At 37.7% G+C, this 72,089-nt stretch overlaps 1 protein-coding gene across 3 annotated transcripts; it reads left to right on the plus strand.

The window, feature by feature from the left end:
* Positions 1 to 4,868: 4,868 nt before the first annotated feature.
* Positions 4,869 to 57,995, plus strand: LOC149023012 (GPI transamidase component PIG-S-like protein). 3 transcript variants are annotated; one of them, XM_089150889.1, is made up of 14 exons: positions 4,870 to 5,261; positions 5,365 to 6,067; positions 7,476 to 7,560; positions 7,670 to 7,759; positions 13,832 to 13,905; positions 20,985 to 21,069; positions 21,173 to 21,262; positions 34,645 to 34,775; positions 42,090 to 42,171; positions 42,273 to 42,320; positions 55,481 to 55,553; positions 55,678 to 55,781; positions 57,019 to 57,143; positions 57,627 to 57,995. In XM_089150889.1, the coding sequence occupies exons 1-13, from the start codon at positions 4,997 to 4,999 to the stop codon at positions 57,133 to 57,135; spliced, it is 1,947 nt and encodes a 648-aa protein (XP_089007015.1). In that variant the 5' UTR covers positions 4,870 to 4,996; the 3' UTR covers positions 57,136 to 57,143; positions 57,627 to 57,995. The 3 variants fall into 3 exon arrangements, with proteins under 3 accessions (XP_089007016.1, XP_089007015.1, XP_089007014.1); XM_089150890.1 differs by lacking the exons at positions 57,019 to 57,143; positions 57,627 to 57,995 and adding an exon at positions 56,748 to 56,972 and having other exon boundaries at positions 4,869 to 5,261; XM_089150888.1 differs by lacking the exon at positions 57,627 to 57,995 and having other exon boundaries at positions 57,019 to 57,620.
* The last annotated feature ends 14,094 nt before the right edge of the window (positions 57,996 to 72,089 follow it).

Raw genomic sequence — 72,089 nt, forward strand, 5'->3', positions numbered from 1 at the left:
GATACCTTATTCCCAACTATCTTCTATCTTTGATCAATGGCTTTATGTCATTTATTTGATAAAGCAGCGAAATGAAGGCTTGGTTCGCAAGGATCACGATTAAAAACATAAGCACTTAGACTTTCTTATTTACTAGTTTGTAGATGACATAGTTCTATTCTCTAAAATCTCTATTCAATTGATTCATGGACTAAAGGAATGCTTGGATAGGTTTTGCAAAGGCTCTAGTCAAGAAATCAACAGCTCCAAATCATCTCTTTATTTCAGTCCTAGCACACCAAGTCGTTGGAGGCGTTGGTTTACAAAAATATTAAAAATGTAGCTGGGTTCAATCCCAAAGAAGTATCTTGGCCTTCCAATGGACTACACATCTCAAAAAAATGAGTTTTTATCTGAATTGCAGACATAGTGCACTCCCGGATTGCAGGTTGGAAAGGAAATCTTCTTACCTTTGCTGGAAAATCAGTTTCATCCACTATTTCTAATTATGTTGGTCTACACCTCTTGCTGCCCCAAAAGCATCATGATGCTATTAGAAATGCCTCTGCTCGTTTCTTCTAGGGTACCAACCATCTCGGTGATCATATCCAATGGATCTCCTAGGTACGATTATGTCAATCAAAATTTCATGGTGGTCTAGGATTTAAAGATTCTTCTTTCCACAACAAAGCCCTCTTGTCAAAACTAGCATGGAAAATGTGGGCTGAACCTGATCTGTGGTGGGTTCAGATTCTTAAAGCCATTTATTTCCCTAGGTCCTCCTTTTTGAATGCTCTAATGGGGGCATAACTCTTTTCATTTATGGAAAAGTATTTTAGCTAGCCGAGATGTGATGATCAAGGACTATTATGGAATGTGGGTGATGGAGCTTCTATCCACATCTGAGAGGATGCATGGGTACTTGATAACCCAAGCTACTGTATTATATCTGTTAAACCACCTGATTGCCAAATTTGCATGGTCCAAGAGCTGCTTTTTAATGATGGAAGTTGGAATTTACCACTTCATCAAGGCCTCTTCAATGCTCAAGATATAAGCTCTATTATTAAAATCTTGCCTGCACAAAGAAGACGATATGACATTCGAATTTGGGGGCTTCTTCATTTGGAGCTCACTCGGTTAAAAGCACTTACCACATGATATACAATGAACAACAGATTCAGTTGAACAATCGGCCATCTTCCTCTAATCACTACTCTCATCTGAGGATCTCTCCCTCTATGTGGAAACTAATTAGGAATTCTTCTACACTACCTAAGATCAAATTTCTTATGTGGAGAATGTGCTCAAATGGTCTTCCTACAACCACTGCTTTGTATCGTAGGCAAATACCTATTAATACAATCTGTTCATGATGTGGTAGTGCTCTTGAATCAACGGACCATTTATTCTTTGAATGCCCTTATGCCAATGCTATCTGGTTCGACTCTCACCTTTCTCCAATGATTAATACTTCATCAAAATCATATTTAGTAGAATGGCTTTCAGCTTGGTGTGATCTCAAAAAAAAAGAAAAAAGATAAAAGGCTTAGCTCTAAACTCTTTGGTCTCTCTAGCTAGCCCGAAACAATTTCATCTTTAATGGCCTTGATATTGCTCCTCATGAGGTGATCTCTAAAGCATTTGCTGCTTGTTCAAAATATGCCTCAATTTGGAGCCCTTCTTCTTTACTAGATATCCCTCCCCCTTCTCGTGATTGGCTTCCTCCTAATGAGGGATGGCTTAAAATCAATTCTGATCCTGCTTTTCCATATTCTGCAACTTGTGGTGGCATTGGAATCATTGGTAGAATAAGCAACAGAGACATCGTGTTTGTGTTCTCGGATGAAATACTTATGAGCTCAAGCTTAATTTGGGAACTAGAAGCAATTAAAGCTGGTCTTCAATGTGCTATGGATGCTGGCTTCCATAGAATCATTGTCGAATCGAATTGTCTTGTTGCTGTTAAAGCTCTCAACGAGGAAGCTGTTGCTCCATTGGCGGCTGCTCCAGTGGTGGATGACATCTTGGAGCTTGCCTCTTAAGCATGTGTCCGATTCTCTTTTATTCCGCGCTCTTCCAATATTGTTGCAGACTCTTTGGCCCTACATGGCATTTCTCTTGGTTCCATGTGTTTCTGGCTTGTGACTCCCCCCTCTCTACAAGATGTGCTTACTATTGAGCCAGGCTTTTGTCCTCCCTCTTTTCGTCCTTTGAATAAAATTACCCTCCACCAAAAAAAAAAAAAAAACATAATTTGTAGGAATATGTAAGGCGCACAAAATTAGAAAGTAGCATATCATAATTCTACACATGCTACATGTGTCATGCCATTCAATGTATTGGAGTTCCATCAAATAAGAATTTTCTTTTTGGGATTTGAGGTTCATCCGGACGCACATCGACTACATCCTCAGATAAACTCTATATAATTGAGTCAATACAAATCTCTTGTACGTGCAAATTTTATAATAAATTTGTCAAACAGCCCCTTCAATAAGGTGCAATTCATCCACCTTGACTGATTTTGGTTGCCAAGCCTTGTTGAACATAATTTGAAGCTTGAAGAATTTTATTGCAATTCCATCATGGATTCTCCCAATACAATATATTTGAGTCATTTTCTTATATCCTTAAGCCTTTGGGAGGAAATGCTAACAATTTAACAGTTTCAATTGAACGAGCTAATAACAACAAAGTTTGGTCAAAACTTCTCAGCACAGACAAAAGCAATTTCTGGAGAAGACAAGGAAAGAAGAGAAGGGTTTGAGGAAGAAGAATAAAGTAATGACACATGAAGTGCTTTAAGTGGATGTTTGATAATGATTTTTTTCTAAGAACGACATTCTTCGCGATAATTATTTTCTAGTGTTTTTATAAAAAAAATGGTGTTTTAAGTACAATTTTGACTATTTGGTAAAATTTATGTTGAGAACGCTTGAGAGATGGAGGCTTAAAATAAAAATTAAAAGATATATCTTATGAAGACGGCAAAGAGTTAGAAGTTGCTATTGGAAAATGAACACAAGTAAATGAAAATCGCTCATTAAGAGGAGTTTCGTGTTAATAAGTACATGAAATAATTATGGTTGTTTGGGTATTTCAAATCCCAATGATGGTTTATGAATGAAAGTTAATAAACATTTGGGCTTTTGATTTCCCAAGCACTGTTCATGAATGGAGGGTTATGGGACTTTCATTTTTCAAAAAACTTCTCATTTCCCTAGTTTTATTATAAATGTTTAAAGCTTTTCATTTTCCAAACTTGATTTATTAAAAACCGAAGCTCTTTGTTGCCAAATTTGGTTGTAAATGACAAAGACTTTTTGTTTTCCCAAGCTTGTTAATAAGACATTGATGTCAATACGGTATGTTCATTGTACTAACCAAAGACCTCCACTATAAATTGCGATCCCCCCTTGATGAATCAAAGGTTTTTTTGGTTTTTTTCTCTTTTGATTTAAGAATTGTGTTAAAAGTGCTTTAAGAGCGATTTAATATTTTGTGAGTCTTGTTAATGTTTTGAGAAGCTTATCGATTTGAAGTTTACGATGATAAGATAAAGGCACATATCAAGTTCGCCGTAGTAGTCTACTTTGTGTTAAGTATACCGTTGTTCGTCGTCGTATCCTATGAGACAAATATCCGTTGAATCTTCAACCACACTTTGGAGGGGACGAATCTGTTTTAAGGAAAGTGTCTAATGTGACTTGATGGTTTTCCTTTATTCTTCTCCTTTTTATTCAAGTTCTATTTACATGTTTCAATTCTTCTTAATTCTTTGTCCCCCTGGTTATATCTACAATATGTCTAACAATTGTGTGTGAACGAAATTTGGGTCGAATGTCCCTCTTTGACCTAATTTTAAGATGTACTTTTTGTTTTTGAGAAAGACAATAAATTAAAGTTATTTTGCAAAAAACCTTATTAGACACTTAAATTGGACTGGTTTATTTTTAGAAAACGAAACAACAACCCATTTTACCAAACATTTTTGGCACTTTTTGGCGTGTTGGAAACGAAAGAACAAAAAAAGCTATTCTTTAACCTGTTATCAAATGCGCCACTAAGTAATGATTGACTTTTTCTATAACCTATGGTATAAATACGCAATAAAAAGAGAACTAGGCAAAATCAACCTCACTACTATAGAGAACGACCATTAATTACACATGGGACCAACTATAAGAAACCAAATTGAAGAAGGCCATGACAAACCGTGCAAACCCTTAGGCTGTGTTTGTTTGCAAAGGTGGGGTGGGAAAAAAAAGAGTGAAAAAAAAAACATATGGGTCCCATGTGTAATGGGGTGAGGGAGAATGAAAAGAAATAAAAGGGTCTTGTGGAAAAGTGATAATGGTGGGTTTCACTTTTTACTTTTCTCAATTTTCCCACAATGTCCCATCAAATATGTGGGGTTTTAAAATGGTTTGGGATGAAAAAATTGGGTTGCCACATCAACAGACAAGTTTCATTGTCTCACTTTCTCACCCCAAGCAACCAAACAATCTATCATTTTGGGATTTAAAAGAAAAGTAAAAAATCTACACTTTTTTCAAGAATTTTCCCACCCCACCTTTATTCCATCAAACAAATGCAGCCTTAGACGAACCTAAATAATACTACGATATAGGATTACAGACACTAAACCTTCTATTACTTGTGTTATTTGTCTCGAGCTCCCAATAAAAATATAACTCCATTTGTGCTTGTCTAATAGAAAAATTCGAATGGAAGATAAACTCTATGTGATGATTATTACACATGTAATGATATGTTTTGCCGAAATGAAATGATTATAATGAAGGTTTAAAAAAACAAAAAAAATGGCATTCATGTTTTGCACAAAAAAGGAAAAAAAAAAAGAAAATCTCTATTTTATTTTATTTTTCGTTCTTTCTGACGAATAAGAATATTGATGCAGAATACAAGAGGAAGAACTGAAGAAGATCTTCGTCGAAACAAGCCTTTCACAAGCGTTTTTTTTGTTTAGCAATTTAAAACTAACTAGTTCGTTATGTTATGTTATGAGCTCTCTTTCCCAGTTGCCACTTCGCAGGCCCCAGCAGAAACGTGTTCCGAAGAAGCGACGGCAATGGCGGAAACCTCAGAGATGCCACTTGCTGAAACGAGTAACCGTGGTGTTCTACGTGAACCCCAATCAAATGAATCTTCAGGAAGAGATCCAATTGCGGAATTGGATCCAGACAAGATGCGAAGAACAAAACCCGGAATCAAGCGTCTGCTTTTGATCCTATCAGTCCTCTTCTCATTCTTCTTAGGTATTTCTATCAACCTTCTCTATCGATGATTTATCACGGTTCTCGATTTCTCTTTTCTAGTGTTCGAGGTTGCGTTTTGAAGGTTTCTTATATTCCTTTGCAGGGCTGCCATTTTTGCTGAAATCTGTAGAGATATATAGAGCGCCTCTCCCCTTCCGTGCCATTGATTCCTTATTAAACAGTATCGAATCGAATCCTGTTGTTCTTCCTTGCCGCTTCCAGGTAGTGTTCGTTGGTTTTGATGGAGAGAAAATTAGCAACTCTGGAGTAGAAAAATTGGAACTTCTGATTTTAGAGCAAATGAAGAAGTTGTCTGGTAGCGATACCGTTTGTGGAAGTTGTGGAAATAATTATTCTGTTTCAGTAACTATGGACTCGGGTAAAGGTTGCATTCGTAATCGAAATGCTGTAAATGGTTGTTTATGGTCCTGTGGGGTGATTGATTTTTCTGCTTTTGGTGATAATTTGAAGGAAGACGAGGTTGTTGATGAGAATCTCGATTCTATTTTGCGGGGTAACATGGACTGTGGGGATTCAGGTGGAAAGGTTTATACTGTTGTGGTGATAAATAAAGATGAAGCGACTAGAGTTGTGGTTGGGAAACATCGACATGCTTGGATACTTGGTAAAGTCGAGGAGATTGAAGCAGTGTCAATGATCACGGATATTTTTGTCAAGTTCTTTATAAATGGTGGAAAGGAGGATGGATCCGTTCAACCAGAATTTATGCCGGTTGGTGCAGATGGAACGGTTGTTCTGTCATTTAGCCTTTTGAATGCTGATCCAAATGATTGGGTTTATGACTGGTGAGAAAATTTTGTTTATCTCGATCCTTACTATAAAAATGAACTTTATCTGCTTGAAACCTTTTGACATTACAACTTTGATGGGTTCTTTGCAGAAAAAATCTACTATATGAAACCCAAAACGTCACTTTGTGATGAGCACACAGATTATTTCCTTTTGTTTTTTCGTGGTAATTTTATTCTGTAGTTAGGTAGCTGTGGACTATCAAAAGCTTTTCCGTAAAACAACAATCCTGAAATATCATGTTCTCCAGTTCAGCTTTCAGTATTATCCTGCTCAGGTTAAACTAAGAAGTTAGACCAAACTAGTATAGAGTGATCACAATAGTGCTTCCAACCTAGGGAGGAAAGGGGAAAGAGAAAGTAAGGATTGAGGATAATTTCTATTGTATAGAAAGGAAGTAGGATAATTGATTATTTTTGGGGATTCAGGATAGATAGAAAAGATGGTAAGCTGTTATTTAGATTTGAAGGGATTGTTTTGCTCTTCTTCTTCCTCTTTTTTTTTCTTTTTTTTTTTTTTTGGGGGGGGGGTCTATAATTAGGATTCAATGTTGAGGGGAAGAAGGCATGTGCAAAGGTGAAGAGATTTTAGGGTTCTATATTTTTCTTGTTGTTGGGGGGGGGGGTGGTGGTGGTTTGGAGGAAGTCATATGTGATGTGGATTTTCTAATTAAAACAAGAAATTTCATACCAAGCAACAACATAGTACCCTTTTTTACCTTCATGTCTTTATTTAATTTTAAAAGCGCAGTCCTGGAAATGTCTTAGAAGGACGGGTTACAGGTACTCATAGGATGAGGCCAACTTCTTTGGCTAAGTATATATATGTTACCCGACAGTCATTGTCAACCAGACAAAAAGTACCTTTCAGAGAAGGCTTATATTTTGCATGAATGTCTTTGCAATCATTGTGGAAGAATTTAGATATACATGAAAGATAAGTCATGGAAAGTCTAGTCTGATGGGAAGTTGAGATGATATCTCAAAACTCAGATGGTTCTGTCTTGACATATTATATCTTTACATGCATATAGATATGTCTAAATATGTTACCACTGTGGGAGGAAAGGTTAAAAAATTTTCAGGCAATCTATCTTGCTTAATATTTAGGTGTAAGAAAGGATGCTTGTGAGGATACTCGGTAGACTCTGATCTACCGGAAGCTTCGAGCATCTCATCTCAATCAAATCCATCTTGCCTAATAGGGCAGTTACAGGAATTATGTCTCACCCATTCAAGTCCAGCGCTATGCAGAGCTTGTTATTTGTGGTAACTTCTACTTATTATCTTGCAGGTCATCGATCTGATCCATGCTTGCACTTATCAAAGTCCTGATAGAACTTCTAAATACTCAGGAAGCAGTACTGTTTTGTCTTTGCTAATTTTTGTTCTAATATACCTGCAGGGATTTCCAAAGCATAGATGAGAATTTGTTGGCGCCTGTTGTGGAGGCATTGGCTCCTATTGCAAAAATAAGTGTAGAAAGTCAGGTAGTTAGATAAGTTTACTTTATTTCAGTTGTATTTGTATGACCTTTTTGGATTTATTTAAGTATTCTGCAATTTGAGCTTTTATTGAATTGTTCTTTCTTGTGGACAGGTTTTATATCACACACCAAAGTCCTCGTTTGCTCAGTGGGATAAGAAGTTGGGCAGCTATGTCCTTACGACCAAGGACCTCCCCTTCTTTGTATGTTTCATATACCTAATTTTGTAATCCACCTAGACATTTCATTTTGGTCTCTTTTTCTTTCTTTTCTTGTTGTTGTTTTTTTTCTTTTTTTTTTTTTGGGGGGGGGGGTGGGTTAGGACGACAGTAGGGGTAGTTGGTTTTCACTTATAATCCTAGATTTTATTCCCATCTCTCTCTCTCTCTCTCTCTCTTCATATAATTGAGTTATGTAAATAGATGATCAATTACACTGGAATTATCTCTTTATTCTTTTGGAGCACTTCTTACCTCTTTTAGGAGCTGTTCTTTAAAGTGGCATGTCCTAGATGAAGTTTTTGATGTCCATAGTAGAGTTTTAGACACAATCCGTGTTTAGTTACTAGTAGAAGAACGTTTCTGGTATTTTTTTTGGGGGGGGGGGTTGTGTTTTAGTAACCAATAATGTATCGCCTGAGAGATATTCAAATATTGGTAACTTGTTATTATGTGAGTTCCTTCACTTTTTGGAGGTTTGCGTCACTATCTGTGTGTTTGCACAATGCAGCTCCTCTCTCTCCAGTGCTCATCTATGTATCGACTTGTTTGTGTCCATACCAAATTTTTAGTACATTTTCAAATTCTGTATTTTCCAATATTTGGAAAATTGTGTATATTTTACTCCTTAGGTCCTGTATATATTTTTCTTAAGGTTCATAAACTCATCTTTTTTATTTCAAACCCATTGCTGTATTTTTCATTTAACTCTACTGTTAAGCTCCAGATGGTGGGCCTCACAAACTTTATTTATTTTTAAGGTTCACACTATTTTATTTCTCTCAAATTCTTTGGATATTTTCATTTTACTCTGCAAATTCTAAACATTAAACAAAGAAGAGGAGAGAAAAGAGAAAAGAAGCTCGATTTGTCTTGGAGATTCGCACAGATTTCATCTGGTATAAATTTCAGATTGGAGTCCATAAGGATATCCAAGGGTTTAGACCTCAGTATACCTGTTTCAGACAGTAAATCAATTACATACTTCTGTTGAGACAAAAAAAAGGAAAAAAAAAAAAAAAAGCCTCTCTTTAAGTGTGCAACTTCTACACCTAAGAAATGATTGGGCTGATTTATTTTTCTGACAAACGACTAACATCTGGATATTGTACATTTATGGGAGGTAATTTGGTCACTTGGAGAAGACCCAAAAATAAAAAAACTGATGTGGTTTGATCAAGTATAAAGGCAGTGTATAGGGGTATGGCTCATAGAATATGTGAAATCCGATGGTCGAGAAGATTAGTCCAAGAATTTGGAGTTGATACTAACACAGATGCTGCTATTAGAATATTTGATAGTAAGGTTGCCATCAGTGTAGCACACAATCCTGTGCTACTGAAACTCAAAGTGGACCCACATTTTATCAATGAATTATTTTTTTTTTTGGGGGGGGGGGGGGGGGGGCGTGAAGGAGTTAGAATTATGTACTAAGGGGGTACTTCGGAGCAAGTTTATTACCTTAGTATCTTACATTGTGTATTTCCTTTTTTACTTTTCATCTTCCCTGGAATTATATGTAAGTCCATGATTTGTGTTGGTAAGTAATATAAGGGTAGGAGAGGATATCCTTTAAAACACATCATTCTACCAATATTTCTCCTCTTCTCCAACCTTCTATCCACATCTCTCTCTTGCTCTCTTCATTCTACGCTTTGTGAAGTCTTCCTGTTAAAATCCTTCCTTTTCTAACGTGTAAAGCTCATAGTTGACTTGGTATCTTGGAAAGCCAAGACATGGGTCCAAAATCAAGGTGACACCAACAAACCATCCAGGGTGCCGGCTGAGTGTTGGCAGTTATTTTAATTCAAGAAAAAATTCAATCAGTTCTTAAGGATGAGCTATCTAGTTATAAACATAATAGGAGGAAAGAATTACTTTTTACCCAAATGACTCAGAAGGTAGTTCTTAATAAATTGTCGGATGCCATATGTTTTAATTTTGTTCCCATAACCTTATTTGGGACATTTTTCGTGAGGTACCTCAGAAGCTCACTCTTCCTCAACTTTATTTATTAGACTTCTCTTTGTGGTGCTAAGGACATTATATAAGCTAATGGTTTCCTTGTGCGTGACTTGCTTTAAGGTCATCATGAAAGGGGTACTATTTGATCTAGGACAAAACATGAGCGAAAATAGGCCAAAGAACTGTTCACATGAAAAGTGTCACACCCCCAAATTTGAGTTGGTGGGAATATTCCTAGAAAATCTGTGGTCCAATACTCCAATATCAGATTGCTTGGAGACTTTATGCATGGGGGATTGAGAAGTTTAGTTTGTAATGTTCAGCCTTATGTAGTTTTGATATTTATTAGTTCTATTCTTTGCATTTTGGCTGATCGATAAAGCCTAGTTTATAATTTTACTTCTCTTCTATTTGTTCTCATTAGTTTCTACTTTAGTAGTTCTATTTGCATTGTAAGCTTGCCTAAGTTATTGATAAACCCCCAAAATTGTAATTGGAAGTTTGAAACAGATTGTTAAGGAACAGAATTTTGGCACGCTTTGCCACTAGTTACAGGAGAACTCCTTGTTTCAACGACTGAGATAGCTGTGGATAATGGATCCAGGCTGAGATAGCCATCTGGCCCATTATCTTATCCCCCCCCCCTTTTAAGTTTTCTCCCCTGTTTGCATTCAAACTGTACTCATGCTGTGTTGCTGAAGCTGTTGCAATCAATGTAAAGGGACCACCGCAGGCTGTTGTTGCTTGCATCCTTCATCAAAACTGCTGTTGCTGCTGCTACTTCTCCAATTTGAACCAGCCTGCTGCTGCTGTGTCACTTTATGATTTGGTTTGATCACTGCAACAAAAGGTTCACCCATCTCCATTTTCCATCCCCAAACCTTGTTGGCTTAAAACATATTGTCGGTCTTCTATACCTTCCACTAGATCCCACTTCCCATCCGCTCATTAGTTGATTTGCTCCATATATCTTCTATTTCATTCCATCCTTGTATTTTCCATTCCACCCAACAAAAATTTCGGCAAACTTTCAGCAATAGCTTCACTGCCATCAATCCTCCACTTGATCCAAATTGGGTTGTATTCTATTGGATAGTTTGGCCTGCTGCACCCTAGCTTCTGAGTTGCAAGTTGCTGCCGTATCTTTTAATTAAATCACCCTAAGTCAATGAAATTTTCAGCACATATTCTCCATCATTCAGCTTCATTCAATCAGAACTTGGGAGTCATTCAGCAAGCTGGTTTGTCTAAAACATAACTTTCTGATCTCTGTTGTGGGTTTGTTGGGGACTATTGCCCTTTGGTATTCTGTTTTACTTTATTATGTGCCTCTGTGATGGCATGCTTCTTGACCCATAAAAGTATAGAGTTTTTTCAGGGTGCCACTGAAGTTGGACTGAAACTCTTGACTGTCCACTTAAGTGAGAAATATTTCAGATTGCCCACTCTAGGCTTTTTGGAAAATTACAAGTTACTCATAGTTAAAATTTGACCCTTTGACCGTTAAGTTTGATGTTCATGGACCATAATACTCCTCATCCACTAAAATGACTTTAATGCCCCTTCAGTCTCACTCACATTACCCAACCTTAAGTGGGTGAAGGGAGCATCTTCTTCCTACACCTCGTCGGAAACCCCACCCTCCCTTCCCCTGCTGGCGACCACCACCCCACCTCGCCAAAAGCATCCTTCAACCACTTATCAGAATTTCTTGCTTTACGTTTCTTGGCTCTGCTTGTTCTCTCGGCTTTGGGTTCTTGTGAAAAATAGAGTATCAAAAATACAGTAAGAAATTGTAGCAGTAGGAGCGAGCAAGCCTAGAATTAACCAAGAGGTTTCACATTCGTGCAACTTCAATGGCCAATTCAATTTCCGTGGGCTCTCTTAAGCTCGGTTCTGCGAGATTTCAGATCTTCCTTCAAGAGATATATCGTTTCATCCTCACGGTAAGAGTTCGTTCTCTATACCTTTGCAGATTTGTTCTCACTCTTAAAACCCAGAAGAACAAAATGAAGAATGAATGAATAAAAACAGATTCAATTTGCTTCAATACTCTGTTACTCTCACAATCATATTTGCTTCGCTCCCTCAAGCTTATGCCGCAGCAAAGGTTTCGGAGAAAAACGATCTCCTAAAAAGATGGAAGCTTTATCGTTGGAAGAATTGAAATGGTGGTCTCAAGGACTCTCCCATTGTTAGTGACCGGATTCCATACACAAAAATATTAAATTTGAAGGAAAAAGGGAAGCTTAAACATATAATCAAGCTATCTACTTCCAATTTGAAGCGGCAGCCGGATACTGTTCTTATGGTGTTGGATGCTTCAAGGGTTGTGGGAACTGTGCTACCCTCGATCCAATTTGACGAGAGGTTTCGGAATCATGGGATAAGTTACAGATAGATTCCATTTGTGTGAATGCTTATAGTCCACCCATCAAAGAACCAAAATTCCATCGCCGTACTTAGGTTTTCTGTTAGAAATTCCACTCAAAATGTTCTCACCTTTGAAGCCAAAGTCACAATCGAAATGGGCATTGGAGCTTCAAATGCTTCATAAACAAATGCAGCTGAGAAAGAATGAAGAGAGTGAGGGAAGAACGTGAAATGGTGGAGAAGGCTATGGATCTTGGAATCCTTCCCCCCTCCCCCTTCTCACACAGGTTTGGGATTTCTGTCCCCTCTCTCACTAGTTCCCCTCATGACCTCACTGTTTGGCTCCCATCCTCCACCAATACCTTCTCCACCCTCTCAGCTTGGAATCTCCTCCGACCCCATAACCCTAAACCCCCTGGGTCTCTTGGTCTAGTTCAAAGGTTTCATCCCTTGCCCGTACCCTTTGGAGAGCCCTCAACCATGCCCTTCCCACCCAATCCTTCCTTATTAGCCACCATATACCAGTTAACCCCAATTGCATCATTCGTTGGAACAGTCAAGAAAACCTTGAGCACCTTTTCTTCTCTTGCCCCTTCTCCAGATCTATCTGGAGAAAAGCCCTTGCCTCCATTTGGCCTGTTCGAGGTGTTCCTTTGGGTTTGTTAGTGATTGGTTTTGGGTTATGAGAAACTTCTCGGGCTCTTCTATTTGTGATTGGATTAGTAAGCTAGTTTTCAGTGCCTCCATTCGTCATCTTTGGTGGGAGTCCACTCTTCGGAGATGGACATCCAAATCTCGCTCTTCAGACATGATTCGGAATGCCATCTATTTTGATATTTACTTCTTGGTTAGCTCTTCCCCATCCCCCTGTCGATGATACCCCAAGGAATAGATTCATTGTTGTCTCCTAGGGTTTTAGCTCTTCTTTTTGGTCTTCCTCTTAAAGACCTTGTTTTCTTGTTTTTTGTTCTTTAATATATTATTCATTCATCCAAAAAAAAAAAAGCTCAGAAGAAGCTAGAAGAGAAGAATAGAAGGAAAGAATGGAAAAAGAGGAAGTACGAGGATCCTAAAGACGAAGTATGAAGAATCTTTGCATAAGGCAAGGCAGGATTGTCAAGAAATGGCAATGTTGTGGACCAGGTTAGCTCAGGATCAGAACGTATCAACTACCCTTGGAGGGTTGTTCTTCTATTTATTTTATCGGACAGTTGTTCTTAACTATAGGAAGCAAAAGAAAGATTATGAAGATAGGGTGAAGATTGAGAAAGAGAAGCTGAAGAGAGAAAGAAAATGAAAGCTGGGGTTGGTCGCCAGCAAGGGGAGGGGGGAAGGTGGGGAAGGTGGTCGCCAGTAGGGGGAGGGGTGGTGGGGTTTCCGGCGAGGTGTAGGAAGAAGATGGGTGAAGGGTTGGGTAGTATGAGTGAGAGTGAAGGAGCATTAAAGTCATTATACTGGGTGAGGGGTATTATGGTCCATCAACATTAAACTTTAGCGGTGAAAGGGTCAAATTTTAACTGTGGGGAACTTGTAATTTTTTCAAAAAGCCTAAAGTAGGCAGTCAAGAATTTCTGCCCAATTTAAGTGGGCACCCTGAAAAAAACTCTAGATTATATCATGACCTTATTCTTGTTTCTTTTTCTTGAATTCTAGTTCTTTTGTTATTTGTTGAAAGGTTTTGGATGTGCTCTTACTAATACCATTGGAGGAATCTAATAGGTAAATTCAAACGAATGGCACTTGGATACTTCAATTGCAGCTGGTGGGCGGTCAAAAGTTCTGCAGTTTGTGGTGTATATTTTTGACTCATTATCTTGTATATGAAATTGTTCTTTTTTTATTTCTTTTATTTAAGCATTTTTGCATGGTTAGTATTCCAACTATTGCAAGTTCAAATCTGTTTTTGAATTTATCAAATTGCGAGTGTCCAAGATTCGAACATATGCCTCTGTTCTTTATTGTTAACGTATTTTGCAATGTCAAACAAAAGGAGCAATAGTACTCCAGTTTGGGTGCTGTGATACTAAAGAATGTGTGAACTGTACAGTTTTGGGCAACCTGATTTTCTCTCTTGCATTTTATTTTGGGCGTTTTCCCCCCGCTGGAATGGCTATATTTGTTACTGAATCTCAAATTCCTCCAGCAAGATTTGCGTTCTTGGTAGGATCATCATGGAAGAGCAACAATGGACTTTTCTTTTGCTTGAGAAAACTCTTGTAGTTATGGGTTACGTTCCTAGGCAACAAGAGCCTCCTAGTGTGCCACTTTCTTACTTCCAGCATAATGGTGTAGAAAGGAGAACTTCTTTGAAGGATGTAAATCGTGCATGAACATATACAAGCGTATCAGCAATACCAGTAACTTCTATTCAGTTTCCAATTTTCCATGGTTAAGTGGGTCACTTGTCTGCTTTTCTGACAATTAAGACTGGAAAACTTATTCCAACCTCTGTATTTCTTTTTTTGCCTAATGTATGGGATCTTGTCATTTTTTTTTTGTGGGAAACTTTTTTCTAGCTTATTTTTCTGTTTCCTTTCCAATAGTCATCCTTTCAATCATAATGCTTCTAATTATAGATTCGAACACATTCCCAACCCCGTAGAGTTTCCCTTGTAGATAGTGAAGATTTAGAAGTCACTCGTAGGTGTCTAGTTCCCATTAGGCTCCATTCTTACTCAGAGAAGATATGGTGTGATGTAGTACCCATGGGATTGACTGACATTACCTTAGGGAGAACCTAGTTGTATGATAACGATGTAACCATAATGGGGAGGGAAAACAAGTGTAAATCAGGCACAAAGGTCAGAAGATTGTACTGTTACCCTTGAACCTACCAGCTGAGATCAAGAAGCAGCAGACCCTCAAAGCAGTTCAGAAGGACTCCAATATCAAAGCACAACACTTGGTGGATCCTAAACCTGAAGGACCAAGTCAAGAGATCAACCAAGACACCACCACCCACTCCCAAGCTCCACAACCAGATGGTGAACCCTCTTCACCAATCCAACAGTTTCTTAGAGAGAAGGTGATAGAAGAGCCTGACAGGGTCATAACAACTAAGGAAAGAGCTAAGGCACCATTCCTCCATGGGTTCTTTATAGTACAGAAGAGCATTGCTGCCCACAAATATCAGATCTATTCCAGCACCCATTCCGAGTGAGACTTGACCTCCCGTGAGTCTCCCACTTGAAGAAAATACTATAAACCTCCTATGGGCCATGGCAACAGTGATGATCAAAGTGCAAACAGAAACGGGCTCAAAAGGCATGACCATTGACTCCACCCTTCCTCCTAGGGCTCCTAACACTAAGTCCCCTAGGGTTGAAGGCTACATTACCACTAGCCCAAGTCCACCAAGGTACTGTCAAGGAAAGGTGCAAGCACCTACTACTTCCTTCCCACTGTAAGATGCGAGGAAGAGTTCACACCAAGGACTTCTAGGGCATTGATCTAAGAGAGCTATAGAAGCATATTCATCAGGAGATGAATGTATTCAAGAAGGGGAGAATTGATGTGTCCAGCCCCTAGCCAGCCCAAAAGAGCCAAGAAAGGGGCCCAAGCCCATATGGAAGTTGGGCCAAACCAAAGGGGGCCGAATTCTATCCAAGGTAGAATGGTCATTTTCTTACGCTTGGTTTCGAGCTTAATTAGTTGACCGAGTCCACTTATATTTCTGAATTTTGATTATGTTTTTATTTCCTAATTTGGAGTCTTAGTAGTGGAGTAATTTTGGTATTTGTTAGTTGGTGTGATAGGGTTTTATTTAGAAAGTTCAGTTTGGGTAAGTAATTGGATTCCTATTTAGTAGGGAATTCATGAGTTGAGTCCTAACTATGTTAGTCTTGGTTACTTGGGAATGAAGTTTCACGAGTCTATTTTGGTTAAGTGGCTATAAATAGCCTAGTCTCATTGTAATTTTTCAGATCGATTGATTGAATGAATTATGAATTGAATAAAGACTCAAGATAAGTCATGGGATCTCTGGGAGGGTGACTTGTGGCTGGGTTTTGCGCTATTGTTTCTGCAATTTTCAAGTTGTTTCTTCTTCTTCCAGCACTCAAGCAACAATTAGAGCCATCCTTCTCAACATACAATTAAGTACAGCCCTTTCCCATAGCCTAGAAGCTATCCCCCATCTCCTTCTTCTTCCCACGTTTTCAGATCCCACCCCAACTAGGACTCCCTCATTCCAGCCCCAAAACACCTCATTATACCCTTCATAGAGTCAGCCAAGCCTATAAAACCGAGTCGTAACTTCTGGTTCACCAAACCAGTCCTATTTTCTGAGTTCTGAAATTTCTGCACTTCATCTTCTTTAATTGGAGTCGCAGGATTTTTAAGAAATTCCAGAAAATTTCTAAACACTAAACTCCTTCCTACACACCTAAACCTGTTTCTGAACTGCAACATAGTCCTTCACTAATGCTAAACTGCAGAACAACAACCCAATTCCCCAAACCCTAACCTAGCCGAATCCTAGTTCAACTAGGATTTGAACTTTCGAATTTGAGTTGGAAATCCTATTCATGAATTGCATTCCCAGCAGCCTTATTGGCCCCAATGCCCCTTGGCTGAAATATCTAGAGGCCCTAATTGTGTTCTGGTTCTACTTGAGAAGATCCTGAAATCCAACCCTAAACCCTCGGTTGCATCAGTATGACTTCAATTAGGGCTGATTATCTAGCAAGGATCCATGTAGCTGACTATAGTTAGAATAATAATGCTTCATTGTTAAAGTTGCTAGGTAACACTACATAGGAAAATTACCTCTGGACTTTGCTTGTGGGGAAGCCTTCGGTTGTTTGCCCTTCTTTAATAATGCTTTTGTTGTTAGTGGGATGTAGGTCTCAGTGTGCTCTTTATAATTTTTATTGTGTTGCCAAGTATGCAACTTGTGTTTTGCCTTATTGTTGCATGCTTTGAAGTTTGAAGTTAACTTCTTGTAGTGATGGGATTTCTTCCGTGGATTATTGATTCTTTTTGAGAAGGGAATTTCTGGGTGGCCACTTTAATGTCTTGACTGCATTGACCCAAATAGCTCATATATATATATATATATACTTTTTTTTTGGGCTTTTAAAGAAGGGTAAGTTTGTCACATCTGCCCAGCCAATATCTGATCCACATGACTCCCTGAGGGAGTGATTCACAGTCACAAGATCAGGTTCACGTGCAATCACATACCATTTCACATGATAACCATAATCATTAGTTGGAGATGATCAAATTTAATAATTAATTAATATTAAGAATCAAGAATATTCAAAAGAATCTAAATTAATGTGGAAGCGTAGTCAAAACTGACAAATTGTCTATCTAAGAATGGAAAGCTAAACTAGGAAAGAAAAAGGAGTTTAATCATCTAAAGGTTATCAGTCTCTTTTTTAAGCGTTTATAAACTTGCATAATTGGGTCTAACTCTAGTTCATAAGCCCAACGACGAACTAAGTGGGTCTTGTCACTGTTGATCGAAGCCGTAAAAGTACTTGAAACTGGCACACGGATCGTACAACGAGTCATAAACAACTCCCAACGATTCCTCAGTTGAATACTCAGATTGTAGTACCTTCGAACTCGGGGACTCTTCTTCATTTGTGAAACCATTTAAAACAATATTTCCACGAGAGAATGAGTTCCAAAGAACTTAGCGAGTAATTCAACAACATATGAGTAACCACAAAATCAAAGCAGGAGAAATTGCAAGTATGATGATATAATCAATGAATGTAAGGCTCTTATACTTTAACCAATGCAAGTCTCTATCTAGGTGGACGCGCATTAAGATATGACACCAGCCTCCTCTGGGTAGTTTTACAAAAACTCTCATGGAGTCTCACCGATCCTGAGCGTCCCGATCGAGGTATAGGTCTAATAGTCTCTCATCAACAATGGTTGGGGTTAGAGCCACACTCTCTCACCATAACCATTGGTATGAGTACTGGCGCGTGTTAGGGTATTACCTAGTCCAATGCATAGTCTTCTACTTTAACATATTACTCAAGGTCCAAATACTTCTTCTCATGCATCTCGCCTTCTTGGTTTAGTATCCTTCCAAGTCTAGGGTTGTCGTATCCTATGGCATCGACCAACTCGAATTATGCACCCATAACTTGTTGGTCATCCACATATAATGGGGGAAAGCGCTTGTGTCCCCTTGTGCATCTTGCCTTCTTAGGCACCCACAAGCCTGACTCTATTATATGCAACCCTACCAATGAATGACCCCCACGGCAATGCTGTGTCTCCCCATGCATCTCGTCATCTTGGGCGCTCACAAACCAAATACCATTGCCATGGGTCACTTGGCTTCAATTCCTATGCCGATAGGTTTATAACATGTTAGGGCTATTCCTAACCATGCAAGTAGACATCCTAAGAGTGCAATTTAAGCTACATGTCCAGGCTAAGTTTCTTAGGGCAATGGGCATACCACAACCCCAAGTCAAGTCTATGCATATCACTGATGTTCCCAAACTCAACCACAATAGATTAAAATTCAGTAAGCAAGAGTAGAACATGATTTTAGGGCCTGTTTGGTTACATGAGTCTGGAGATTTCAAATATCTAGAGATTTCAAATCTATAGACTTCAAATCTATGGAGTTATAATTTATAAAATTAAGTGTTTGGTTGTGGAATGAAATCTGTGAATTCATCCTAAAAATTTATTTGATCGACATGATTTTTGTGAATGTACAATTGTTGCTTTTTGAAATCTCGGATTTCACCCCTTACCTAAATCTCGATTCACCTTTTACACTAACGTGAATCGGTTTCATGATCTAGGATTTTTACAACCAACGGGTATAATTCTCAGATTCATGAATCCAGAGATTTGAAATCTCTAGATTCATGTAACCAACCAGGCCCTTAAGAAATTTCAGAATATAAAGTGAATGAAATAATCGTCTAACAACAACATATCATTCATTATGCATGTTCAATATCAAATTAAATGTCAATGTTAAACATATATAGTTGAATTCCTCACCTTTCAATAGATTTGTAACCTTTTTTTTGAAGTGAAGTGAGGGATGGCTTAACACGATCCGAATTATCCTAATTAATCATTGGTTAAAGTTAGGATTAACCTGAGAAGTCAAAAATCGAATTAAAAACAAAATCCAAAACAGCAGGGGGTAGGGTTGCATGGGTAGGGCGGCTCGGGGAGACCCCTACCAATCGACCCTAGGGGGTAAGGAGACCCTTGCTTGGCAACCCCTATTGGTGCGTGGACACAGCAATCGACACGGTTTTCCAATGGTTTCGAATTTGGGTTCCAAACTACTTCTAGAACAATTGAGGCTTTCCAAAAACTCCAAAAACAAAGTCTTAACTATAGTAAGCAATCTAAACTCAAATCTAAACAATAATCTAACTAAACATAATGTAGATCTATCCGTGAAGAAAATCAGCATAACATAGTGATTGTGGAATCGCTCCAATCGCAAAATAAAAATAGGGTTTAGGTTCCCTGTAATTACTGATCTTCCCATAAGGTTTTTCCTCCAAAAAAAGATCAACAGAGATAACTTAGAAGGAAAGAAGAATTAAACCTTTGAATTTGCATTAGAACTCAGATCTCTCCAAATGATCACTGTCAACTTCTCCTTCTCTGAAATGACTTTTTTGACGACTAGGAGTAAATAACACGTTTTAGGTCGAAGATAGCATTAAATAGGAGTATGAAACACAAAATCCCCAAAATACCGTTTTCGTACTCACAGGCACCCATGCAGGGTTGCCTCGACAAGACCCCTACCCAATCAACCCTACTGCTGGAAATTACTCCAAGAGTGAGTTTCATGGGTAGTTGCCCTGTGGCACAACTTCAACACTTAGCTTATGCATTAGGAGGGTCTTACTTGATCTTAGGGACCTTCCAAAAGTACCGACTGTGAACTCTTAATCCACTTTTCCAATCCGTCAATGCTCGAATCATTTCTTCTTCCAAAACTTAACAAAACTCTAGGTTCATCATCTTCATCATTCAGTTCCATTGGTTCAGGTTCTAATCCAATGGTCTCTATTTGGATGGCCCACAGCTGTCTTCTACTTGCGTTATGGGTTCTTAGACCTACAATATGGATTTTCGGGTTAGGATTATGGGGGATTTCACAAAGTTAATACTTCAAACCTTCATATTACTTGGTTTGTTGAGTCGAACAACGAACGCTCATGTTAAGTTGCTGACACAGTGGGGTTCTTGTTCCCATTTGTTATTCAACCACATTTTTTTTTTATGTAGAACTTATGCCATGTTCTGTGAACAGAACAAACCTAACTTCTTTTTGTTAAACTTATGCAGTTAGTGTTCTATCTGTTTTTGTGTCATCTCTCTCCAGCTAGCACATCTTCTTGTTCTTAGTTACTGAAGCTCTTAACTAGGCTTTTCCTGAAAAGAAAAGGATTGTAGTGGTTTCTTTGGTCCTTAAAGCTGTCGTTTCCTTGTAAATGATTTGTTTCTTTTTTATATTTTATGGCTGTTCTCCAATCTCCATGGATTATTCAGGGGACTTTGAATAGTGCAGCAGGCTGAGTTGGTCATGTGTGCTGATTTGTGGTTTAGGATAAGTTCATTTGAACTAAAACTCTAAGTTGTAATCCTACCCATTGGAGTTATTTTATCCTGTACTGCTGTTTCTGAAATTTTAAATGTGATGGATCATGAATCCTTATATCATCAATTTGGAAGAAATTTGTTCACTGTGCTGAACCCTTTTTTTTTTGGGATGGGGGGTTTGGGGTTGAGACTAATACTCTTGATTAATTAAAAGTTCCAATGTGTGTTTTGAAATTTATATCATGGGCAATCACTACTATCTATTTTAATTGATGATATGTAACATGGTTATTTTCCTGTATGTCACCAGATATATACCATCTGCAAAGGAGTGCCCTCTACTGTTACGCCTTCCAAATGGAGAGATGTCAATGACCAATGGATTTATATCTCCTGTGAGTTTTTCTATGCTGAACACCTTGACAACCTGCTGTTATAAAATATCAGTATAATGGAGATGCCTTTGTATGACTAAACTTTAAACGCAACATGCTGTAGATGTCGGGAGGTGTTATTGTATGGAACCCCTCAAGCTGTGTAAGGGGTTCAGAAAGTAAACTTCCTACCGTGCGTACATTGTCTTCACAGGTTAGCAAGTTAAAATCTTCTAGTTCATTTCCTTGTAAATGATTTGTCTTATGAACTTATTGTTAAATGATCTATATAGAACTTCTAATGGTTGTATAATTTTATCATCTATTATTGAAAGTCGAGATTGTGATACTCATATGGATGGAATTTTGATGACATTTAAGTTATTTGATGTACTTGATCACTTTCTTTTCATTTATATGCCTTAAAGGTTCTATATTATATGTTATATAACTTTGGATTCCCTAATCCTACAACATTTTTGGTTTCACACTATGGGTAGACTTAGAAATCATACTTAGGGTTGTTCTCTCATAAATCCAAGGCCACCAGTATGTTCCAAAGGCCATAAATTGGCTTAATACCAAGTTTCAGCCTAATCGGGACTTTGAAACCCATTGAGATGGGCCACTGTGTGACGCCAAAAAATTGGCATAGATTTCAGTTTTTCAGGGTGGCGAGATCTCGCTCGAGAGCAAGATCTTCTACCATGTGCCATGGATGGCGACCTCTTCCCTTTGCACCCCTTCTGCATCTTTTGCCCTTTGTTTTCCTACCACACTCCTATTTTTGAAACTTACCCCAAAAAATTCTCTGATGGTGTAAACAGGTTATGGCCTACCTGATTGGCAAATGTCTGATCTCTCCATGATGTACCTGGTTGCGGCAGCTTCTGCTTGTGTATATAACATTTGCATTCAAGTTTCTCTTCCTGTTAAAAACAAAATTCAAACAGAAGAGATAGATTTACCTTAAATTCACTAGTGTAATGCCTTCCACAGGTAATTGTTCTTCTTCACAATGTCCACATAGCAATGTTGGGATTTGAAGAAGATCTACTCTTGTTCTCTTCACATCAAGCTTCAAATCGAATCACCACCAACATTGGGTTTTTGAAACACTTAAAACCTCAAAGAGGGGGGGAGGGGTTGGTGGCTGCAAATTTCAACCCAAAGAGTCTCGTGCACACCTACCTCTTGTTTTCTTTTATCTATCAAACTCTCTATCGGGAGTTGTGGTATATCCTAACTCTGCTCGACTGAAGCTGTATGATCCCTGTAGTGTTTGGACTCTTACTTGCTACCTATTTACTGCCTAATGTGAGGAAGTAAAATCTGAAAAAGATAATCGAAATGATACTAAGCATAGTTAAGGTCAGCCAGATAATCATTATAATTAAAAATGTTTGTCATATTTAATTGAATTCTTTAATTAATACATCAGACTTGCGCTAATCGATATCCATGTTGGAATACAGGGCATGCTACTGCTGCAGACCCCAATTCATCATACATCTCATTAATCAAAGTCATGTGATTACAATCAGATGATCAAAAGCTTTCGATTAAATAATACTTGAAATAGCATAGTATGTCTAATTAGGGCAGCAATTGGGTTGGGTAGTCCTGGGCTTTTTAAAACCCTGATCCTGACCCTGTATACAATTCAGTCCTGACCATGTGATGTAACCCAGGGTCTGGGTTAGATCTTCCAGGACCCTCTTTGATGGGAACCAGTGCCAATTTGGACCAGTAATAAGGTTGAGGTTGTTTATGGGATGGTTTGAGTATGCCATGGGATGATTAGAATTTATGGGATGACTTGGGTGGGAGAAAATGACTTACTTGGGTTGTGGGAGTATCTCAAGGCCCTTTGTGATGGCTTAAAAATTATTGGTTAACTTATGGGATATTTGGTTAAGATAGGGTTGTAGGAAAAGGGATGTTAGGGGTTTAACATACCTTAAACTGAAACGAAAAACTCGGGGAACAACGGGAAGGGAATGAAAACTTTGGGATCTTCTTTTCTTTTCTTTCCTCTCTCTTTCTTTCTTCCCTCCCCCTCCCCTTTTCTTCTTCGATTCTGTGTGTGTTGCATTTCTGCTGCAAGAAGCAATAAATTAAAAAGGAAAAAAAAAAAAAAAAAAAGAATAAAGGAGGGAAAGGGGTAACATAAGAAATAGAAGGGGGGAGGGCTGGCAAGAGTTGCAAAAAATTCTGCAACTGTCAAGAAGGCCTGCAATGGGGTTTCTTGGGTTCCTATGCTGCTGCAGGTTCAAGAAAAAGGGAAAGAAAGTGGGATAGAGGAGGGAGAGGGGGTGGGGAAGGGTTGTGCAGGGTGGGGAGGGATCTTGCTGGGAAAGAAGAAAGGGGAAAGGGCTGCGATTGTACTTGTTGGAAGAGAACTGGCTTGAATTATTCAAAGAAGATGAAGATGCTGCTGGAACTTGCTGAAATTTCTCAAGAATTACTCTCCAGCCCAGGCTGCAAGGGTTTCCTTCCCCATGGCCCAAGCCTCTGAGTTTCTCAATAATTCCAACCTGACTTTCATAATAAAAGAGGCTATTAATAGCCATGTTACTTGGACACTTGGACTCAATTGGACTCTGATTAATTAACTAGACTTGGACTCTACTTACAATTCAATACCTATCAAAAGAAATCTCCTAATAATCTTTAACTAAGACTGAAACTGGGAATCTTATCCATAAAGGATAATGACTCAATGACAGCTACTGATAAGGAATCTTTTAAATAGCCAACAAGATACAAACTCAAATAAATAGAAAAAGGTAGATCCATGACCCTTGAATGATTGGATTCCAATCAAACCCTATTGAGCCCCAAAAGAGCATGGAAAATGACCAAAATACCCCTGGGGTATTCGGCCAGCTTTAAGATGGGCCTTTTGGGTCTGGCTTTTGGGCCCAAATATAAGTGGGCCTCAACCTTGGTTACTTCACCTTGACCTTGATCCTGCAGGATTAGGCCCGACTGAGCCAAGTTAGATAGTTAACCTTGATCCTGGCTCTGTCCCTAATTTTTACCATTACACTTACTACAAAACAATTAAGCTATGCATAATTCCATATTATTGCCCAACTTTTACCAAAAATAACCTACAAGGTACTAGGGGCATGCTGGTCCGTTCTTGGTTTTTAGGTCGTTCTATAGGAGAGTGGTTCTTCTCTAATATTTGTGGAGATGTTTCTAAATGCATCACAGACTGGCCAGCAAGATTTGCGTGGGTTCTCTACATGCTTTGGGGTTGGAGGAATTATGATCTTCATGAAGAAGACTTCACTCGTCCAGGCGATGGTTTGGCGAGAATTTGTGATTGTTATTCTTGGGTTGTTGAAGCCTGGGCGTCATGTAGGTTGCCTTTGCTGAAGATGCTCGGTATGATTGGTTTGAGGGGTTTGAATCCACCTAGGGAAGGAGTGTTCAAATGTAATGTAGATGCTTTTGTTGGTGGGCGTGGAGGATTTACCCAGGTGGAGGGATAGGGAGATATTTGTGATCATGATGGTGTCTTCATGGGTGGTTTGCCAAGCGAATGTAGGATTGCTCAGTGATTGAAGCTGAGTTATCAGCTATTTTGGAGGGAATAAAGCTGGCCATTGATTTAGGTAAGTGCCTTCGGTCATTGAATCAGATTTGTTGAAGGCAGTGACCTTGTTGGAGGCTAGCTCGAGGTTGCAAACTTGAGTTGTGGCTGGTGGAAGATATTCAAGCTATTGCAGGGTTAGGTGGCCTCATAAGTTGCATTCATGTTTGTAGCGATGCAAATAAAGCTGCTGATTGGATGTTGAAGGTGCAAGTTGGTCAACGATATCCTTCGGTGTTCTTTCAGGATCCCCCATCAGATTTGAAGGAGATCCTCTTGGCGGATGTGGCTTTCCATCTGTTTAGTTTGGTTGTTTGACCCCCTTTTTGGTACCCCCCACAAACCAAAAAAAGCACTGGTCTGGCCAGGGCAGCCCTGTTCCACCCTTGGGGCCAGAATTTTGACCCAAAATCCTATCTGAGTTGGAGCAGGTTCGGGCCATCAGGGCCAAAGTTGCACTTCTATGTCTAATAAATAAAAAATAAATTTTGTATACCATTTATAAATACCATCAAATCTAGATTCCCATCTCACCAATCACATGTATTCTCTCCATATTCCCAATTAAGGGTTGTGGGTTCCATGTTAAGCCTCTCTTTTATCACCATGCATAGTCTCAAATGCATTACTCCAATAGTATAGTCCATTAGACATCGATCATTTATACACCAAAACTTGAAGTGTTGATCGATAATCAATGAGGATCTCTTAGGTCAAGGGTTGATTGGTGACGAGTCCGCGTTCCACTTTATACTACAGGGAGTAATATATGTGACTCTGAGAATAGGATGTCTGGTCCTATCCAAAATATTACACATATTTATTGTAAAATTCTCTGGGTTTAATGGACACACCCCTGCATTTTAGTGGGAGGAAAGCAATAACATTATGAAAAGGTGCTAGTAATATTAAAAGAGGAGATTTGTCCAGTGTAGTATATTGTATATCTCTTGTTTCTTTGCAGGTACTGTACTTTCTGTCCAAACAGCATCTGTAGAAGTTTGTGAGACATCTTTGGAGTATGCCTCAATGTCTCTGAAATTCAACCTAGAGTAGGCGATGAATGGGTTGAACTAGTGGATTTTGTCTTCTGAAATAAATAAGCCCAAAACTAAATTTAATTGAAAGAAGTTAAGCAAGGCAAAGGCACACAAGAATTTATAGTGGTTCGACTCAACTGAGCCTACATCCGCTCCTATCTAAATTTAGAGGGATTTCCACTGGTGAATCCCTTTCTCTACAGTAGGTGGTGGGACAAACACCTATACACAATCTTGATCATGGCAAGAGTATCTTTACAATCTTGATTCAATGTAAGGCTGCCTTTACAATCTTGATTCAAGGCAAGAGTACCCAATCTCTTTAGGATGACAGTGTTCTTGCACCTTTACCCTAATTCCATTCTGCAGTAGTTACAAAAGTTAATTGTGAATACAAAAATATATGAGAGATGTTACCTAAAGGGTGTGACACAAACCCTTGAATGAATGCGATTATATGTATGATGCTTAACATCTCTCCTTCACTTGCTTCTTTTCTCTTGGTGTTGCTTGAGGAAGACCTCCTTGAGTTACAGACTCAAGCTCTAGATGTACAGGAGAGGAACTTCAAAGGGGCTTTGGATTCTTAGGGGACAAGGGCTATAAGCCTTCGATGACAAGTAATAGTAGGCCAAGTGATGTCTTGGTAATTCTGATTTGGAGTGTCATTAAGATTCCTATTTATAGCCAAAAGTTGGGCTTGATTTGGATCCCTATGGATATAGACAGTCGTATTTTCAAGCTAGCAGTTGACCTGTTCGTCTGTTGGCTCTGTTGGTCGACCTTCAAAACCTTATTGCTGGAGCTTATCTAGCCTGATGGGATTGACAATCGATCATTATTTTGATCATCAGCCTGTTAGTCAATCAGTAGCTAGCCCAGATGGTCAAAGCCGTGAGACTACTGTTTTTTGACAGTTTACCGGCATTTTGATCATCTCCTCTTCAGGGCTTTCCAGAATTGACTTTTGAATTTAGACAACTATCCTGAGGTCTGACCTAATAGTTCTTCATGCACATGTATCTAGATTACAAAACTATGAATATGCAATTTTATTCATTTAAATCGTGGCACATGTCTGAGTCTATGTGCATGGTCTTGGTTTCTTGATCCTTCTTCACTTCCAAGCTTTTGAAGTGTATCCATGTGCATGAAGAGCTGGTGAGTGTCTTCTCTTGTGTTGATGCCTTCTTTTAGGTCTTCAACGGCATTCAAACAGATGCAGTGCATTGTATGCCATAGAAGAAAATTCGACCGAAATCTGCATTTTTCAAAAACGAACCGAAACACAAGGTCAGGCATTCAAAATGGTTTGAATTGACAGAAACGATACGAAATTTTGGTTGATACGACATGAAATTTCGTATCGCTTCATATCGGGCTGAAATGATACATGCGTAGGTTATAAAATTACAGTGTTCGATCGGTATTTCGACATTCCGTCATTTCGACCCATATTGATTTCGACCCCTTTTTCAATTTTTTTCTTTCATTTCTATTGCTTTCATCCCTCTTTTCACCTAATTTCTAGAATTCCATTTCATTCAAACACTAGATTTAGTCCTCCATTTGTGGATTTTCTCAAATCTTGCAAGGTGAGTAACGAACTTCCTCATTTTTTGATTTTTGTTTTGTTTGTGCCTAAATAGATTTAATTACTTTCAAAAGTGGACAGCATAGAAGCCAAATAGATTTCTTCCTAATTAGAAGGACTGATAGATTGTTGTGCAAGGATTGCAAGGTGATACCGGGGAAAGCTTAATTGCACAACATAGACTTGTGGTCTTGGATATGTGTTTAGTCCCAAGAACACATAAAAGGTCCAAGGTAAACTATCCCAGAATAAGATGGTGGAATTTGAAAGGAGAGTACTCTAAATCCTTCGTTAATAAAGTAGTCAAACAAGGAAAATGGGATTTTAAAGGGGATACCAATGCAATGTGGAATGAGATGGCTATATGTATTAAGAAGGTGGCTAAAGATGTTCTAGGTGAATCAAAATGAAAGATCCATTCTTATAGAGAGATGTGGTGGTGGGATAGTGAGGTTCAAGTTGCCATTAGGAATAAAAAAGCTAGTTTTAAGACATGGCAAAGAACTAAGGATGTTGAGGATCCTCAAAGGTATAGGTTGGATAGAAATGAAGCTAAGAAAATTGCGGGAAAAGCAAGGGAAAGGAAGTATGAAGAGTTATACAATAAGTTGGGCACAAAGGAAGGGGAAAAATCTATTTATAAGATAGCTAAGATGAGGGATAGGAAGAGTAGAGATCTTGACCATGTTAAATGTATTAAAAATGGAGATGGTAAAGTATTAGTTTGTGAGGAGGATATTAAGAAAAGATGGGAAACCTATTTCTCTAGTTTACTAAATGAGCATTCTTCAAGCACTTATGTTTCGGATGATTACACTTTTCACCAAGGCACCAGTGTCCGAACTTATATACGTAGAATTTCGATGTCCAAAGTAAAAGAAGCTTTAAGGAGGATGAAACTCGGCAAGACACAAGGTCCTGATGAAATCCTAATTGAAGTATGGAAGAGCTGAGGAACCCATGGACTAGTTTGGTTGACTAAGTTGTTTAATAAGATTATGAGCATAGGAAAAATGCCAGATGATTGGAGGAGAAGTGTTGTGGTTCCAATTTACAAAAATAAAGGAGATATTCAAAGTTGTAATAACTATAGAGGCATTAAATTGATGAGCCATACGATGAAATTATGGGAGAGAATAATTGAAACCCGTTTGAGACACTTAACTACAGTTACGGAGAACCAATTTGGGTTTATGCCGGGAAGATCTACAACGGAGGCTATTTACTTAATTAGGAGACTTATAGAAAGGTATAGAGAATGTAGGAAAGACCTTCATATGGTATTTATTGACCTAGAAAAAGCTTATGATAGAGTCCCTAGAGTGTTAATTTGGCAAGTACTAGAGAAAAGAAATGTTGCAAGTAAATATGTAGATATTGTTAAGGATATGTATGATGGTTCGGTGACTAGTGTTAGAACAGTGGGGGGACAAAGTAATGAATTCCTAATAATAGTTGGGCTACATCAAAGGTCAACTTTAAGCCCATATCTATTTGCACTGGTAATGGATGAATTAACCAAAGACATTCAAGATGAGGTCCCCTGGTTTATGCTTTTTACAGATGATATTGTGTTGATTGATGAGACCCAAGTGGGGATTAATACCAAATTAGAATTATGGAGAATAGCTTTGGAATCAAAAGGCTTTAAACTTAGTAGATCGAAGACAAAATATCTAGTTTGTAACTTTAGGCATGATCGGGCAGATGATGAGGTGGTGATACTTGACGATAAAGAGATTCCTCATAGTGATTATTTTAGGTACCTAGGTTCAATCATAAGTAAAAGAGGTGATTTAGAGGATGAGGTTTCCCAAAGAATTAAAATAGGGTGGATGAAGTGGAGAGGTGCGTCCGGGGTCTTATGTGATCGGCGTATTCCATTAAAGCTTAAAGGAAAATTTTATAGGACCGTTGTTCGACCAGCTATGATGTACGGTGCAGAGTGTTGGGCTGTTAAAAAGAATCATATAGATAAACTCAATGTAGCAGAAATGAGGATGCGAAGATGGATGAGTGGCAAAACTAGGATGGATAAGATAAGAAACGATCATATTAGAGTTGGTTTGGGAGTTGCTCCCATAAGTGATAAGCTTAGAGAAAGTCGTTTAAGGTGGCACGGCCACGTTCAACGGAGACCTATAAATGCTCCTGTTCGGAGAAGTGATATAATCCATATTGAAGGAACTAGAAGAGCTAGGGGTAGACCTAAGATAACCTTAGGAGAAGTGGTGAGAAAGGATATGTATAGCTTAGGCCTTGTATCTAGCATGGCCTCGAACATAACTGATTGGAGGGCAAGAATCCATGTAGCCGACCCCATTTAGTTGGGACAAGGCTTATTGTTGTGCCTAAAATCTTCTTAGATTGCTTACAAATTCAAGTATGTCTACTTTAGAGAGTGTCAAAATTAAATTTTGGTTCTTCCTACTATTTTTTTAAATTTTTTTGTTATAAAAATTATTTTGTAAATTATGTGTATCGCTAGAAATGTATATGTATAGTAGATGTATGAGCTTCAAATTAATGTATGTGAGAGTTGAGACACCATATAGCTATGATGGTGTTGAATCAAAATTTTTTATTAATTTTTTTTTTTACTATATTTAATATATATATATATATATATATATATATATATATATATATATAAAATATTTTTAAAATATTTATATATAAAAAAATAATTAATTTCTGTTTTAAATTTAATAGTGAGAGTTAGTGGAAGCATGTATGCAATTTTTGAAACATGTTTTGGAGCTTTTTAAGATAATTAGTGTGTATTTTATATATATTTTAAATTATTTAGATATTAAAATATTTTTTTATATTTAAAAAAAGGAGGTTATTATTAGAAGCATGTATGTAATTTTTGGAGCACATTGTGGAGCTTTTCAAGATATTTAGTGTGTATTTCTTGTATCAGACACTCTTTCAAAGATGTCAGAATAGCTTGATAACACGGGAGGCCACTGATAGCTAATAGGAGGAAGAACGAGTGTAATTATTGCATGAAACAAATAGGAGGTGGGGCCATTAGACTGAAGGTGCATTTAGTTGGTGGAAACATGGATGTAGTACGGGGCCAAAAGGTGCCCTCAGGGGTCAAGAAGGCAATGGCCTCATACTTGAGTGGGGGAAATCAAAAGAGGAAAGAGAAGAGAACATAGGGAGAGAACTTCGAGGGTGTATACTTAGATGACCTTTGAGAGCCTAAAGATTATGATTTAGAGAAGCCAGGAGAGTATGGATGTGACCTTGACCCAGAGGATGAACAATTAAGGAGGGTAATGATGATGAGTAGGGAGCGAGGCAACATAGGTCAATGGGTTGTGGGTCCTCTAGAGAGCTAGCAGGTATGGGAGGCACATGAAGCTCCCAAGTCCTTATGATGAGGAGTCAAAGTGTGAGGTAGGATTTTCCTATCCCACGGGCCCCAACAAGGGGTCGAGCTTCATCAGCACATCCTACAAATCTGGATCTGGAGATTCTTTGCAATGATCCGATCCTATTTAGGATGCTTGAGCAAAAACAGAGAAAGTTGAAGCACTTATGGGGGTGTGTGAAGGAGAAAGTGGGGATGGCTTTCTCCAAATAGGCTTATTACCATAGTATTCCAACACATATAACCCAAGGGCCCTACTATAGGGATATGATTGAGGAGATAGGTAGGGCTAGGAGTAGTGTATAGGGACCCACTCCATATGAGATATATAATGTCTATTTGCCTAAGCATAAGGAGGAGTTAAATGAGTATGTTAATGGATTAAAGCCCATGTGGGTTTATTATAGAGTGACTGTGATGGATGATGGTTGGATTGGTCCCACTAAACAATCCATCATCAATTTCATGTTGAATTGTGATGGAAGGACAGTGTCCCTCAAGTCATTAAATGCATCCGTGAGAAGAAGGATGCAAAATACATTTATAAATTATTAAAGCATGTGGTGAAGGAAGTTTGAGTGGAGAATATGATCCAAATTGTTACTGATAATAGCTCCAACTCCAAGAAAGCTGGGTTGAAGATGCAGTGGAACCTTAGGTATCAAAACATTATTCTATTTCTAGTACTAATTTTCATTTTTAAATACATATATTTACATTACATGTACACTTTATAACTTTGCATTGATGCCTTGATGGATGGACAGATATAGGCTCTTTTGGATTCCATATGTTGCCTACTGCATTGACTTAATGCTAAAAGACATCGGAAATGTCAAGCTTGTGAAGAAGACCATTGAGCAAGCTCGATAAGTTAGCACCTTCATCTATAACCACACATGCATTAAAGATGATGAGGGACAGGTGTCAGGGTGACTTAATGAGGTCAGGCATAACTAGATTTGCTACCAATTGGATAGCACTGTAGAGCTTTGAGAGTAGGAAGACTGGCCTTAGAAGCATGTTTGCATCCGAGCAGTGGTTTAACTGGGAGGGTTCTTCATCCGTAGGAGGAAAGAGAGCACAGTTGACCATACTCGATGAGAGTTTCTGGCATAATGTGAGTATAGTGGTGAAGATGCTTGGGCCTGTGGTGCATGTGTTGAGGATGGTAGATCAGTAGAGAAGACCAACTCTACCACACATATGGGTTGTAGCAGATAGGATGAAGTAGCAAGTTACTTAGGTCTACCCACACGACAACAAGAAAGTCCTCGACATCATCCAAGTTAGATGGGAGTTTATGTTGCAACATCCATTGCATAAGGCTGGTGAGTTGATAAATCTAGGACTCAATTTAATTTTGATTATGTTATTACACTATTAAGTATTTAAGTATTTAGTATTCCCTATTATTTTTTATTTTTCTTATACAACATACTATTTAAATCCCAAGTACCATTACAAGGACAACCTTGGGATGAGGCAACATTTGATGGATGTTGTTCGAACTGTAGTGGAGAAATTGGAACCGGATCCATCTAAGCAAGCAATCATCCTTATGAAGGTGAGATAGTGATTTGATATTTACAATTCATAGTTTTATACTAGGTATTAACCTAGTTATTGTTTTTTTATTCTTTATATATTAGATAAAGGCATTTAGGGATGCCACTAGGAGCTTCGACATTCCGTGGCCGTATCGGGACAGGAATCCGCCCCTGGGGGTAAATTCATTCGTTATATATTTAATTATTATATTCTATCTTTAACTTAGTTATTTAAGTATTGAAATGACTTGGAATCTATTTTTGTTGTAGCTGAATGGTGGTTGCAATTTGGACGTGACTCACTCCACTTGAGTAACTTAGTTATTTAAGTTTTGAAATGAATTGGAATCTATGTTTGTTACAGCTGAATGGTAGTTGCAATTTGGATGTGACTCACCCCACTTGAGTACGATTGCAAGCAAAGTGCTCTTCCAGACATGTTTAGCCATTAGTTTTGAGAGTAATTGGAGCACCTTCAACCTCGTCCACTTAAAGAGGTGTAACCGATTGGGTGTGGAGCATCTATAGGAACTTGTCTATTTACATTATTATATGAGACTAAGGGAGGATCATATTAGACAAGGGATAGACAAAGAGAGTAACCATATCGAGTTGGCCGACATATTTGAGATGGATGATGATGATAACCCAATAGTTGACTGGATTAGGGATGGTGGAGAGCCATTGTTGGATGAGGAGGGAGGTCGTCCTAGTAGCAGATTGCAGAGGAGATGGGGGATGATGTGAAGGACTTCATAGCCTAGGAGGGGAGTGTACATGCAACACCCGCCCGTCTCTTCGTACCACACCGTAGTGCATCTACCCATAGTGAGGATTTGATTATCTGGTTTGACATTGAGGATGATGAAACTTAGGCCTCTGGTTATGACAACGATGGTGGTGGTGATGATGATGATGATGAGAAAGAGGAGGAGGAGGAGAAGGAGGGTGTTGGACCTTGTGATCAGGATTCAATTGATCCTAGGGACAGACCACCATCACCAACACCAACACCAACACCAACACCAACACCAGCAGTACATGAGAGTCAGGGGGAGACCATCGAGATTCACAGGGCAGAGTCAGTTCACCTATGTGACGCAAGATTCAGATCATACTGGAGCTGCATCTCGAGGCAAAAATGTTTCCTCTACATATTCGATGAAGGGGAAGGGGAGACAACACGACTATAACATGGAGGACATGCCATCATATGGGTCTTACTGTCTGGCTAATGTGGAGAGTTTGTTGGGATCTATGAGATCAATGAGCATAGATGATTCCTAAGAATCCACCTCCAGAGGATCTGGATGGCATAGGCCTGTAGTCCTCATATGATACTGCTATGGAGAGTATTGGTTCTACTGGGTCGACTTATGGAGTTTATGGGGTCCATCCTAGCTATCAAACTCAGGGTCAGCCGCTAGTGGAGCCTTATGCTTATGGTGTCCCTCCCACTGTCACCTATCGGAGTTAGCCACTGGAACCTTATTGTCAGTATGGACCTTATGCTGACAACTAGGGTGTTCTTTCATTTATTAAGCAAAACTTCTACTCTATACCACAACCACCACCAGCCTTTCCATATGTAGTTGAGCCAATTCCTTATCTAAAGATTCAGTACTTCCCACCATCAGAAAATCTTAGGCATGTGGATGAGGCCACGTATAGAGATGTAGTTGCCGACTACGTCAACAACTATATGGGGCAAACATCATGGGACTTCTATTGTCATTTGTATGGGGTGCAAAAGGAAGAGGGAGATATGGAATAGAGTAGGCTTGTAATTGGTAACATTCTCGCTTCTTCTTATATGTAGTATATACTTGAATGTTACTTTTTCAATGGTTTTTTTGGTTATCTAGTAGTTCCATAGTGTTTATTGTGCTTGAAATAGGTAGTGTGCAAGAATCCAAATCATTGAGTCCATATGAGGCCTAAAATTGAAGTTCGAATTTTCAAAAAAAAAAAGTCACAAATTTTGACCGAAATTTAGGTTGAAACTTCGAAAGTTTGGCCTTTTTCAAGGTCCAGAATTCCTGTTTCGACGGAAATATTTTCCTTGTTGTATGCACAAGTAATATGTTAGTGCATTAGTCTTTGTGTTTGTGATCATCAAAACTAGTGAGTGGTAGAAGGGTCAATTCCCTACAATGTTATTATATTTCAACTAGAATCTTGCTTGTCAGTGAGACCTTTTGAAGAAGCAATGACTCAACATATTGTTTACAGTTCAGTTCATTGTATTTGTTGCACCGTCAATTTGCCTAACTGTGCAGATATTAGTTTTCTTTATTTCTTTATGTTCTTTATGTATATGAAACTAAAAAGTGGGGAAAAAAAAATACTACCATCATATCCTACTATTGCAGATCACCTCTGCTTCATTTTCTTTAGATTGATGAGTCAAAATTGTGAAACAGGATCTTCATGCAGTCTCTGAGATTCTTATGGGACAGATACGCCAACTTTTTGGTCTTCACTCAGGCAGTGTTCAGTTTGCTGGTTCAGGCATCTCCAATGTTTTGACCAGTCAAAGAGGCTTCACAGAATGGTAAGAAATTCACTCATTTGAATCAACATACTGAAAGGAGAAACAGATGAAAATAAAATTAATTTATTTTTATGGCATTTAATGATCGGTCTTTTATCACTACTAGGCCTTAATGTGATAATAGTCTTCTCCTATGGTACCCCCAGTGCAGTACTAATCCTGAACCAGTGAAATTCAATGGGAAACCAGTTTTGCAACAGAGTCACATGAAAAAGAAAACATGGATTGAATAGAAAACTAATGATAAAATAGCAGTCAGCCTGATTCAAGTGTAGAATATCTCAGCAAAGCGTGATCAAAATCTGATGTTCAGACCTATGGAGCATTACTACGCAGGACAGGACAACCCAGCAACTTCAGAACTGATGGACAAAATTGGGGTTCTCAACAGAGATCAGTGAAGTGTCCAACTACTGCTTGACAGATTATTGAAACAGAATCAGAAGTAACAGAATCAGAAGTATAAAATTGTTTGAATCTTTGTTGCAGTAGGATTACAATTCTAATTGGAAACTTCAGATTTAACTGTCACAAGGTTCAGAATTAATAGCAGACCAGAGAACTGAAATTAGAATTTAGATCAATTTCATAACAAGAGATTTTGAGAAATTTAAGTAGAAGTAGGAAACTAGAGTTTGATGGGAGATTGGATTTCTTTTGGTTTTTTTGAATTCAAATTGGAATAGAAAAGATTCAAAAGATATATCAGAAATTACCACTGACCTGCAGGGCTAGCCATCATTGGAATCCCCACCTGGGTTTCTAGAGTCACCACCAGGGAGCCTACAGAATCATCACACTACCCAAGGCAATAAGCCAAAAATAGTTACTCTAATTCATGTACAAGGTTATAGCCCCTTACAAAGAAGACTTGGACACATACTCAAAACTCAAAAAGGAATAGGCCTAAACTAATTGTGAACTAATAGTAACATAAACTGACTAGGAAACTGAACCAAACAGGGTTCCTCACAACACTAATAAAGGAAATCTTGTATTCCTATCATCTACCATATTTTAGTCCCATTAAAGTGTCCTATTACAAAGCTGTTAGACTAAAGGCCAATGTGCGTAGAACCCAACTCAAAGGTTTATCTTTAGAAAAATAAGCAATATTTGATTTATCTGCTTCAAGGAGAGAAGGCAAGAGGGGAGGGGGAAGTTTATTATAAATCCTAGCCTTCGCCACTTTTTGTACAAAGTGGCTGCCCTTACACTTGACTGGTGCATAAATGTCAAGGAGCTAGGCATTCTGAGTGTTTGAGATCCTGCTTGGTTGGTGCCTAAGCGGTGCTTGGGTGGTATATATTGTGTTCTAGTATTATCTTTTGAATATATCAGATCTATTTGCTTATAATAGTCTAATATGTAATAAATTGCAGTATTTTATTAAAAAAAGTATAACTAAGTAGCAATTAAAGCGAGAACAAATATGGTAAAGTATTGACAGTTTTGCCATTCATCCAAAATACCTAAATGTAAAAGGACTATCACTTGATCCCCTAATGACCCATGAAACAAATTATCGTTATAAATATAAAGGGAGAATAATCTGTCAAAGTATTTGAGTATTAATTTCACTAACCTTTATGATGCCAAAATGACTGAGCCCACAAAAATTTCCAAATGAAAGAAAAAATTAGTTAAACTAAGATGTAAATTTAAATTTTGATTTGTTTATTCTGTTGACCTCTGTCAATTAAGTTCAGGAAATATAGTATTGATCCCATGTTTCTCAGTGTACAGACTTTACATAAACCTGCCAATGAAATACTAATAAATAGAATACTTGAAAACAAAAAACAAATAGATAATAGATTTTAAAATCAAATCCAAATAAAACGGACTGCTTTTGAACCATGGCATACCAGGCTGCCAAGGCATAGTGCTGCATTGGCCATCAGATACAGCCTTACTTCACCTAGGTGACGCCTGACAATGGTTTGACAGCTATAGCTGACTTTCTTCATGCTGGCAACCAAGCTTTCATCCCAGGCAACAGCCAGTTTCTTTTTATTTTGTGTATTTATTTTCTTTTATCACATTTTAAGTCGAAATATCTATGCAAAGTGTCATCATGTTGCCAGATTTAGAAGTTGAAGAGGTTAAGGCTTTGAATTATCATACTGTGGTGGTTAGTCTCAGGAAACATGAACCAGGATCAGTATGTATCAGATTATATTGACAGGGAATTGGGTGATAGACTATACAGCCAATATCTGATAGTCTGTCCAGTAACTGTTTCTAAAACCATAATTAGAAACTGCATTTGGGTACAAGGATGGTTATGCTTGAAGAGCAAGATATAATGTCAAGCCTGGTGCCTTAAGATGGTTATGTGCTACTACTGCATTGTAGTTTTCCTCATCTAAGAGGTGCTGGGAGGTGAGTTAATGTGATGAATCTATATCACCGTTCAAATGCACATTACCAAATCTGACTTATTTGTGCATCCTTTCATTTCAAGATCCCTACTCTTGGCACTTCTGATCACATGAAGAGTAGACACTGGTTTGGACCCTACAGCTGGGGAGCCTGATGTGAACTGAAATTCTAGGGTTTTCCTTGTAGGGATGTTGCCCTAGACGTAGGTTTGTTCCATGATCCTCGTCAATAGAATCAGCAGTCAATTAGGGCTTAGAATATCCTACGGTAAGGGAAATGGGTTGGTTATGGGTAAATTTTATCATTTACGGTGTTGAAATTTTTAGGGTTTGAGAGGAAATTAGGGTTTCTAGGGTATTGAGAATTCAGGGGATATGGGGTTCCTTTGTGGTAACGGTTGTGAAGAAAATATTTCCCAAGGAAAAGATTAGGTTAATGTTCTATGGTCAAGATATATGAAAACCTAACCTATGGGGGATGTAGGATAAATTTCTTGAGATGGAAGCTTTGGTTTGTAGGTGTCAAAATGGGCTGAAGCTTGGCGTGAGTGTAGGTAATAATATAGGAAGATGATTCTCCAAGTTTGCTAGCGTTTGGATGGCTAAATTGAGGATATTAAGGTTCTTATTTTTAGGGTCTTGGGATATATGAAAATTCAAGAAAATTGTTATATCTTGAAATCAGATGGTCAAAATTGGGATCTAAGGTTAGTAGGGTTGGGGGGATGAAGTTTGGGACAGATATAAGTTAGATTGGTGTAGAATTTACCTTGAAAATTGGGTCTCAAGAAAAGCAAACATTGCCATGGTGGTCATGGCTGTTTTCAACATCTCAGATGCTTTAGTGGCTATCTCATCCCGTGGTGCTATTTCCCCATAGACCTTTACGAACCTCCAATAGTACCGAGTCAGTCAGCAGTCCCGCGATCAACATCTCCTGTACCAGCCTCTCAAGTTCATTCTTCTGCAAGTGTGGGTAATGTTATGGTTGCATATTTGGTGGTGTTGATGGAAACCCAATTTTAGGGATAGGATTTCAAGGATGGTTTCCCTAAAATTAAGGGTTTGCCCAGGATAATCTTCTTTGAACCAGCTGAATAACTATAAAATCTGAATGGGATGGATAATGTTAAATATAATTTGGTTCTAAATGGGTAGGGTTTGGGCAAGATTTGGTTTAACAAAACTAAATGGGCTTGATAGGGAAAAGTTAGGGTTTTTAACAAATCCCTATGGTATGATTTTGAGATGTCCAGAATAAATACGGGATACAACAAAGAGATGGGGTGTATCAAGGATTCCTAGGAAGCCTATGGTTGGGTATGGGGAGGTTTAGGGATGGTTTTGGAATGGGTACGGGTTGTGGGATTACAGAGAGTGTGGGGGTTTTTAGGGAAATTTTAGGGTTTTAACAAATCAAAATAGAAGAGGATTTGAGAATGGATCTTTGGCAATCTTTCTTGGATCTTTCCCCTTATTTTTCTTTCTTTTTTTGTCTTTCTTTTCTTTCTTTCTCTTGTTTGTTTTTTTCTTTTCTGCTTTCTGACTTGCCACAAGTCAGTAAAGAGAGGGAGCCGGCATGGTTAGAAAGGCGGAGGGAGGGTGTCGTAGGGTAGGGAGAGGTGGAGGAGGGGTAGGGGGAGGTTTTAGGGTGTCGTGGAGGGACTGGGGAGGCGCTGTCAGTGGTGCTGCAGCAAGGGGATGGGGAAATCTTGGGTTGCGCAAGTTAGGGGAAGAAGAGAAGAAGTGGGGCTGGGGATTACTCAGTGGTTTGCAGAAATTTCTTGAAGGATGCTTGCTGGAATTTTTTGCCTTCGCAGGGAAGGCTTTGTTGAAACAAGAGAGCTAGATAACTGCAAGGTCATACCCAATAGGATGCTGCTGCACCTTTCTTGGCTGCAAGTCTCTTAACAGATATATTAATCAAGACTTGAGAAAATACAAAGAAAGAGTAGGCTTAGACTCTATCCTAAGTGGGTTTCCTTTATAGATTTGGATCCCCTTATAAATAATCTCAACCATCCAAATAAAGAGTTAAAGATCTAATGGAATCTCCTTGAAAATAGATTCCTGTGAAGACTCAAACACTAAAGGAACTCTTCTTGTAAATAAAGACTTGTAAGAGTCTATCGTTAAAGAACTCATAAGGACTCAGATTTATCTATAACTCAAGTTAAACTTCTAACTAGTCAAAACTCTTTAGAAAATTAAAATCAGCCAATAATTAGGAGGACTTGACCAAAATACCCCTCTAGGAGGGTTCTGACCAGCCCTAGTGCCCCACTTTGGAGTGGCCTAGGGCCAGGGGGTGAATTCGGAGTCACATCAGGTGTGCAACCCCAGTTGTATAAAGTGCTCATGGGTTGTCTTGGGTGGGAATCTGGTGGGGTTGGTGAAGAAATGCTCAAACTCGGCTACTATAACCAACTCTTCCCGACCTCTGTTAACCTCTATTTGTTGAGGTTGCAGTTAGTACCCCTCACCGCCTGCTTACACCGTTTTCCACAGCCCTTTTATGATCAATCAAAGTAAAGCAGGGTCCTTGTAGAGTTTCGCTGTCTCCCCATGCCAGTCGAAGCTCATGGTTTGAAACTGCGAATTAGTTCTTCTCTCTTCTAGTCTCGATAACCACTGTACTCTCTAAACGATGTTGACGCTGCCAAGGTTGAAGGGGTGGAGGTCCTGTACAAAGGTCACCCCATCAATGGTGATTGGGACATAATGCCACACTCCCTTACCCCTCTTGCAATTGCCGTCACCGAGAACCACTTGGAACTCCTTGTGCACTGTCAAATTGAGGGGTTCCTCTAGTTCTTGGCCTACACCGTAGTGACCAGGATCATGACTTCACTCCTGTTGACTTTCCCTTTCAACTTCATTGTTCTTGGCGAATCAAGACTTACCAACAAAGTAGTCGAGAGTTTCGTCTCCATCAGAGGTTCAGCCTCAACAACCCCTGCACCCCTAAGTTGCTTGAGTGGGCACTGATGGGCTCTCGAGTATGGGGCATTACATTTGACACATATAACCTTTCGTCCATTTTAGCTTTGATTTTGTCTTGAGTGAGCCACCAAGATTTGGTATTGCTTCTCGCTGCGGCGGAAGCTCCTGCGTGAGATTGGAAGGTTGAAGCTGATGCTTCAATTTGCTATGAGTTTGGTTGGACTATGGTTGGATTGGTTCCTTTACTCATACCAGCTCCCAAGTTGGACTTGGTCTAGTTGCACCAGTTGGGCTAAGTTAATTTAGCGCTGGGTTGGGCCTTTCGTTAATGGCATGGGATGGGCCCATGGTGGGTTCTTAGGGTTCTTGATGTCTGACGGCCAGTTTTTGCTTCCATAGATTGGGCCAAGTCCATCGTCTGGCCCAGGGTCATAGGCCCAAACAGCCTCACCTCAGCCCTTAAGTCTTTGTGTAGCCCACCCATAAATACTCCACTAAGCCACCCTTTGCCCGGAGCTCCGGCAGCCACTGCAAGTGTCTCACATCTCTCTCTCTATACTCTGCAGTTGTGCCAACCTGCCAGAGGGCTATCAAATCCTCCTGAGGTGTCTTCGTTTGTAGAGAATAGAAACTCTGAACCATGGCCTGTGTCAAACCTAACCACAACATGATCGGCTGCTGTAGTTCCCTGAACTGTATCCACCCAATTACCACCCCTCGAAACATATTGTTGCAGCTCGTAGTCTCTCTTCTCCATTTAATCCATGTAAATTGAAGAATTTTTCGGCTCTTGTGGACTTGTGGTCCATCAGATTGGTTCCTCCCCTGTAAAGATTGGCATTTCTCAGTGGCAAGGAATGAATTCACAATAGCTCTCTGATTCTCCTGTTCGTTCCTGGTGTTTCTGAGTCTGCCCCTGCAGTTGCTTTCCGGTTGTGTCATGAAAGACCTCCTATGTCCTTTCCTTTGTGAGCTCCAGTGTCTGGGAGTCTTCCTCAATGGCCTTTCCCTTCAACTGGTAAGTTCTTAACTCCTTCCAAAACTCCTGGTTGCTCTTCCTCTTTCCATGTGCTGCGGAAGTGACCCTAACTTAGAATCCATTGCCAACATTTGGGCTCCAAAATCTTCTACACTCGGCTCCATTCGGCTTCTTTTCATTCCCCTGGGATCAAATTGCTCTGATACTAATCTCTTAAGCTCCCAAATCCCAGCTTAACAGTGGCTATACATTTTTATAATACTCAGCATTCAATACACCTGCACGCAGCAGAACAGCAACAATAATAGTATTAAAGTGAGGATGATAAATTTGTTAAAAACTCCCCGACAGGACAGCAGCTACACAGTTCAGCAACAAGAGTAGATTGATTCAGCAACAACATTCTTGACCTACGGCCTACCAGAGAACATCAGCTCTCCCCTGCAAGTCCACCTTGCATAAACACTTACAATATTCAGCATACCCTCTCTTTCTTTCCTTCCCCAATATAACTGCCTCCCTTCCTAACGAATTTTCCCTTCTCTCCAATCCTAGTTGTCCAGCTCTCCCACATTCTTTGTCTCAACCCTGGTCTGCTTTATTTTGCATGGTTGTGGCTGTCTTCCTATCAGCAATTTGCCACCCAATCCCTTTGGTTGCTGGCCAGAATTAGAATGCTCATGTGCAAGTGACCCCTGCTTCTCCTTTTATTTTTGGATGTATACACCTGTGATACTAGGGATCTATCATATTGATATCCTTAATTGGTTGATGCGATATTGTTGTGCATGAAAAATCAGATTTGAACATTCTATGTTAATTGTGTGTTAAAAAATGCAAGAGAAACGCTTTAGTTAGAATTTTTGGCTATTCCAATGGTAATCTATTCATCCGTCAACAATTTTTCTGCTTTTTTGTTCTGCTCTAAATTGCTGGGAGTTGAAGTCAGGTTTTCAGTTTATATGTGATATCTTCAGTAGTGTATTCTGAATGCTTTTAACTTAATAGGGAATTAGATGCATTGTCTCGGCTTCACACATGTTTTAACCTTCTCTCATGTGCCACGACGCTTGGATCTTTATCCAGATTGGTATGTTCTTCAGAATTTCTCATCTAGGATTAAGCAATAAGAATTTTTAACTTCTTATTTCCATGGCTGAATATCTCCAATGACAAGAGTTAACGGTGCAGGTTCAATCACTTCCAAGGATGATTATTATGGATGAAATTGGGAAACAGGTGTGGTTCAGATCTAATTGTTTTTGCTTGACCACCTTTATATCCATTTCTCATGAAAGTCAAGGCTTCATAACAACTATGCAGCAAAGCAAGTGTTTATTTTTTTCCAATTACCACATCTTAAGGGCTTGGTTCTATTATTCCAATTGTAGTCCCTTAGCTCCCCCCAACCCCTCTTAAATATATTATTAGCTGCAAGAGTGTGCACCATACTCTTTTCTTTTTCAACCCCCCTTTTTTATTTAAGTAAAAAATGGTGCTAGCATAGTTCAAAATCTAGCCAATGCTTTATGTTATGCCTTGTAAACCAATGTCTAGGTAAGTGGATGCATTACCTATTCTGAAGGGCTTAAGCAAGGCATTGACAACTACGCTGGAGACTTTTGGGAGCTATCCTGCCTAAACATTACTGAGCTGACAGGTGTCTCTATGCTGATCATCTAGGTTGGACCGTTAAATATCTTCATGGATCTATCCTGTCTCAATATTATAGCTCAGCAAGGAGTATAGGCCGATAGGTGTCACCGTAGTTGATCCTAGAGGTTGGACCACTAAGTATCCCCATCAAACTTCCTTTCTTCACCTTGAAATGCTTCTCATCAGAGTTTTGTCTGTGACAATCCCAAACATCTATTTTCTTGATCTGGTTTAGATTGAAATATAACGAAAAAAGACTAAGTACGATTCACATTATCAGTGTCACAACCCATGTTTGCATTGTGTGTATGCTTTTAAGATGATCTTGTGGGGCCATTAAGTTGAGAAAGCTTCTATCCTAAGTATCCCAAAGTTTGTTTTTAATTTCATAGTTAGGAAGTAGGCTTGAGTTTCTAATTTCAGTTTGTTACTATTTTTATTTTTTTCCGCTAAAGATAGATGTTTCTACTTTGATATATTGCAAATAGACTGTGTAAGTGTATAGAAAGTTCAAATTTTATAGGTTTTATAAATGAGCAGTTTCCTTTTCTAGATATATTTTGTTTCTTAATTAGATTGGGACTGAGTTGCTTTATAAGTTATTGTAGGTTAGGTTATGAGACTGAGTAGAGAAGGATAGAGATTGAAGAGCTTAAGAGTTATGGTCGAAGCTGTGAGAAACTCTGGGTAAGAGGCCCCTGCTAGAGAGGATGATGGGCTGAGATAGCCTGATCTTTTACTGCCCTCAACCCCCCCCCCCCTTTTTTCTTTTCTTTTTTGCCCTCTTGTGTTTGTGAAATTTTATTTTCCTTGTCTTTTAAGTCCTACTTCATATTTGTAAGTAATAAAGAAAAAGACAGAAAGAACAAGAAGGAAGAGGGAAGCAGTGAGAATCAAGTGTTTGTGTAACCCTCGGAGTTTTTCACTTGGTTTTGGAGCTCCCACTTTATTCAGGAGCATGGTACAAAATTCGACTGAAATTTCGCATTTTGGAAAAACCGAAACAAAACTAGTGAGGACCCAAAGAGTCCTCAGTTTCGGTCGAAACTGTCGAAATTTTGACAGTTTCGATTGAAACCACTGAAATTTAGCCAATGGGTCAAAACCTGGGTGAACCATCTTGAACTGGGTGGGGAAACTTCCTAAATTTAAAGTTTTGATCAAAACCTTGAACCCGGGTTTTAAATTTAAGTGAACTGCTGAACCAGCCGGTTCACTTTTATAAAAAGTCACCATATTCGCGAAACAGAGGCAGAAGCAGGGAGTGGGAAACTTTATTTTTTGACATTTTCCCATGATTTTGCATGATTTCAAGTTGATTAAAGCACTCCTTCCTGAAATCGACACTTCTTGGTGGATTTTTTCACACTAAGAAGCTCTCTTGGAAGGTAACCTAACTTTGAATGGTTTAGTGAACTGTAATTTCGTTGGTGGTTGTAGGCTTTTAGCTTCATTGGGTTGGGCTTTTAGCTTCATTTCCTTGCTTCTCTTCTTTCCGCTTGAAACTCTTCATTTCCAGATCTTTCTTGTGTTTTCAGCTCTTGGGATGACAGCTTTTCTCATTTCTTGCTGCTGAAATTGGAGGAGAATGTTTGTTTGCTCTATTATTGTTGCAAATGAAATCTAATATAGTGTTTCAGAACAAAAATTCCAATTAAACTGAGGTATATGTTACAGGCCATAGTTGAAGGTGATAAATTGTTACTTTCTGTATTTAGATGTTAAAGTATCAATGCTTTGGTTTGGGATTTGTTTTTTGTTAAACGTAGTGTATGAATTTCTAAGTATTATCCTACTGGTTTTGATTTGTAATTTTGCCAACATAGCAATTTTTTGGATTATTTTTTCAGGCTCTTTGATCCCCTAAATAAAATGTCCTTGCCAGATTTTACTGATTGTTGCCTGATTTAGTTGCTGAAGCTATCATCAGTGTGCATCTCTATAATGCCTATCATTTTCTTTTGTTCATCGATTCAAACTTTAGACAAGTGAATTTTAGATTCTATTCCATAGGAATTACTGTGGACTTTCTAATGCTTTGCCTATTGTTTGTTTTCAGAGTCAACTTTCAAGTAATGTGTGACTGTGTGTTTACACTTTAGTGTCTTTAGGGCCTTAGGTTAAAATTAAAGTGTTGGGTTTATATTTTAACGGTGATTATTATGTATGTTTGTATCGGATTCAGGAATTCAGATTCAGGCACAAACTTTTGAGTTTTGAGTTGGAGACTCAGATAGAAATATGATGTCCGACATAGCTTGGCAGCATGGTAAGCCTCTGATAGATGATAGGAAAAAGTCAAGAGTGTAAATATTGTTTGAAAAAGATTGGATCAGGTGGGGCCACTAGACTAAAGATCCATCTAGCGGGAGGGGACCGCAATGTGGTTGGATGCCCCAATGTCCCTTATGAAGTAAAGTGGCAATGGCAAAATATGTGACAGGAGGGCAAGAGAAGAGGGCACGAAGAGAAAGCAAAGAGGGATCCGTTCGAGGCAGAATGCGTAGAGGAGGTGGAGGTGGGAGAGAAAAATGTGGATCCAAATCCAGGTGATGCATCATCTCCAGAGGCAGAGATGGAGAGAGTACTCAGGATGAGTAGGGAGTCTTATAGACTTGATGAGATCAGGAGGACACAGAGGGCCGTGGGTGCAGGGTCATCTAGAGATCTAGATGTTGGGAGGGCAAGCGGAGGTAGCTCCAGTAATCAGTATGAGGAGGAGCCAGAGTGGCAGAGAGTCAGTTCCATTACCATAGGCCCCACGATCACGACCTAGTGCCACATCTGCTGCTTCTAGACCCATTGAGGCCGATCTTGATGTGCAGATACTACGCACTGATCCTGATTTGTTTGCGAGGCCATAGTCAAAATAGAAGAAATTAAAGCATATGTGGGGTAATGTGAAGGAGAAGGTGGGGATGGCCTTTTCTAAGTGGGCATTATATCACAGTGTTCTTGCAAATGCCGCACAGGGGCCTTATTATGCGGCGATGGTGGATGAGATCAGTGGTGCTGGACGTGGGGTGGTTGGGCCAACCCCATATGAGATATATAATATATATCTCCCACGGCATAAGGAAGACTTGAAAGCCTACATTGATGGCCTTAAGCCGATGTGGATGCACTATGGGGTGGCAGTGATGTGTGATGGTTGGACTGGTCCCACTAGACAGTCTATCATCAATTTTATGTTGAATTGTGATGGGAGGACGGTGTTCCTCAAGTCTATTGATGCATCCGGTCACAAGAAGGATGCAAAATACATATATGGGTTGTTGAAGAATGTGGTGAAAGAGGTTGGAGTCAAGCACGTGGTGCAAGTTGTGACTGATAATGGCACCAATTTCAAGAAGGCTGGGATGAAGTTGATGGAGGATCCCATGTATAGGCTCTTTTGGACTCCTTGTGTGCCACTTTGTATTGATTTGATGTTAAAAGACATGGGGCAAGTCAAATTTGTGAAGAACGTTGTTCAGCGGGCTTGAAATGTGACCACATTTGTATATAACCATGGATTTGCTTTGGATATGTTGAGGACATGTGGTGGTGACTTGGTGAGGCCTGGGGTCACAAGATTTGCTACAAATTGGATTTCCTTGAAGAGTTTTCAAAAGAAGAAACCCAACTACGTGCGATGTTTGCATTTGAAGAGTGGTTTGCTTGGCCCCAATCAGAATCACCTGTAGGGAGAGCAGCACGGGCTACCATATCCAATTATACCTTCTGGGGAAATCTAAGAGTTGTTATAAAGCTTCTAGACCCTGTGGTGATAGTCTTGAAGTTGGTAGATCAACAAAGGAAACCAACTTTACCACATATATGGGCTGTAGTTGAGATGATGAAGGAGATGGTTAGGAAAGTCTATCCTAAGGGCAACCAGAAATTCCTTGACATCATCCAAGAAAGGTGGGAAAGGCAATTGAAACATCCATTGCATTTGGCTGGTGAGTTGAAAGTTATTAAAATTTTCAGTTATTACTTAAATACTTAATTGTTAATAACGTAATACTTATTATGTAGTTTTAAAGTTTCTTACCATCTCATTTGTTGGCTTGTTTGATAGCCTACTATTTGAACCCCATGTACCACTACAGTAGAGAACTTGGGATGAGGACAGATTTGATCCAGGCAGTCCATAAAGTAGTGGAAAGGTTGGAACCGGATCCGACAAAACAAGCATTAATTAATAATGAGGTAAGATTGTGAGTTGTGACTTGTGAGATGACTAGTAGTCTAGTACTTAAGAATGAAGATAAATACTTGTTTTTTATACTAACTTTGCAATTATTTATTGCAGTTAAAGGCTTTTAGAGATGCTACTGGTAGCTACGGCCGCTCAGTCGCTATTCAGGCTAGGGAGAACACCACTTTTCGTTAGTCACTTAGTTAGTCTAAGCCTTAGATACTCAATTTGAGTTTTTGACACAATTTATTTTTACTATTATTAATTTGGTTGGTTATGTTTCTTGCAGCTGAGTGGTGGCTGCAGTACGGGTTAGACTCAGAGTACTTGATTAAGATTGCAGTTAGAGTGCTCTCCCAGACATCTTCTGCCACCGGCTACAAGCGTAACCGGAGCACATTCAATCTTATACATTCTAAGAGGCAGAACCGTTTGGGGGTGAAGCGGCTGGAAGATCTTGTATATGTTCACTATAATATGAGGTTTAGAGAGGAGCACATTAGGTTAGGTCAAGAGCAAGGTAATGGGGACAAGATTGAGCTTGGTAGGCTCCATGGGATCTATGAGTCTAGATGAGTCAAGAGGCTCCACTGCTGGATATTGGATACCGGCAACAGCTGATCCCCATTCGTATGAGAACGGTGCTGCATCTTCTTCTGGGGCTTATAGTAGTGCATCTTATGGTCAGGGGTTTCCTCAGGATTATGGGGGACATAGAGCAGTGGAAGTGGAATAGAGTAGGATGTATTATCCAGCGTCTAACGGGAGGACGGTATATGTGCACAGGGGTGCAACTTATATGGATGCTGATTCGCGGGCACAGATGTTTGTGGAGCAGATCTTCGGCGTGCGACCCCAACCCATCCCCCTTGAGATTCATCAAGAAGGACTTCCCTATCCTTATTGTGCATTCCCTCAGAATGGATATCTTTTGCATGTTGACGACTAGACCTATAGAGCTGCAGTTGTCGATTACCTCGACAACCATAGGCATCACATGTCATGGGATGTTTGTGTCCGTTGGTTAGAGGAGAGGATGTCACAGGCACAGTACTACTCAAGTCACGGGATGGATCCGCCGAGGCACTCCTATTGGCACTGATTTAGTGAGTTGTATTTCCCATTTTATTTTTATTACAAGTTACATTGTATCTGATGTTTAAGAGTTTATTTGATGTTTTGAATTGAACTTAAAAGTTAGAAGTTAGAAGAAGATGACTGAGAAGTACACAATAATGTTAAGGGATAATTACTATTGGCCCCCTGTACATTGATTTTATTACTATTATATCCCCTGTACTTTTCAAAATTACTAATCCAACCTTTAACTTTGTTTACAATTACTATTGCCCCCTACTGTTAAGTTCCGTTAGTTTACTGATGATGTGGCATCTTTATATTTTCTCAAAAATTCAAAAATACCCTTACACTTATTTCTTTGTTTATTTACCCTTTTGTCAAGTTACAGTAGTACCCTTAATTAACTGTGGAGAAAAAAATAATTATAATGTGTTTTATTCTAAAAAAAACCACCAAATAAAGAAAGAATGATTGCATAAAACTCAAATAGAAACCGAAGATGAAGGAAAATTGAAATCAACTCAAATTGGAAATTGAATATCACCTAATATATTTTCAAAATAAATGAAGTTTATTGAAGGTGGGAAACCAAATCGGATTTGGATTTTGCCCGTTTCATTAATTCAAAAAAAATTAAATTTAGGGTAAAATTGACATTTAATCGGGTTTTTTTATAAATGGGTAGCATCGTCTTTGGATTTATTAATTTTAATGAAGGGCAAATTAGACATTACATATTCAAACTTAACGGCTACTTAACACCGTTATAAGGAAGGGGGGCAACAGTAATTTCGTAAAGAACGGGGTTTTATTAGTAATAAAATCAAACTACAGGGGGGCAACAGTAATTATCCCTAATGTTAACCATACTTAAGCAAATAAACATAACATTCAACATATCTACATTGATTTTTTTACTAAAATGCATGTGCCAATGTGTTCTTTATACTCTAATTTGCTTAAATACAGAATCCCACCCCAAAATATTGTCGAAACTTGAAGTCGAAAGTTGAGGTCGAAACTTGAATAGAAAAGCCCTCGGTTTCCTCGAAATTTCCCAAGTTTCCACCTAAGTTTCACATTTTCACTTGGTCGAAACTTGAGTTTCCCTCAAATTTTTTACCATGTTCAGGAGATTGATAGGTTAATTAAAAAGAAGCAAATATAGCGTAGCACATTAATTACCCTTGACTGCACCATAGTCTCTACTAAAAATATGTAAGCGATAACAGTTCAGTTGTTGAATCTGCTTTTCCTTATGTTGTTGATCCTGGTTGAAATCGACCGCTCACTGTTTCTCTTGGTTTGAGGCTGACTTTTGCATTATGCTTCATCCTACATATTCCCCACTCTATTAAATTGCTCATGGATTCTTTTTGATCATCCAAACCCCCTCCCCCCACCCCCTTCCCCTTTTTCTTTCTTTTGTCTTCCAATATGTATTCTCAAAATGGTTACTCCGTGCAGTTAGACAGCTCTTTTTGTACAACAGTTGGTTAGATAATTAGTTGACAGCAGTTGGTGTTTTTGCATTGTTCATAGGGGTTGATGTATCTTGCTTCATAGGTGAAGCATACCTTATAAGAGCAGCTTCTGGTTTTGATGGTAGCACAGTATCAAGGTTTACAGCAAGCTGCAGTTTGGGATTGAAGATAAAACGTATAACGTATTTTCAGATTTTGTCTTTCAGGACCAGCTTCTCCCTGAGCTAGTGCGACCATGGCCAGTTCATCTAGTGTCTCTATTACCATTTATTACTATCAATCTCTAATACTATAACTGCTTTTGGGGACTATAAATTTTTTGTGCTCATGATTTGCTTATGACTGTCTTAATAACTTGCTACTCTTGGATATACTACAGGGTGAAGTAACCGGTTGTGTTCCAAGAGGATCTGTTATGTAGACTCAGCTTGTGAATCTTTGTGCTTGTTTTTTCTTCTCAAAAAGAAAAGAAAACTATTTTTGTATCACAATTTTATGATTTAGTTACTAAGGTGCCGTGTCCTAGCATTTTTTGGAGGTCTGGGCAGTTGAATGCTTTATTGCTGGGCAACCTGCACTATTTATACTGGTATCTGGGCCTGTATTGATCATTATTTACACCAAACACCATTTATGTGCATGTTTTTATGTTTTGTAAAAACATTTACTTAAGATGTTACTGACAAGCAAATATGACCTATTTAAATCGAATAAAAGTAGTTAAAAATTAAATTCTAAAAGGAAAGCAGTCAACCCTTTAAGAACAAAAAAATGGATGATGTTACCGGGGTTGGGCCCCCCCCCCATAATTGTGCCGGAAACCCAGACCTGAAAGGGCCACTCCAAAGCTAACCGAATACCCCAGGGGTATTTTGGTCATTTTCCCAGCCACTTGGGTTCCAAAGGGGGCTGGTTGGAACCCCTTTGATCCAAGAGGCATGGATCTATCTTTATTTTTATTCTTCTTTTTATTTTTTATATTTTTAATTTGGAATAGTATTTGTGAGTTATGACAGAGACCCTGTCTATGTAAGACACTGAGTTAGTCAAGTAGGACTCCTTAAAGCTAGTAATTTGATTCCTTCAAGATGTCTTCTATAAGAGTCCAATTAGGGTTTCTTTAGGAGTCCTTTTGTTATTAATTAGTTGAGTCCTTTTTGTGAAGTGAATCCTTCATGGATAAGGTTCCCTGATTTGAGTCTTAATCAAGTTGCTTAGGTTCCAAGGCTATGAATAGCCCATTAAGTTAGTAATGAAATCAGTTCAGAGTTTATAAGAAAATTAGAGGGTTGGGTTGTGGGGGAAGAAACCCTGCAGCCTGGGCTGAAGAGTGTTTCTGTGCAATTCAGTAAGTTCCGGCATTCATCTTCTTCTCCAAGCTCACAGCAGCCTAGTACAATCAAATTCCAGCAGCTATTAAGAGACCTCAATCCCACCCAAGTAAGTAAAACCCAACACCCTAACCTTCCCATTCCCCTCCCTAACTCTAGCGCAAGGCCTAGAATCCCTCCCCACAGCCTGCAGCAGCAGCAGCGCTTCCAATCGAAACCCTAGTGTCCCTTTCCCCTTTCATCCTATCCCTCTCTTCTTTCCTTTATTCTTTTCCCTTTCTTGAACTTGCGACAGCATTGCAGCCTTTTCTTGAATTGCAGAATTTTTTGTGATTCAAGTTTTTGATTCTTGTGGCAGTTCAGAAAAACAGAAAAGAGAAGGGGGAAAAAAAAGAAAAGAAAAGGAAAGAAGAAAGAAGGGAAAGAAAGAAAGAAAGAAAAGAAAAGAAAGAACAAGAAGAAGAAGAAGAGAAAAGAAACAGAGAAGAAAGTTCAAGAAAGATTCAAAAACAATCCAAGACTTACCAAATCCCCAACTGCAAGCTTCCCTCTTTGTTTTTCCTTTTACCATAGACCTCCCAAAATCCTTCATATTAGGTTCGTTAAAACCCTAGTCCTTCCTTTCTGTTGCAATACATTCTAATTCTAATTTCCCTTCTCCACATCCTACCTAGGGTAAGCTTGGGTATCTCAAACCATTCCCATATTAACCCTTTCCTCTTCTTGCTAACCCTAGTTCATCCTATAGGTTCTTTGGGTAACCCTTTCTCTAGTAATCTCAAACCACTAGCCCTTCTCAATTTTGTTAAAACACTAAACTTCCTTATCCTTGAAAACACTAAACATCCCTATCCTTGAAAGCTAAGCAGTGGTAATTCGAAGATCCCCCGGGGGAAGAATCGAGATGTCTCCTACGTTACCCGTAATGTGGAAGTATCGACGTAATTTCATAGATTCATTCGGTCTGAATGCTACATGAAGAACATAAGCCAGATGATGGAGCAAGGAGACCTAGGATGTAGAAGATCATAATATGAGTGATTCGGCAGATTTGGATTCCTATATATCCACTCATGCGATACTTCATCATATGATTCATATAGGATCCATCTATCTAGATATCATCATATACATCCAGAAAGCTGTATGCATTGGAAGAAGCTTGTACAGTTTGGGAAGGGGTTTTGATTGATCAAAAAGAAGAATCTACTTCAACCAATATGCCCTTAGGTGCGGCCATACATAATGTTTGTGAAATTAAAAGTAACCGCAAGCTCACGATATCGTGTAGCTAACGGGTTGATCTCAAAGAGATATGCCACTTTAGAATTAACTTCTTAATGATAATGCAAGAGTGCAATGATTCAAATTTGTTAATTACTTAATTAAACTAAACGAACGGTCCTAATCCATACATCTAATGCAATCGAATTGAGACGAAAAATAAGACAAACATAACCAATGCAAAATTAATAAAGGCAGAAAAAGTACGAATAATAAATAAATAAAAATAAAAGGGAAGTGATCCAAGTGTCAGCTTTGGATCTAGGGAAGGGGAGTATAATTATAATGACTTTGACCGTGGACTAGTCCACCGATCGGGGGAACGGATATTAGAGAAAAAGAAATTGCAGAAAAGAAATAATCAAAGCAATAGAAGGAAAGGGAAACCTTAACCAAAGAGAGGCACGATTGTAGGCATCTCTGATCAAGGACCCAGGGGAAGGGAGAATAATAAATAAATGTTGAAAGTAAATTGCAGAAAGTAAATAACAGAATAATAAAAGGAAAGGGAAACCTTAACCAAAGAGAGGCACGACTGTAGGCATCTCTGATCAAGGACCCAGGGGAAGGGAGAACAATAAATAAATGCTGAAAGTAAATTGCAGAAAGTAAATAACAGAGTAATAAAAGGAAAGGGAAACCTTAACCAAAGAGAGGCATGACTGTAAGCATCTCTAATCAAGGACCCAGGGGAAGGGAGAACAATAAATAAATGCTGAAAGTAAATCCTAAATTAAGAATATTGAGGGGTAGATAGAAGTGGGAATAGAGGGGGGGGGGAGAGAAGATTATTGAAGAATGTTACTTACTTGCATCTTTGAACTTCAAACAAATAAAAAGAAAATTTGAATAAACGATTCGAATCTCAAAAGTGAATCTTGAAACTTGAAACTTGAACTTGATCTTGAACTCGAAATTGAATTACATTACATAGAAAAATTAAACCTAAACATTCAATCTAGAAATTAGAATCTCACAAAAGCAAGCAAAGAAAACTAGAGAAAACCTAAATAAACTGAAGAGAAAAGAAAATGTGCTCTTCCTAAGCTCTAAAACACGTTTTCCCTTGATGGAGTATAATCTCCTTTTATAGAGTTTACATGGGATATGAATCTTGACAGAATTTGAATCAAACTCGGAGTTCCTATCTGACTTAACCAATTAGGGTTTTGGCATACTAATCGGACTTGCTTAAAGAGATCAAATGCACAATTACACCGTTGGATTTGAGGATCAAAAAGTCGTGAAGCTCTCCTCCAAAAAGCAGCTCGATCGGACACCGGATGACCGTTCAATGAAGGGCTTGATCGAAATTGAATAGACATTCAAAAACGGGATTTTTCCTTTTCCTTATCTGATTATAATTCTTTTTCCTCTTTTTCTTTTTTTAATAAAATCACAAATAGGAAATAAGATATTGAAGTATGCAAGGACTCTTTTCTCTATTTGGACTCTCTCAATAATATCTCTGTAGATTTAATTGATAATTTATAATCTCAGCCGTAGATCAAAGTTGCCTTCTTTATCTCTTAAATATTTCGGAGCTGGCCCATAATCACATTTCTAGCCCATCATGCTCCAGATCAGGCCCATTTTCGCATTTGAGAATTTGAATGGACCTATTGACATGTAAATGCATGATTCATTCCCAAAGTTCCAAATATTTGCTTAAATATTGAAAAGTCCTAAAATCTGCAAAAACAACATAAAACCCAAGGTGGCTCTATTCTAAGTGTGTAAAATGCATGCTTTATGCCCTAAGATTTCACACATAAATGTGCTCATCACATAACATAGAAAACACAATCGGAAAGGGTGGACAATTGGCTAGAGCAGTGGGTGCTGTAGCAAAACTGATTGCAAAAGAGGGTAAATTGGCCACATTAAAATTACCTTCTGGGGAGGTCCGTTTGATATCCAAAAACTGCTCAGCAACATTCGGATAGGTGGCTAATGTTGGGGTAAACCAATAAAGTTTGGGTAGAGCCGGATCTAAGTATTGGCTAGGCAAGTGTCCTATAGTAAGAGGAGTAGTTATGAACCCTGTAGACCATCCCCATGGGGGTGGTGAAGGGAGGGCCCCAATTGGTTGAGAAAACCCACAACCCATTGCGGTTATCCTGCGCTTGGAAGAAGTAGAAAAATAAAACCTCCCAAGGACTATTTGCTTGTTAGCTGGTTCACTTTGAGAGGGTCTTGGAGATTAACCTAGACCCTGTGTTGCATCAATTGATTTTTCATTAAATGGTGAAATATTTAACTTTCTAATTATGGAGTTTTTCTAAAATCAAAAAATTCTATAAATCTTAAAATGGTCAACTATTGTTAAAAACTAAAAGTACATTAAAATGCTCATTTTTTATGTACGATAAATATTTTCATTCAGAGCAATATTGATAGCATTCTTGTACACCAAATAAGGTGTTAAGATATGTGTGATTTACCACTTCAGTGGTCACCCCACTACGTGGGATGCACCCCAGATTGGATTAGGTCTGATTTTCTGCACTTTCTAGTCTTGGGGAGATTCGTTTCCTTTCTTTTATGTTGCTTGAGTGGCAAGCAAGTCTATTTTAGGATATTAATATTTGAAGATATATTTGGATTTGAGGATCTCTCTAGTCTGGAAACTTTTCAATAAATAAAATACATTGCTGAGGGGGAGAGCTAAACCTTGCACTAACTCTTCATTCCCTCCTCCATCTCTTCTTCTTCTCCACCACTTCTCTCTTTTGTTCTCTATTCTTACTAGTTATTTCAATTTTGTTACACAAGGTTTTATCAAAACAGAATTCCAATATGGATAGAATTTAAGCAATCTAGGATTTCTTGGAAAACATATTTTGTGCTCTTTCTAATACTAAAAGGTTCTGTGCAAAGATAAAACTATTTGACTGGTGAGTTTCTTAGAGATGACCATAACTATATGCTATATTGCTATAGTAGAATGATAAAGATTGTCTTTTTTCATTTTTTTTTTTATTTTAAAATTTTCAAAGTACCTTGCATTAGTATGATTCTTTAATATTTAGAGTTATATAAATTTTTTTTAATATGCTTTTTGTACCAAATAAAATGGCTATTGCAAAAAGAGAACACTAGTAGTCTGTGTTTACAATGGTGAAGCTTTATGACTGCCCTAAATGCTGTGGTTGCCTTACCTCCTTGAAAATAATGGACCTAACTTCGACCAGTGATATCATACCTGTTCAGATTGAATTTATTTATTTGCTATGGATTTTCTTAATAGAGATATCCCACTTATCATCTGTTTATGCATGCTCTGCTCTTTATTTGACATCGTATTTGTGGTTACTCAACGATTTTTAGTCTTCTGAAAAGTAGCAGGTGTGTTGATTTTGTTTATCTCTGCTTGGACAGGTCAAGTATTCACTTGAGGCAGCAAGTTTGGCTCAAAGCAATTCCTCTCTTGGAATCTATGATGCTTCAGCTGGTACATATCTTGCCGTCAAATCTTTGAATTTGAATCGTTACTCCTTCAAACTGTGCTTTTGGCTCTACTTTTTTGGTCTAGCCTAGGTGAACATATGGCTGATTCCTTCTCTTTTCGGTGTTAGTGTCCTCAAGGCAAGCAAGGACTCTGGCAGAGGATGCATTCTTCCACCCATCTATCATGTCTATCAGCTACTACTCTTTTGAGCATTTCTTTGCTGTATACACGGTCAGTTAGTGAACCTAAGACAAGTTTGTTCTGCCAAAATATTCTTTCTTTGAACTAATTGAATAAGTTATATGGTAATCTGTAGAATGAGCAATCTATCAATTGCATCTTGATGTGTCATGGAGAGGTGAGACCACCCTTGATGGCACATCCCACCCAAAACTTTTACTGGCTTTGCAACCATCAAGATGGAACCACCATGTGCTCTCATTTTCTCTTAGTGGTAAGAGATATGGCTTTTTGATTGGGATGGAACTGTTGTCTTGTATTACACTCCCAGCATACTGATTAGTTTCTCAAATTCTCGCCCAAAAATAATAATTCCCAGTACAGTTGTAATATTCCGAAAACATTATTATAAATTTAAAAACTGAACAACTTTAGCTACCCTGGAGTACATGAATTGAACACTATGTGGCACTTATCCAACTATAGTGTCGGGGGTGCCCACAGTGAGCTTTCTAATGGGAAAACTCATTTGTTGAATGGAGTTAGGTTGGGCCTAACTACTTGTTAGAAGCATAGTGATTTAGGCGCCTTGGTGTCAAAACTCCTCGGATCATTTTGCCACCTTGAACAATGGTTAAACGTATGTTTGGTGTGGGAGTTATGAAATATAAATGCAGCTTAGCATGCACATTTTATCATGCTGATGACTTTTACTAAGAAATATATATATATATAGTACAGAGAAAAGCTGCCTGTTCAGGATTTTAGGGATGCCTAAAATTTCGAAGCGTACACCCCATCAACATAGATCTCTGTAGATCTATGTTCCAGCCCCAGCTACTGCTGCTTTCTTTGTTTTTATGGTGCGATTGATAATGTCTATCCATTTCATGTGTTTAAACTATAGCTGGATAAATCCTTTCATTAAAGAAAATGGTAATATTCTTCAAATTTTTTGGAAATCTTGAATTCCTATACTTATGTTTGTCATTTTCTGTGTACTTTTATTTTTGCTAGCCATCAGCTAAGTCTGCAGCTTGAGGTCAATCAATTGATCTATATAGTTGTCTCCAATTACTCATGCAACTGAAATTTCTCGCAATAATTTTGTTCTAGATACACAGCCTACGAGTTGGACTGTTTACCTAAAAATCTGCTTTAAGGACGGCAAAATGTGTTTCTGGACGTGTTTATGGCCTGTAATACAGATCATTTTAAGTACCTTAGTGTGGCTGATTCAAACTCTCTTCTTAGTTCTTATTCTCATTTTTCTTTGTGGACTGGACAGCCTTTCTTTCTGCCAGTTTCGTTGCATGTGATTCTTGCGGCTATTAAAGAATGGAAAAGATTCAAGCAAGAGCAAGCGAAGTACTTGAAATGGAAAGCAAATGCAGGAGAATCCTGAGTTAGAAGGTACCAAGTCTCTGTTGATGACTGTAAAAGAACACAAAGGATTGACTGAAGTGAGGGATTTGATTCTTCTGAAGTGTTGTAGCATTTACAGATGCAGAAAGTTGCCATCCCTGGTATGGGTAAATGGAGACGGTTGTCCAGTTCCATCGTCGTCCATGACCTGTTTGCTGAGTGATTCTTGACTTGTATAGCACGTGCTAATGTTGCATTTAAGGTTTTCCTTTTGTGAATGAAACGCTGGGACCTTAAATAGCTAAAATGAATCTATAGAGTCTATAGAGCTTTTCTTTTTCTTGGTCAGAAGATTCAGCTTTTTCTTTTATTGGTGAAATACCGTCATGCCAAGGCTATGTTAGTGAGATAGAGGGAAAAGTTTGGAAATTTACAGGATGATTTCTTTGACGACAGGTCAAAAACAGAACTTTTTATAAGCACATTGGTACATTTCAGAGATATCCTGATTTATGGGTTCTGTCCTTGCAGACTGTGAGTAGACTACCCAGGAACAACAATAAGAGATCACCACTTCACGGCCACACAGAGCATTGGATCCTGGGATCAGCAGCTCCTTAGCAGAGTACGGACTCCTTGAAGTTTAGTTCTTTTTCTTTGGTTAAAGTTACTGTATTCATCTTGTGTTGAGGAAGTGGCCGAGCCAATGCTTTAATTACCACTGGGTTGTGAACGCCACCAGGTAGGGGTGTAAATGGATAACCGAAATTCACTTCCGAATTCGCATCCGCATCTGCATCCGTGTAGGGGTATCCAAATTCGTCCGATTACTAATAGGATGCGGATATGGTATATCTCTTTCTTACCGATTATTATCCATCCAATATAATTATCCGATTAAGTTAACTTATTTAAATTTATTTTCTTATTTTTATAAATATTTTAACTGTGATATGTGACTATTTTTTTTTTAGATTTTCTATTAAAATAGCTATCAAAGTTGCTAAGTTCTTAAATTTCAAACCTAACCTTCACAAATAAAAGGGTAAAGATGTAAACAGGCATTCGAAAATTTGTATTCAATTTGTATTCAATGTCCATTTAGAAGATTCTACATAAGAAAATAATTATCCGATTATCATTCGAATCCGACAGAATCCGTCCGAAAATAGATAGGATATTATCCGAATCCGTCTGAATGTAATAGATGTGGATATGATATTACCACTATCCGATCCGAATCCGGTCCGTTTACACCCCTACCACCAGGAGCGCCTTCTTAGCTGGGATGTCAACACCCATATGATGTACTTTAATTATTTATAGTCAACACTTCTTGTTCTCAAAGAGAAAATTGCGCGGCAAGTATTTGTCAAGTTCACAGCAAAGCAATTGAGGGAAATTCAAGCCTTTTGATTGCTTGAATGAATTGGGGAAGAGGTAGGAATGATCTGAGCTTTCCATAATTGGCTGTGAAAAGCATGGAAGGAAATTTCGGCAAAATTCGCTAGTTTCGTTACTGAGCGAACCGAAAGGTTGCTCCGAAACGAGATGAGTTAGATTCCGCCGATTATCGCCATTGGCAGTCTCCGACTGTGCGTCGCCGTGAGAAAAAAAAGAGAAAAGGAGAGAGTGAAAGCTTGCAAAGAGGAAAAAATACTTGCAGAGGTCGGAGATGTTAGAGACGATGAACAACAGACGAAGGTGGGAGAGAGAGTTAAAAACAAATTTTCGTTTAAATAATATTATTATATTATACTTTTACATGATTGAATGATGTTTTGTACTTTTTGTAAGAATTTTTTATATTATTTTTGTACTTTTCAACTTTGCATTTATTACATGAATCCTCACCCCTTTTGTAATTATTTCTTATATTATTTTTATCAATTTTATATTTATATTACATGGGTAATCGCACCGCAGCCCGCAGGTTTATTTTGAAATTTGAAAAAACCAGGCAGCGAAATCTCGCCGAGATTTCGGCGAGATTTCGCCTGATTCGCTGGGTAGCGAACCGGGCGAAACGAAACGATACTTCGTTCCATGGTAAAAAGTGTCAAAACCGTATCAGAATTTGGTTTAACTACGATTTATGGAAAGGGAAAAAAAAGTGGGTTGTTTTCTCCGTCAGTTTTCTAAGTGGCCTGAAGAAGGGATGGTTGAATAGCTTTAGAGGAGAAGAAATTGATGGCTTGTATTTTCTAAATCCCAAACCTATTACAAATTCCACCCAGCCACACACAAAGAGGAGAATAGAATCCAGAAAATATAATCGATAATAGAGGATGTGAAGTTTAGAAGTTATACAAAATTGATATCATTTAACCTCATGCATACCCATGGTACTCTTTCAACCTTTTTGGAGTAAGGAACTTTTCGTTTCTCAATTTTTACTGCTTGACAAACTCTATCTTTTGACCAAAAAAGACAAACTCTATCTAATGTGAAACTTAATATGTGAGCAAAGGACTCTGAGCTGCCCACAAAATGTCAGCGTCTTTCAATGGCACCTTGAAACTAAATGTTGGGTTTGTCCGGAAATAGTTGCTGGACAAGTTTGTCAATCAAAATGTAACTTTCTTTTATAAATCATTTCGGTTAAATATAATTTCATTGCAGGATTATATTTTTTTCTTGCTAAAAGGGTCGTTTTATAAAGCGAAGAAGAAAAAGAAAAAAAAAAAGATACAGTAATTAGAACTTTAAGATGAACCAACCTCACTCACCCGCGATAACAGTTGCCCCCAATACACCTTTCCTCACTAGTTGCTACTCACATTTGATAACTATTAACTATTAGAATTGGGCACTTATTGACATCCATTTTTGGTTCAGTGACACACAAAATGTTTGGTTGATGAGTCATTAACAAGTGATCTCAACACACAATGTTGGTAGTCAATATTTCCATTCCATGCACCTTCTATCTTGGGCGGCAATCTATCTTTCCATATCAAGAATATCTTATTGTGTGCAAGAATCATATATTGTATTTCCATATCAAAGTAGATGATCCTTCTACTATAAATATGTAATGCACTCAACTGAATGGATCACTTCTGATTGATCTTGTTCTAGTTTTCTTCTTTGTCTCTGATATATTCTCTTTATTTTATAACACGTTATCAACACGATTCCGCTCGAAGAACAAATCCACTCGAAGTATTGCGTTTTGAAAAGAAAGACAGTAGACTATGTATCATTATGTTTCTATTCCAAAGTGAAAAGAATGATCGACCTCCTCGCACGTTTTTGTAAACAATGGAGTTTACCTTGTCCATCTTGAAATGTAAGTGCATCATGATAAAAAGGTATGTGTTTTATTGAATCTAAGAATCAATCAAATAATAAGATATTATGTTGCTTTAACGATTGTGGTTTTTTTATTGTATATAGTGGTTGCTAGCTTTGCACTACAAATATTGTTAAATGCACCTGAAGTTGCAAGATTTGAAACTGTAAATGAATACAGTAGATGCATATGAAGTTGCAAGATTTGAAGTTGTAAATAAATACAGTTCTGCAGATGCACATGAAGTTGTAAGATTTGAAACTGCAAGATTTGAAACTGTAAATAAATACAGTTCTGTAGTTTTTTAAATTAATTCTCTTTTGAAATTATAAGGAGAAAATATTATTCATGAAAATATCCCAGTAAATTTTCAAGTTTCAGATTTGTTGTTACAATAGTAATATTGTAAAAGGAGTTTTAAAAAATACTCTGAATGATATCATGCCTATTTGTGGCTGAGTAAAATAATGGACCGAAAGAAAGCAAAATTAAAATTATGGTCATGACTGTGGAAGAGGATGAGACAAAAGACGGAATAATTACCGTCATTATTATGAAAATAAATAAGAGAATAATAAGGATTCTCAATATAACAATTCAAGGAGTGAAGATAATATTTGTTACCGATGTGGTATGAAAGCCATTAGACATGTATCTGTCGTACTCCACAATATTTAATTAAGTTTTGTCAAACCTTAATTAAATAAATAAAAATAGGGATAATTACTATTGTCCCCCTGTACTTTGATTTTATTACTACTGTATCCCTTGTACTTTTCAAAATTACTAATTTAACCTTTAACTTTGCCTACAATTACTATTGCTCCCCTACTGTTAAGTTCCGTTAGTTTACTGATAAGTACAAGAGATAAGTACCACTGTAGCCTTTTAATGCTTTGGCTTTTGGTAAGATCATAATTTTTCAATTCTAGCAGTAATTGTTAAAATCTTTCAATAAACGGGGAGCATAGGCTAAGTCCACTTGCAACTTATATATTCAACATATTAGCAGTAAGAACACTCATCAAATGAAATATCAATCTAAATGCTATTTTATCAATACTGCTAATGCTTCAAAGCCTCATATATAGCCTCGATGATGCAACTGACCCACTTCTAGACATTAAAAGAAGCATGCTAATTGAGATGATTTTTTTTTCACCATTGAGGATGGAGGGTGTAAACAAATTTCATTGAGAACAACAATCTTAGTTTTCTTCCAGGGAAAAGCTAACCAGCAACAAAAGAAGTGTTGAATGAGTTATAACCTACTTACTCTTACCTTGTAATGTAGAATTAACTCAAGAGTAGTGTAGCCCCAAACCAGAACTGCAAAATCATATCATGCTAGGATTGAGTTGTAACTAAATGAAATACTATCGCAATGAATTATGCTGAAGCAAAAGCTTTGTTGTAATTTTTCATGAATCCTTTTGGTTGGAAGAGAAACTGTGACGGTGGAATGAAATTAGTTGTTAGGTTTTTTTATTAAAATCTATATTATCTATATATTAAGTTTCAAAATTAGTTTTTGCATTTCTTTTATTTAATTGTTTTGTTTGTGTGTGGGACCCTTGAGGTAAGGGTGGTAATGAGGCACCATGAGTAAAGGAGGCCCTTCATGACCTTGGTTAAAGGAGGTCCTTCATGACTTTGGTTATGAGGCTCTTCATGGCATTGGTCATGGGTGTTAAAGGTCTTGATCATGGTGATGAGGTGGGCTAACTTGAATGGTGGAATTACTCAAATTCTAACTCTTGACATTTATTTCTCATTTCAACTTCATGACCATTCATGGCCATTACCATGAGTGGGGGTTAAGGTCTTTGAATGGGTTAAAGCCTATTCATTCCAAAGAAGTGAATATGAGAGTTACTTCCCCAAGTAGTGGGGAGGTTAGGTCAAGGGGGTTTATTCACATTAGTAGAGGAGGGACAAACCATTGATTCTCCATTAGTAGAGAATTGATTCTCCCCTTGTGGGGAGGTGTGGTTTGGGCCTATATAAACCCAACCCTTCCTTGCATATTGTGTGCTATTGTGACTCTCCTCACTCACATTATTTGTTTTACAAAGTTCATTTCTTTCTTGAGTTGTCTAAGTGTTGTGCTCTAGCTTTTGGCTCCTTTAAGGGACTAGAAGAACTACCTCATCTTCTAGTTGGAGGTTGCTTTGTCTTGGAGGTGGTGGTGCGAAGAACCCTTGGTAGTAGGGTGCATCAATTACCTTAAAGACAGCATCAAGGTGTGACTCAACCTCATCAATCAGTGGTTCGTTCGGTTGCTACTTCAAGCTCTTCAAATTTGCTAAAGATCTTCATCTCTCAATTGTATTGCAATTTCACTTTTATATGTTTGGAGAACTTGTAATACAATTACCCCAACAGGGAGTTTGTCTTTCAAGGGTTTTCAATAGATGAAACAAGATCTTGGGTTCCGAGATCTTTTAGTCTCATTTCACAACTGCAAGGGCTATAACACTATTCATGTAAATAATAATGTGAACCATTGCATGGCTTCTTTGTCTTTATATTTTGTTCTATATTAGCTTAGGTTATTCCAATGGGGGGTGAAACCTTGTACAGGAAAAAGATAAAGTGACATCAATTGCAAATACACATTCACAAAATCATCAACATGATTAAAATGACAATACATTTAAGGGAAGTAGTGAATTGAGAAGTTTGAACCTTCTTTTGGTTACCCCTCCCCTTATTCACTCAATTCTTTAGTCCCTTGTAAGAAAATACAATATGCAAAATTCAAGGAATATGAAGGCCAAAACATAAATTAAGAAAACTGGTAAACATTTTCTGTAAAAAAACTGTCTTACCTTTTTTTTTTGGTCCAAAGAATTGTGTTACCTAAATTTATTGAATGCAATCTGTAGTTTAGAAAAGATTTTCATGATAAGCAATGAAAATGTACCCAATGAAGTTACTACATATGAAGGATGTTGCTACCAATTATGGCAACAATCTACAAGAAGTCACTGAGAATTTGAACCACCTAGGAGAAAGCTTTAACATGCTGATTGAAAATCTCAGAGAAGATAGAAACACAAAACTCTTGAAAGAAAACCAGTTGATAAAAACTATTTTAGCAAAATATAAAAAATAAATTTGACCAACGATCTACCTCGTGATCGTGGATTTTTTTTTTGGTAAAAAACTAGAAAATTTCATTAGATGAAGAGGTCCCTTGAGAGAGACCCCACAGAGAGAAAAGAAGAGTTAATTACAAACAAAGGGGAATGCCCCACCACACCCTAGATAACTGAAACAGACGCGCCCCACGGGCTAAATAGTCCGCAAAACTATTAAGATGCGTAGGAATAAACTGAAAATGAACACAAGTAAACCTGGTAGTAAGGAGTTTAATCTCACATACAAGACCCATACATAACCAATTTAAAGAGATAGAAGAGTCTTGCAAAGCTAAAATCGCAGAGTGGCAATCCGAATTTACTTGAATTGTAGAAACTCCTAGAGAAGATGCTAGAAAAAAACTATCATGGATGGCCTCCAATTCCATCATCAAAGCAGAATGGGCTGAACTGAACTTGCATTGTGCAGCTAAGAAAACTCCCGTTGAATCCCAAATTAAACAGCCTCTCCCTCCTGAAGAAGAGTTTTTCTCCCACGAACCGTCAACATCCAGTTGAAAAAGTCAGTACCTTCTCCCATTTCCAGATTTATTGTAGTATGGCTCGGTTCCAAACAAGGATCAGTAAGGACAGGGAGTTGGATCTCAGCAAACAAAGAGTGATAAGAGTGTATAGTATGGATAATCGAAGGCTTTACGTGCCTAAATAAGGCCGCATTTCTGGACTTCCAAATACACCAAACCATAGCCTTCCAAATTTGGTCTACTATATGTTTATCAACTACATCCTTAAAATGCTGGTGCCCGCATCACTGAGCAATAAAATCCATCCAATCAAAGAGTGATCGTGGATTAGAATAGAGGAAAGAGAACTGGAACTGCAAAACACCCACAGTGGGCCAAGGGGCCATTTAAAAAAAAAAATATATTAATTCTTTTAATTTTTCTAGTTTTTATATTAATTTATTTTTTCAAAATTTTCTCTTCTCACATGTGAAATATCACTATTTGGCCTCCTCAATATTGAAAACAATTTTTAATGGTAAAAATAATGGGTATAAATGTCATTCTTAATTAAAAACTAACTCCTCAATCCCTATTTATTCTCCCCTATTTTATCTCTCATCTTTTCTTCTTATTTATTCTCTTCTCTTTCTATAAACATGGGTTAACAGAATTTTTTGAAAAAAAAAAAAAAAAACTTATTAAGTATTCAAAATGTCATTTTTAATTAGAAACTAACTCCTCAATTCCTATTGATTCTCTTTAGTCTCCTCTCTCCTCCTTTCTTCCTATTTATTCTCTTCCATTTCTTTCTTTCTATTTATTTTCTTCCCTATTTGTACTTATCTCTTGTTTTATTTACCCTTTTGTCAAGTTACAGTGGTACCCTTAATTAACTATGGAAAAATATATATAATTTATTTTATTCTCAAAAAAAAAAAAACCCACCATAAAATTTGATAATTAATAGAAGAAATATTACTAATTGATTCCTATATTTTATATGTTTGGTTTGTTTTTTTTTTCTTATTAAATAAATGAAATTTAGGGTAAAATTGACATTTAATCTGGTTTTTATAAATTGGGTAGTATCGTCTTTTGATTTCTTAATTTTAATGAAGGGCAAATTAGACATTACATATTCAAACTTAATGGCTACTTAACACCGTTATAAGGAAGGGGGGCAACAGTAATTTCATAAAGAACAGCGTTTTATTAGTAATAAGATCAAACTACAGGGGGGCAACAGTAATTATCCCATAAAAGTAATGTGGAGATAAATTGTATTTTCCAAAATCATGATACTTGAACAATTTTTGCCTATAAAAAAATGATGATTTTAATGGCTTCATAGATACTACACATCTAGATGCTGCAAACTCCTTTGAAGATAATAGTTGAAGATTTGGTTATGGTTATTTTATTTGATGACACGGAAGCCAATGTTCATACAAGAATTGTTAGTACAACATTGATTGGAAGCTCCGGAAGAGCTAATCTATTATTATCTGGGAGATAAAATTGACTATGAATAATTCATTATTTTGTAGTAAGTCTCAAAGAAACTTAATAAGTTTCAAATCTATTTGCCAAAATGATTATCAGATTGAGACTACAAATAATGGTATAAGTAAATATCTATACAAAGGTATTAAATATTTCTCCCAATTTGTACTACACGAATATCGCATGGTTGAAACACATGCTTGGGTAAATCAAATGAACATTGATTCCAATAATTTTATTATTTGACATGACCAATTGGACAATCCCGGATCAAGTATGATGCGAAAAACTATTGAAAATTCAATTGTCATCCATTGAAGAACCGGAAGAATCTTCAATTAAAATTTTCTTGTATTGCTTGTTCTCAAGAAAATTTATTATTAAATATTCACCAGCTAAAGTTGAGATTGAACATTCTACGTTTTTAAAACGTATAGAGGGTGAAATATATGGGCTCATTCACCCATCATGTGGACCATTCAGATAATATATGATTTTAGTAGACGCATCTATAAAGTGGTCACATGTATGTTCATTATGAACTCGCAATTTGATTTTTGCGAGATTGTTTGCTCAAATAATGAGATTAAGAGCATAATTTATGGTTTATAAGATAAAGACAGTTTGTCTTGATAATGCTGGTGAATTTACATCTCAGGCTTTATGATTATTGTATAATAATTGAGATCATAGTTGAATAGCATGTTGTTTATGTTTATATCCAAAATGGTTTAGCAAAATCATTTATTAAATATCTCCAATTAATAGCTAAACAATTGGTTATGAGAACAAAGCATCATTTGTACGCATCGGGCCAAAAGATTGTCATAAATTCTCCCTATTACAATTGGCTTATGGTCAAAAGCCAAATATTTCTCATCTTAAAATTTTTGGATGTGCGGCTTACGTTCCAATTGCTCCACCACAGCGCACAAAGATGAGTCCCAAAATGAAGTTGGGAATATATGTTGGATATAAATCTCCTTATATAATTCAATATATTGTTAAGGATATGAGATTTATTTAATGCAATACTTGCTGAGTATTATTTTGATGAATTAGTTATTCCAACATGAGGGGGAGAGAATAAGCAGTTGGAAAAGAGATTGATTGTATGCATTATCATTATCTCATTAGATCCTCGCGGGCATCGCGAACTTGAAGTTCAAAGGATAATGCAATAAATATTATAAATCAACGCCATTTGCGACTCGCTAAGAGTTACTAAATCTCATATTCCAGTTGTAAAATGCTCCAATTAGAATTGATGTTCCACAGGACAATCTATCGGTGCAAATGAAATTAAACCACGTTTAAACGTGGAAGATCAATCGTTCCAAGGATAAAATCTTAAAAAAGAAGGAGCAAATGATCTAGATGATCATAAAATGGAGACAATTGATTATGAAAATCCGAAGGCATAACTTTCTATGAAACCCCGAGGGTTCGGATATCTAAAAATAATGAAGAGATCTCGATTATTATGTCATTGCGAAAAGATGGAACCAAATATAAGTTGTCGACAACAATTTTTGCATATAATGTTTTTGTTGAAATAATGCAACAAGACGAGAATCTTAAATATAAATTTGTTGATGAATATAAATCAAGAATGTTGCCATGTGAGCGCATTCAAGCATAATTGAATTCCTGAAATAAAGTTTTTGGACCTATAGTCCAATATCCGAAGGTATAAAGCTAATGGGGTACAATTGGTTTTCGATAAATGAAATGAGAAATGAATAAAATCGTGATATATAAAGCATGAATTATGGCACAAGAATTTTCGATGCCGGCATTAATTATATGGAAACATGTTCTCTTGTGGTGGATGCAATCACCTTCGGATATCTTATTAATGCGATATGAATTTTGACATCGTCTAATGGATATTATTCCCTATGGCTTACTCGGTGTGAATATATATGAAAATCCCGAATGATTCAAAATGCTTGAAGCCATAAAAATTCCTAAGAGTTTGTTCAATAAGGCTTCGAGATGATTATGACATATATGATATAATCTCCTTAGTGGATATTTACTAAATGAAGTATAAAATGATCAAATTTATTATTGTGCCTTTATTAAGGATATGGATCTAATTTTAGTAAGTGTATATGATGATGATTTAAATATCATCAAACTCTGAAGAATTTCCAAAAGCAGAGATTATTTAAAGAAAGTTGAAATGAAAATCTTGAAAAGACAATGTTTTTCTTGACTTGTAAATTGGCATTTGACAATGAAATATCCGTTCATCAATCAACTTATATAGAGAATATTTTGAAGAGATTTTATCTAGATAAAATATATCCATTGAGTCCCCAATGGTTGTGGATCGCTCAATATAAAGAAAGATTGCATCTCCAACCCCAAGAAAATAGTGGAAAATTTCTTGGTCATAAAGTACCATACTTGGTGCAATTTGGGCATTAATGTATTTTGTTAATAATATAGACCGATATAGCATTTGTCTATAAGTGTATTAGCAAGATTTATCTCTTCTCCAATACGAAGACACCTGTTATAAATCATATATTTCAAGATATTCGAAATTATTGACATGATATTATTTTATGAATATGGACATCAACTTACTTGTTATGCAGTGCAAGATTTTTATCTAATCTATATACAACTAGATCTCAAGCTATTTATTCACGTGAATGTTATCTATTTTATATTTGGTTTAGACCAATGATACAACACATTCAAGCATGAGTCTTCTACAAGAAAAAGGGTTTGAACAATATTATATGAAGATTATGCTGCATGCTCATTGGCGTGATACATCAGGAGTGGCGTCTTTTCTGAATTCTTCTTCATTCTGGTCTTCAATGTGGTGAATCGTGTTCACACTCGTTCAGTGATAATTTGCGTTTATCTCCTGGTTGCATCTTCAATCTTGAGAGGGTATGATATTGGAATGTCGTCTTAGTCTCGGGGGAGTTCGTGTGCCTCTTTTCCCTTCCGGTTTGTCCCACTATGTGTGGGCCCCACAAAATATATGAGGGTCTATTCCTTAATATAATAAAACAATTCAGAGGTGAAACCCCCAATGGATCTTATAAGGGCCCACACAATATGTGTGGAGAAAAAATATTAGTGCTTGCCCAAAGGGAAGGTTATTTGGACTTTCGTTTTTTAGAATGTTGAATCTTTGTTCAACCCCTGAAGGTACCTCTTGGTCCTTCAATACATAGATACAAGTTCTTTTATAGCAGCAGCAACTTTGTCTTTGCGTTGTATTCTTCTTTGGCTCAATCTAGTGTTGCAATAAAGAAAAATGCAATTTTTTGTGGAAAGATGATTGGATAACTATAGTCATTAGAATCAAAAGGAGTGCAACTAAATGTTAATAAAAGAGTGAACCAACCTTTATGATAGTCTTTGTTTTGGATTGCAATAAATATAAGAAAACATATACCTTATATAGTGAACTGAACTCTATGATAGTCTTTGTTTTGGATTGTAATAAATATAAGGAAAAATTAAAATACCTTATATTATAGTTGGATAAACTTCAAAATGTGAAACTTCGATGTGCAACACATACCGTTAACCAAACTAAAAGTAAAGAAAGTGAAGGTATCAATTTTCTCACAGCACCTAATGTGTAAATTACAAAACAAACATAAAGACAACAAATCAAAAGAACACATAGATAGTTGGAGAATGTTGTAGATCCTAAAGGTTTGGATCAGTAAAGTTGGAACTTCAAAGACTTGAAGGCTTGGGAAGGTATTGCAGCTGTTGTTGTAGAATTCGGTCCTTCTCGTATGATCGCTCGAACCTGCACCTGCAAAAACATGCTTAATCGGTGTGGTCGAGTTTCGTCTCCGACGAACAAGTTAGTTCAGAATGAACAGAAGGATTAACCTCAATATCTCAGTTAATTGAATAACTCAAGAGTGCCTACCTCGTAATGATGAATATGTGGGTATTTATAGATCTTAGGAGATGTTACTTTAACTGTGCAGTAATGGATTTCGAATAAAACTCTATAATTGTTGCTAACTTTCTTGAGAGAGGAATCTTATCTACCAAGAGAGTATTACTTGGATTGTAGTTGTGGAGTCTGACCTGGACTCTAAGAATAATCCTTATCCCAAAGTGTACACCTTGCTTAGTGCTTTTGTTTTATTCGTGGTCCAACCAAGGTTTGATTAGTCCGGTTTTCATCCTTATTCGACCTAGGTAGGTCTATTATAAAATATCCATAATAGCAGCATATCTACCCAAACATTAGATGACTTGTCCTTTGTTAGAGATCCAAAAGAAGCCTAGAGAAAACACAAAACTATAAGCACTTCAGGTTTCAAACAACTGACCTGGCCCCTAATTCATGCATAGACTACTAAGGCTCCAAAACAAACAAATTAAATTCTTAAGGGCCTGTTTGGTTACATGAATATAGAGATTTCAAATCTCTGGAATCATGAATCTGAGAATTGTACCCATTTGGTTGTAAAGATCTCTAGATTCATGAAATCTAGAGATTCACCTTTTTACACTAAAAACGTGAATCTGTAGATTTATGGGTAAGGGGTGAAATCCAGAGATTTCAAAAAAGCTATACATTTGAACATTCACAAAAATCACGTCGATCAAATAGTTTTTTAGTATGAATCATCATATTTCATTCCACAACCAAACATCTAATTTTATAAATTATAACTCCATAGATTTGAAATCTATAAATTTGAAATCTCTAGATATTTGAAATCTCCAGACTCATGTAACCAAACAGGCCCTAAGATAATTAATTTCATTGCCATTTATACACATAATGAACATAAAAAACACAGTGTTAACTGCTAAGCACTTGAAAGTATTAACTGCTAAGCACTTGAAAGTATCTCACAAAATCAAATAATTTCAATGTTAGGGATTGAAAATAACTTGCTGAGATAAACTTGTGCAAAAGTTGAGCTCCTTGACATGATGCTCCATGCATGGGACTGTTTGCAAAATTAGACACTAACTCAATAATCTCCTCAATGATCTCAATTACTCTCCATGGGATTCTGAATCTACCAACCATGATGGAGATCATGGAAAAAGAAACTAAAGGGCCTGTTTGGTTACATGAATCCAGAGATTTGAAATCTCTAGATTCATGAATCTAAGAATTATACCCGTTTGGTTGTGAAAATCTCTAGATTCATGAAATCTAGAGATTCATCATTTTACACTAAAAACGTGAATCTATAGATTTATGGGTAAGGGGTGAAATCCATAGATTTCATTGTTACCATCTAAAATCTCCAAACTCATGTAACCAAACAGGCTCTAAGAACATCACTACCACCAATAATCCTTCGTCAGACCTTTCTTAGTAGCAAGCAGCTCCATCAACATAATATTCTCTTCATGTCTTGCACTGGTGATGGCTATTAGGCGTGATAAGGATGATTTTTATTAATTTTTTTTTAAAATAACTTTCCCATGAGCCTCAGCCAAGAGCTCCCAAAGCCCCCAAATTTTCCATGAACGGACCACCATCACAGCACACCAATACCCACGAAGCTAGGAGTTTTCTTCCGTATTATGATCCTCACGATCTGGAAATGCAATCAACTTTGACTTTCCATTTGTGAAATCTTTTCATATATGGAAGACCTAGAGAAGATAATTTATTAATTTCCTTTTCCAAGTATATCTGGATGAATTGAGTTTCTTCTAGTTTCTTTTCTTGAGTTTGATAATTTGTGATTTTTGTGAAATCATGGGGTAGGTTGTTACCTACTTTCCATACATGGACGACCAGAGAAGGTAGTTTATTCTTTTCCTTTTCTAAGTAGATCTAATGGATTCAATTTATTCTAATTTATTTTCATGATTTGTGGTTCATGATTTCATGGAATCGAAGGAGATAGATTTTTTTTTTCTTGAAAGAGAATTAAATTCGAAATCTCACAATTAAAAAAAAAAAAAAAAACCACTTTTGAACTAAATAAAATCTAAGGATACATGTATTGTTAGGTTATAAAAAAACCCATCAAATAGAGCAATCAACAAATAAAAGAAAAGAAGAACACTAGAATTTACGTGGAAAACCCTTAAAGGGAAAAAACCACGCGCAAGAGAGAAACTCTACTATAGATAAATAATTATACAAGAGGGAAGATTTTTTGGGATGAATTAGATGTGGAGGGGGAGGCATCCTTTTATAGCCTCTCCCCATCCCACCTTCTCCCACATCTACTCGATGTGGGACTAACATTCTCAACAAACTCCCACTTCTATTTGATGTGGGACTTAAACAACTCTCACTTCTATTCGATGTGGGACTAAGACTTTCAACAATCTCCCACTTGGAAATTAGATGAGAACCAATTAATCTCCACACCATTATCTATCTTGCCACCACCATATTGTCTACGTCTCTGTTAAGACATACAAGGATCTGCACCAAATGAACTTGCCAGTGTTGATTGCCTTTGTCAATGCATCTGCTAGGTTCTCTTTCGTGTGGATTTTCTGTATATCCACCCTTTCGTCTTTCACCACTTAACGAACAAAATGATATTGTACTTTTATGTGTTTTGTCCTAGAATGAAAAGCTGGATTCCTTGCAATGTGC

The sequence above is a fragment of the Hakea prostrata genome, chromosome 3 (genome assembly GCF_041222555.1).
Source record: "Hakea prostrata isolate BN-2017 chromosome 3, UWA_Hpros_2, whole genome shotgun sequence".
Lineage (NCBI taxonomy): Eukaryota > Viridiplantae > Streptophyta > Magnoliopsida > Proteales > Proteaceae > Hakea > Hakea prostrata.

Bases quoted from the DNA above. Each gene is read 5' to 3' on its own strand.
- LOC149023012 (XM_089150889.1), top strand. From the start codon at position 4,997: ATGTTATGTTATGAGCTCTCTTTCCCAGTTGCCACTTCGCAGGCCCCA. The intron at 21,070-21,172 runs GTGAGTTTTTCT...AACATGCTGTAG, and splicing joins CCAATGGATTTATATCTCCT to ATGTCGGGAGGTGTTATTGT. The intron at 42,321-55,480 runs GTGTGGTTCAGA...CTGCTTGGACAG, and splicing joins TGGATGAAATTGGGAAACAG to GTCAAGTATTCACTTGAGGC.